At 38.1% G+C, this 72,089-nt stretch overlaps 3 protein-coding genes and 1 non-coding gene across 5 annotated transcripts in view; 2 read left to right on the forward strand and 2 right to left on the reverse strand.

Annotated features, from left to right (window-relative positions):
• Positions 1 to 12,721: 12,721 nt before the first annotated feature.
• Positions 12,722 to 29,624, reverse strand: NDUFA7 (NADH:ubiquinone oxidoreductase subunit A7). The gene is made up of 4 exons (XM_053703005.1): positions 29,510 to 29,624; positions 19,340 to 19,389; positions 15,321 to 15,470; positions 12,722 to 12,938 (listed from the first exon to the last, which is right to left on the reverse strand). Exons 1-4 carry the CDS (start codon positions 29,558 to 29,560, stop codon positions 12,842 to 12,844), a joined length of 348 nt encoding a protein of 115 aa, XP_053558980.1. The 5' UTR covers positions 29,561 to 29,624; the 3' UTR covers positions 12,722 to 12,841.
• A 395-nt stretch (positions 29,625 to 30,019) lies between these two features.
• Positions 30,020 to 34,362, forward strand: RPS28 (ribosomal protein S28). Its single transcript, XM_053703006.1, has 4 exons — positions 30,020 to 30,123; positions 31,551 to 31,598; positions 32,270 to 32,406; positions 34,253 to 34,362. Exons 1-3 carry the CDS (start codon positions 30,085 to 30,087, stop codon positions 32,390 to 32,392), a joined length of 210 nt encoding a protein of 69 aa, XP_053558981.1. The 5' UTR covers positions 30,020 to 30,084; the 3' UTR covers positions 32,393 to 32,406; positions 34,253 to 34,362.
• A 16,578-nt stretch (positions 34,363 to 50,940) lies between these two features.
• TRNAY-GUA (transfer RNA tyrosine (anticodon GUA)) lies at positions 50,941 to 51,031 on the forward strand. The gene is given in 2 exon segments: positions 50,941 to 50,977; positions 50,996 to 51,031. It is a non-coding gene; the product is annotated as a tRNA-Tyr (tRNA).
• A 16,893-nt stretch (positions 51,032 to 67,924) lies between these two features.
• Positions 67,925 to 72,089, reverse strand: part of KANK3 (KN motif and ankyrin repeat domains 3) — a 188,049-nt gene continuing 183,884 nt past the window's right edge. Inside the window, exons 11-12 of one of the 2 annotated variants that reach the window (XM_053703007.1) lie at positions 70,721 to 70,819; positions 67,925 to 68,543 (exon numbers count right to left, since the gene is read on the reverse strand). In XM_053703007.1, the coding sequence (XP_053558982.1) occupies positions 68,475 to 68,543; positions 70,721 to 70,819 (168 nt within the window). In that variant the 3' untranslated portion in view covers positions 67,925 to 68,474. The remainder of the gene's footprint in view (positions 68,544 to 70,720; positions 70,820 to 72,089) is intronic. The other variant, XM_053703008.1, reaches the window with a different exon arrangement.

Below are 72,089 nucleotides of genomic sequence, written 5' to 3' on the forward strand. Positions count from 1 at the left end.
CCTGAAGCGCGTTGAATATCGCCCTCAGTTCCAGAATGTTTATCGGGAGAAGAGATTCTCTCCGAGACCATAAGCCTTTCGATTCTAACACCACATTCACTTTACCCTCCCGTAGAGAGACCCTAGTGCTTAGAGCCGGCAAAGAGAATGACTGGGGGGTGGAGCTAGAGGGGGAGCTATATGGACAGCTCTGCTGTGTGCTCTCTTTGCCACTTCCTGTAGGGAATGAGAATATCCCACAAGTAAAGGATGAATCCGTGGACTGGATACACCTTGCAAGAGAAATTGAGGTTATATTCCAACCTGATAATAAACAAACAAAAGTCTTTGTAAAAGAACAGTTTAAGCAAAAGTCCTTCAACAGACACAAACTACCCTTACGAGTACTTGATTTCAGGATCAAGCTGGGCATACATGGGTATCAAAGCCAGAGTCCTTGGTTACAGGAACAGTTTGAGCATACGCCAGTATCTCAGTAAGGGAACTTGGTTTCAGGAAAAGGCTGTGCACACGCCAGTATCTCAGTAAGGGAACTTGGTTTCAGGAACAAGCAGAGCATACGCCAGTATCTCAGTAAGGGAACTTGGTTTCAGGAACAAGCAGAGCATATGCCAGTATCACAGTAGAGTTGTTTAGTCTCAAAGCAGAGACACTTGGCTTCAGGATACACTAATGTCACAGTAGATTTGCTTAGATTCAGCAAGCAGATAAACATAAAGTTCTTACAGCAATGGAGTTTAGTACCAACAGCCAAGGAAATATACAGGTACTCACAGAAGAGGTGTTCAGTCTCACAGCAGAGACACTTGGCATCAGGATACACAAATGTCACAGTAGAGTTGCTTAGACTCAGCAAGCAGATAAACATACAGTTCTCCCAGCAAGGTGATAAGTCTCAGCAACAGGTAAGCATACAGTTCTTACAGCAGAGGTGCTAGACTCAGCAGCCAGGTAAGCTTACAGTTCTCACAGCAGAGGTGCTAGACTCAGCAGCCAGGTAAGCTTTACAGTTCTCACAGCAGAGGTGTTTATTCACAGTATCCAAGTAAGCATACAGGTACTCACAGAAGAGAAATTGCTGTAACAGGCTAAAGACACAGGATACAAAAGAATAGTCAGAATACAAGCCAAGGGTCTGTAACCAGAAAAGCATTCCAATCTTTCATAAAGCATAAGGAGAATCCAGAAAAATGGTCCCTCAGCAAGCCGAGTTCAGAAGCCAAGAATCCACCAACAAGACAGGAATTCAGTAAGCAGAACAGAGGCACAAACAAAGGAAATAAATCATAATGTCAAGGCAGAAAGTGAATAGTGAAGCAGCCCTTTATAACAGAGCTGATTACTAAACTACCTGCAGCTGACAAGCAGGTGGAGCCAGAGAGTAATCCACTGCAGTTAACAGGTCTCCAAAAGGCTTCAAACACATACAGATACCTCTGGTGGCGCAGGAAAAGAGAAACAGACTGAGAACCAGGAGTCCCAGATTTAAATCCAGGCATGGCAGCCACAGCCCGATCCTATACGATCAGGTTGATTGACACCCCCTGCTAGTGGCCGTTTGGCTAAGGGAAAAGGTCAGAATTTACTTTCAATCCACACTACATTCTTATAATTTCAAAAGGCTTCTCCTAACAGCTGGGTGTTACTGCTTTGGTAGATTTCATATTAAATGCCCTCAACCTGTATCTATTTATGCTCTCCTTGCTGGCCTGCACCATTATAATCAATGGAGGAAGATAGCAGTGAAGAAAAAAAGCACTTGTATATGCATAATATATCATTTTATGTTTGGCAAAATTATACACTCATTTTTTCTTTGCATAAATGTTTTGTAGATGATCTATTTATAAAGCCCATAAAGTTCGTTTTTTTTAAAAATGTATAATTTTGCTTATTTTTAAAGAACATTGCTCTGATTTTCAGACTCCTAACCAAGCCCCAAAGTTTTATGTGAATACTGTCAGCTACCTTCTCCAGCTTGCTCCTGTTTGTGTAAAGGGTCTTTTCATATGCAAAAGAAGGGGGGGGGGTCTTATTTACCACTTGCAGTGGGCGTTCCAACTGCCTTTTCAACAGAGCTAAACTGAAAGCTTCTAAGTAAGTTTTTAAACCATTTTATACTGTATTTTTATATCCGTATCTGTGCATCTTTTTCTTTATAGTAGTGTCTATTACATGCAGTTATATGAAAATGAGTGTATACTGTCCCTTTAAAGGGACACTGAACCCAATTTTTTTCTTTCGTGATTCAGATAGAGCATGTAATTTTAAGCAACTTTCTAATTTTCTCCTATTATCAAATGTTCTTCATTCTCTTGGTATGTTACAAGAATGTAAGTTTAGATGCCAGCCCATTTTTGGTGAACAACCGGGGTTGTTCTTGCTGATTGGTGGATAAATTCACCCACCAATAAATAAGTGCTGCCCAGAGGTCTGACCCAAACAAATTGCTTAGATGCCTTCTTTTTCAAATAAAGATAGCAAGAGAACGAAGAAAAATTGATAATAGGAGTAAATTAGAAAGTTGCTTAAAATTGCATACTCTATCTGAATCATGAAAGAACACAATTTGGGTTCAGTGTCCCTTTAATATTTTTTTCTAGGAACACATAGGACCCCTTAAGTTACAGGGCAGTGCACCTTTTTAAAAATGTTTTCTCTCTTAAGTTTCTCCTTTCATCCTTTTTGCTTGAGTGGTGTCTCCTTATGTAGAGCTGTAATGTTCAGCATAATAGGGTTTCCTATGTAGTCCCTTAATTCTCAGAGTACTAATTGGTGCCTTCCCAATAGCAAAAATTATAATGGCTGATCAGTTATCATGCTGTGTGAATAGTGTTAAAGGGACACTGAACCCAAATTTTTTTCTTTCGTGATTCAGATAGAGCATGCAATTTTAAGCAACTTTCTAATTTACTCCTATTATCAAATTTTCTTTATTCTCTTGGTATCTTTATTTGAAATGCAAGAATGTAAGTTTAGATGCCGGCCCGTTTTTGGTGAACAACCTAGGTTGTCCTTGCTGATTGGTGGATAAATTCATCCACCAATCGGTGGATAAATTCATCCACCAATCAAAAACTGCTGTCCAGAGTTCTGAACAAAGAAAAAAAGCTTAAATGCCTTCTTTTTCAAATAAAGATAGCAAGAGAACGAAGAAACATTGATAATAGGAGTAAATTAGAAAGTTTCTTAAAATTGCAAGCTCTATCTGAATCATGAAAGAAAAAATTTGGGTACAGTGTCCCTTTAATACTCTTTGTTTAATCCTCTCGCTGCTAAGCCTTTTATTTTTACCCCAGTGCTGAGCCAATTCTGAGCTTTTTTTGCTACTTACATACATTTAAACCCCTATTGTAGTCAAATTTCAGTGAGTGACCAACACAAATTAGTTTTTTTCATCAGGCCCTGCCGATTCACAATATGCCATTATTATATTTATAATTCATGGCATGTGAGAAAGCTGCGGCCAAACCTGTAAAAAAAAAAGCCAAGTGACCACTGCTGTAACTGTGATTACCTTACTAAATTCTTATAAGAGTAGCCACATGTGAAATAGGAGCCCATAAGGGCTTTTGGGGGTTAAAATATAGATTAGAGAGGCCCCATTGTGCAGTACAGAAATAAGAGCATTTTGTTTTGAAGGTGTTCAGTTACTAAACAGCTTTGGGGCGCGATCCGATATACGGCGCAGGTTTCGGCGCAAGTGCGGAAACCTGCGCCGCCCGTAGTTTCAGCTCGCACATCGAGCCATCACATATACGGCGCAGACAGTTGCTAAAGTGCCGTAAGACTGACAAACTAGCGATGTCCAGAAATAAGCGTAAGTACAAATTTCTGGAGTCGACAGTGATTTACGGCACTTTAGAAACTGCCACCTCCTAAAAAAACTAACTAAAGTATAAAATCTCCCGTTACTGTCTAACACGCCTCCCAAAAATAGCCCGACACGTATACCCCTCTATCCGCAATCCCCACTCTCACTCCTAACAATAAATGTATTAACCCCTAAACCGCCGCTCCCGGACACCGCCGCCAGCTACATTAAATGTATTACCCCCTAATCTGACCCCCCCTACACCGCCGCCAGCTACATTAACTATATTACCCCCTAATATTATTCCCCTACCCCGCCGCCAGCTATATTAAATTTATTACCCCCTAATGTGAGCCCCCTACCCTGCCGCCACCTATTTTAACTATATTAACCCCTAATCTGAGCCCCCTACACCACCGCCAGCTATATTAAATGTATTACACCCTAATATGATTCCCCTACACCACTGCCACCTATATTAAATGTATTACCCCCTAATGTGAGTCCCCTACCCCGCCGCCACCTACATTAACTATATTAACCCCTAATCTGAGCACCCTACCCCGCCGCCACCTTTATAACCCCTAATATGATCCCCCTACACCGTCGCCACCTATATTAAATATATTAACCACTAAACCTAAGTCTAACCCTAACACCCCCTAACAATTATTATTGAAATAAATCTAAATATTAATATTATTAACTAAATTATTCCTATTTAAAACTAAATACTTACCTATAAAATAAACCCTAAGATAGCTACAATATAATTAATAATGACATTGTAGCTATTTTAGGGTTTATATTTATTTTACAGGTAACTTTGTATTTATTTTAACTAGGTACAATAGCTATTAAATAGTTAATAACTATTTAATAGCTACCTAGTTAAAATAATTACCAAATTACCTGTAAAATAAATCCTAACCTAAGTTACCATTACACCTAACACTACCCTATCAATGAATTAATTAAATAAACTACAATTATCTCAACTAAAATACAATTAAATACACTAAGCTATATTACAAAAAACAAACAAACACTAAATTACAAAAAATTTAAGATAATTACACCTAATCTAAGCCCCCTAATAAAATAAAAAAGCCCCCCAAAATAATAAAATTTCCCTACCCTAAACTAAATTAAAAAAGTAATCAGCTCTATTACCAGCCCTTAAAAGGGCCTTTTGCGGGGAATTGCCCCAAAGTAATCAGCTCTTTTACTTGTAAAAGAAAGAACAACCCCCCCCCATTACAACCCACCACCCACACACCCCTACTCTAAAACACACCCGATTCCCCCCTTAAAAAAAACCTAAGTCTAACCCCCAAGTGGTCCTTACTTGTCCTGAAGACTGGCGGAGAAGGTCCTGTTCCAGGCGGTGAAGTCTTCTTCCAAGCGGCGACATCTTCTTCTTCCAGGAACCAGCCGGCGAGGAGCGGAGGAGTTGAAGACTGATGACCGCGGAGCTGAAACCGTCCACTCTGGAACTGAAAACCGGCGATGCTGGAACTGAAGATCGGCGACGCTGGAACTGAAGACCGGAGCCATGGAGCGTGGAGGATCCTCTTCATGCGATCTCCGCTGTACACTGAATAGGAATTCAAGGTACGCAACTAAAAATGGTGTCCCTTGAATTCCTATTGGCTGATTTGAGCCTTCAAATTCAAATCAGCCAATCGGATGAGAGCTACTTTAATTCTATTGGCTGATTAGAATAGCCAATAGAATTACAGTAGCTCTTATTCTATTGGCTATTCAAATCAGCCAATAGAATTAAAGTAGCTCTCATCCGATTGGCTGATTTGAATTTGAAGGCTCAAATCAGCCAATAGGAATTCAAGGGACGCCATTTTTAATCGCGTACCTTGAATTCCTATTCAGTGTACGGCGGAGATCGTATGAAGAGGATCCTCCACGCTCCATGGCTCCGGTCTTCAGTTCCAGCATCGCCGGTATTCAGTTCCAGAGTGGACGTCCTTCAGCTCCACGGTCATCGGTCTTCAACTCCTCCGCTCCGCGCCGGCTGGTTCCTGGAAGAAGATGTCGCCGCTTGGAAGACTTCACCGCCTGGAACAGGACCTTCTCTGCCGGTCTTCAGGACAGGTAAGGACCACTTGGGGGTTAGACTTAGGTTTTTTTAAGGGGGGATTGGGTGGGTTTTAGAGTAGGGGTGTGTGGGTGGTGGGTTGTTTTTTTTTTACAGGTTACTTTGGGGCAATGCCCCGCAAAAGGCCCTTTTAAGGGCTGGTAATAGAGCTGATTACTTTTTTAATTTAGTTTAGGGTAGGGAAATTTTATTATTTTGGGGGGCTTTTTTATTTTATTAGGGGCTTAGATTAGGTGTAATTATCTTAAAATTCTTGTAATCTTTTTTTATTTTTTGTAATTTAGTGTTTGCTTGTTTTTCTAATATAGTTTAGAGTATTTCATTGTATTTTAGTTGAGATAATTGTAGTTTATTTAATTAATTTATTGATAGTGTAGTGTTAGGTGTAATGGTAACTTAGGTTAGGATTTATTTTACAGGTAATTTGGTAATTATTTTAACTAGGTAGCTATTAAATAGTTATTAACACATAGCGCGGGTTTGGTATATCACTCTAGGGGCCAAAAAACTACGGCCGAAGGGTGAAATATACGAGTGTAACTTCTAGGTTACGCCGTATATAGGATACCAAACCAGCGCAATATTTGGCGTTGCCGGTTTTTGTGGGCGACGCTGCATATCGGATCGGGCCCTTGCTCAGCAATGCCCCTGCATGAGGAGAAGGGCTCCTCATGCGCCTGCTGGTAGCGATGCGCAAGACGAGAACGCCTCTCCATGCTTATCGAAGGGGTTAAGCGCAGGTATGTCATTTATACAAATATCTCTACTGGCCTTATGTTCAAAAAAATCTCGCATTTGGGTGCTTTTTTGGGGGGGACAAAATATTGCAATGCATTTGTTTTTCCTGATTTTATAAAAAAAAGAAGTTGTGAATGTTCCAAAAATATTTGACATCATTTGTAGGTGTTTCCTTGACAAAAGCTGTTTAGGGGTGAGTGGAGAAAAATTCACACCATGTCTTACTCTGAGGTTTGTAGGAAGAACTTTTGTAAAGTGTTTCCACCGTTTTTACTTATGTATCTATATTTTGATTTGCAAGTGTTGTCACAGGTGGCGTGTTTGTGTATAACTTCGCTACTCACAAATGTTTGTGTACCCACAGTGAGGAATCTTGTGAAGGTTTATGGCAAAATTGCAGGATTGTCATTGTTATTCATTTGAATATGGCCAGCAAACCTTGTATGCTCAATGGCAAATATTATAATGTGTGTTTGATGCTATTTTTCTGTTAATAAAGCTGTGATTGGTCTAACATGTTTTAAGTCCGTTCTCTATTATTTATATGGGTATGTAGAAAGTGTGATGTACGTATGTATAATATATACATAATATTTTAATTTTCCAAATTAAACTCCTTCACCACAAAATAATTTCAAATCCCTTATTAAATATAGCATACTGTCTTATTCATTTTTTAATTTACATTTGTAACATTTTTTTTGGAATTCTTAACTCTGCCCTTAATTAGTCACAGAGGAGGGGGTATATACCAAACAGTTCAAACACTGGACTTACCACACATGCCTAACAATCCTATGGTCAATACATTTTAAGCTGTCCTTTAAAATATGAATGATCAAATAAATCTGATGAAGCAAGTTGCAGTTATCCGGAGAAATCATTATCAAGCCTAATATGTAGAGTTATGTGTAGCTCTGGAAAGTGTGAGTAGCCCGCTGTAAGCAAAGTGTGGGGAATTTAAAGCAATACAGGAGTTACACTATGTTATATTTATTTATTTATTTGAGGATACCACCTAGGGAATCTAAAGCCAAAGACACAGATTTAAAGACACAAAGAAAGACACAAATAAATATTTTGTATAACATTATTATTGTTCTTTTACATATGTATGTAAGTTCATATCGTACTTTATAATATAGATATACAGGTAGCCCTCAGTTTACGCCGGGGTTAGGTTCCAAAAGGAATGGTTGTAAATCGAAACCGTTGTAAATTGAAACCCAGTTTATAATGTAAGTCAATGGGAAGTGAGGGAGTTAGGTTACAGGCCCCTCTCAAAATTGTCATAAGTAAGACCTAATACATTATTTTTAAAGCTTTGAAATGAAGACTTTAAATGCTAAACAGCATTATAAACCTCATAAAATAATCACACAACACAGAATATATAATTAAACTAAGTTAAATGAACAAAACCGTTTTTTCTATGCATTCCAATCTGGACTGATTTATGACAAAAGCAACAGTTCCAGCGCACCCGGTAGCAGTGAGACACAACACAGAAAGTGAATGCAAGGTAGATACCTGTTTATTTAGATCATGTTAGGATTACTTCATACGCCATAAATTTCAAAAAGGCTAAATCTCCAACAAGTTAACAGCAAAAGACAGGCAGCAGAACATGGAATAAGAAAGGTCAGACGCGTTTCCTTATGTTACTACATAATCATCCTCAGTGACCATGCCTATTACCCACAATACCATGCTTTATATACAAATCTGCTGATAAATCACAGCAACTAAAGGCTAATTAATATAAAGCCAATCCCAAGAAAAAGTAGGATAATGTGGGCAGGGCATGCCACTGAGGTTACAATGTCTAAACTGTGCATATATAATACAAATAAATAAAAAAATTCAAAAAGTGAAAAAAGAAACAAATTAATGCGGCACTATAATAAAAAAAAAACAAAAAAAACCCAACATAGTTAATATGTGTACAAACTCATTAAAGACATATCTGCCTGTCAAAATAAAATAAAATGACAGGTACATATATGTGTAAATTTAAATACACTACTTATTATTTATGTTAATATAGTACCACAATAGAATACATCTGAAATTTGAACTAATGCACAAAAAACAAAAAGCAGAAGAAGTGAATAAAAATAAATATGAAAATAAAAATATTGAAACTCTATTGATCTACAAAAAGTTTAACGTCCCAATCAAAATTTAAACCTGCTGGCACCCTAGTGCCCAACTGAAAAATCCAATATACCTCTCTTTTACTGAGTGCAATGCCTCTGTTACCACCTCTTGGGTGTCTGGGAATCAGTTGGATCGCTTGGAATGTCAGCAGTGAGCTATCGGAATTGTGATGCTTTTTGAAATGCAGGGAGATGGGAGTAGTGGACTCTGGATCATCAATTGAGCGTAAATGCTCAAGAAAGCGATCTTTTAGCGCACGTGTCGTTTGTCGTACATACTGTCTGAAACACCCCCTGCAGGTCAAAAGATATATAACATAGCAAGAATTGCATGTCATATATTCACGAATGTCAAACATCTTTTGGTTATTAGTAGATGTAAAACTAGTGCCAAAAGACGCATAGGCACAAGACTTACATCTACTGCTTCCACATTTGAAAAAAACAGGTTTAATAGAGAGCCAGTTTCTTTGTGGTTGTTGCCGTGACAACATAGAGGGCGACAGTATGTTCCCAAGGGTCTGTGCCCTACGAGACACGAAACAAACACCCTCTTTGACAATATCAACCAAGCTGTCATCAGTGGTCAGAATAGGAAGTGCCTTCCTAATTATATCACAAATTTTCCCATACTCCATGCTATAGGAAGTGATAAATTTCAATTGTTTAAATTTATCAATATCCTTTGATCTACCTGACACGAAAAGGTCTTTTCTGTCTAATAGATCAACCTCAAGCTTAGTTTGTTTTAAAATATCAAGTGAATACCCTCTCTGGGCTAATCTTTCAGTTAATTCACTGGAATGCCTCTCATAGCTCATATGATTTGTGCAATTACGCTTCACCCTCATGTACTGACTTTTTGGGATAGACTTGATGGTATGCTTAGGATGACAAGATTTGGCATTCAGAATTGTATTGCCAGCTATGGGTTTACGGAACAATTCTATGTTAATACATGATTTCTGAACATTAGAATGTAATTCAATGTCCAAAAATGGAATCAAATTTTACTACTTTCCATAGTAAATTCAAAATTCAATGAATTGTTCTGTAGATACGCTAGAAACGAGTCAAGGAGATCCACTGGACCTTTCCAAATCAACAGAATATCGTCGATATAGCGACAAAAATAATGTATATAATCTCTGAAGGGGTTCCCATCTCCATAGACGTGGGACAACTCCCACCAACCCAAATATAGGTTGGCATAGGAGGGGGCAAACTTCGCCCCCATCGCTGTCCCACGCCTCTGGAGATAGAATTCCCCCTCAAAAAGAAAATAATTGTGGGTCAGCAAATAGTCAACTGATACCTCCATGAAAAGTTTAAGAGCGATATCATATGAAGAAAATTTATCCAAAAAAAACTTAATAGCCAAACCACCTTTGTCATGAGGGATACAAGTATATAAAGAGACCACGTCAATTGTGACAAAAACAAAATTTTCCTGTCAAACTATGCTTTCAACCTGTGTAATAACATCAGACGTGTCTCTAATATAACTCATAAGACCCATAACAAAGGGTTGCAAATACCCATCTATCAGTTCAGAAAGAGGCTCATTTAATGAGCCTATTCCTGCCACTATGGGTCTACCTGGTGGTCGGGTGGCATGTTTGTGGACCTTTGGAAGATAGTGAAAAATAGCTGAAACTGGATGCTCAGTGTACAAGAAATCAAAATTGGCTTGTTTAATTATACCATCATGTAAAGCCTGCTCTAAGATAATCTTTAGAGCTGTTTTATAAAAAAACACAGGATTATTTTTGAGTCTCTCATACACTGAAACATCTATCTGTAAGCCTCATCCAAATAGTCCTGTCGATAAAGAACCACCACTTTGCCACCTTTATCTGAGTTACGAATGACAAGCTCCTGAGCTTGAGGTTGATCTATTAGACAGAAAAGACCTTTTCGTGTCAGGTAGATCAAAGGATATTGATAAATTTAAACAATTGAAATTTATCACTTCCTATAGCATGGAGTATGGGAAAATTTGTGATATAATTAGGAAGGCACTTCCTATTCTGACCACTGATGACAGCTTGGTTGATATTGTCAAAGAGGGTGTTTGTTTTGTGTCTCGTAAGGCACAGACCCTTGGGAACATACTGTCTCCCTCTATGTTGTCACGGCAACAACCACAAAGAAACTGGCTCTCTATTAAACCTGTTTTTTTCAAATGTGGAAGCAGTAGATGTAAGTCTTGTGCCTATGCGTCTTTTGGCACTAGTTTTACATCTACTAATAACCAAAAGATGTTTGACATTCGTGAATATATGACATGCAATTCTTGCTATGTTATATATCTTTTGACCTGCAGGGGGTGTTTCAGACAGTATGTAGGACAAACGACACGTGCGCTAAAAGATCGCTTTCTTGAGCATTTACGCTCAATTGATGATCCAGAGTCCACTACTCCCATCTCCCTGCATTTCAAAAAGCATCACAATTCCGATAGCTCACTGCTGACATTCCAAGCGATCCAACTGATTCCCAGACACCCAAGAGGTAGTAACAGAGGCATTGCACTCAGTAAAAGAGAGGTATATTGGATTTTTCAGTTGGGCACTAGGGTGCCAGCAGGTTTAAATTTTGAATGGGACGTTAAACTTTTTGTAGATCAATAGAGTTTCAATATTTTTATTTTCATATTTATTTTTATTCACTTCTTCTGCTTTTTGTTTTTTGTGCATTAGTTCAAATTTCAGATTTATTCTATTGTGGTACTATATTAACATAAATAATAAGTAGTGTATTTAAATTTACACATATATGTACCTGTCATTTTATTTTATTTTGACAGGCAGATATGTCTTTAATGAGTTTGTACACATATTAACTATGTTGTTTTTTTTTTGTTTGTTTTTTTATTATAGTGCCACATTAATTTGTTTCTTTTTTCACTTTTTGAATTTTTTTATTTATTTGTATTATATATGCACAGTTTAGACATTGTAACCTCAGTGGCATGCCCTGCCCACATTATCCTACTTTTTCTTGGGATTGGCTTTATATTAATTAGCCTTTAATTGCTGTGATTGATCAGCAAATTTGTATATAAAGCATGGTATTGTGGGTAATAGGCATGGTCACTGAGGATGATTATGTAGTAACATAAGGAAACGCGTCTGACCTTTCTTATTCCCTGTTCTGCTGCCTGTCTTTTGCTGTTAACTTGTTGGAGATTTAGCCTTTTTGAAATTTATGGCGTATGAAGTAATCCTAACATGATCTAAATAAACAGGTATCTACCTTGCATTCACTTTCTGTGTTGTGTCTCACTGCTACCGGGTGCGCTGGAACTGTTGCTTTTGTTGCTGTTGGTGGGCGTGGATGGAGCGCTCCGTTTTCCCTTGCACCGGAGCAGCTGAGTGAATGTGTACACGTCACTACGGACGTCAAGCAAGAGGGTGTGTATACTACGTGAAGAGCGTCACGTGATCGGACACACACGCTGTTAGTGTTTGAGCGCTTCCCTAAGCTGCAAGTGGACTGATTTATGGACAGGAAGATCTTGTTCCTTTGAAATCTGCTCGATAGCTCAGGTCTGGTTAAACTGATTAATTTCAGCCTGCTAGGCTTGCATATCTTTGCTGCAACACAAGCGGACAGCTCGACCTACTGGCTATTTTAAAAAATGCACTACTTCTCAATAGCAGTCACATGACTGAAAAAAAAGGTTGTTATTCTGAAACTGTGTAAATTGAACCATTGTAAACCGAGGGCCACCTGTGTGTGTGTATATATATATATATATATATATATATATATATATATATATATATATATATATATATTATTTTTTAACATTTGTGATTTTGTAGCAAGTAAAACTACATATATATTTGTGCTGTAGTGTTTTTTTATATTTAGGAAAGAAGCAGACAATTGTGTTATATATTTAAATGAATTTAATGTTTTATTCAGAACATTTTAGGGAACTAAATAGTCATACATCTGTAGGTTCTCTTGGCTTGAAAATACTAGTTTAACACTTATTATTATAATTTATAAATATGGTTCATCTCTAGATAATTCCATTTTGGGTGGAGGCATTCCAGGAGTCACGGGCTTCTTTGTAATGGTTGCCACTTCTGTGTCACCACTGCAAAGAAACAAAAAAATATACATGAAATCTAAAGATTATAAACAAAAATTAAACTGAAACCTTACAAAAGAATAATATTCTTATATGACTTTAACATAGATTTCAAGATAAAATGAAATACAGGTAGCAAGAAAGCAGCAGCAATTGTAGTCGCACATGGTTCATGGAATTAAAGTGATATAACACAGCGCTCCTTTAGTAGAATAAAATGTTAAATATATAAAAAGAAACAGATTGTGTTAAAAACCAGCGGGCAACTTAATTATTTTCTTGCTAACTGAGCACTTCGAAATTTTCAGTGTAGCCACTGTCTGCAACTAGATAAGGGAGCTACCATTAGAGCTTAAAGGGACATAAAACCCAATTTTTTTTATTTCATGATTCAGATAGAAGATATAATTTTAAACAACTTTCCAATGTACTTATGTTATCAATTTTTCTTAGTTTCTTGTTATCCTTTATTGAAAAGCAGTAAAGTAAGCTTATGAGTATGCACGTGCCTGCAGCTCTATATGTCAGCAGTTTTGCAACAATGTTACCTAGGTATCCCTTCAACAAAGAATAACAAGTGAACAAAGCAAATTTGATAATAGAAGTAAATTGGAAACTTTTTAAAAATTGTATTTTCTTTCTGAATAATGAAAGATTTTTTTGGGGTTTAATGTCCCTTTAAGTTCCATGGTTACATGATTTTTGCAGCAAGAGTCCTATACTGAACATGGGCAATAAACCAATTGCAGGCCATGGACAGCTTTGAATGCAGCCCAAAACAAATTCATAAGCTTTAACACATTATGAGATTTTGTGTGTGTATTCTGTACAAGGCATAGTGCCGCCCCACGCCAAATGCACTCGCTATTTGTACGCATGCGTGGCTTCAGTTTTACAGCGGTGTGCGGCTTCCAGTGTGTTTTTTTCCAAGCGCAGACAGTCGAATTGACACCATCAAGTGTTACGTGTGCTTATGGCGACTTGGTGAGTAAAACACAGCGATGATAGATATTTCAAACTACCTTTGTAAACCTTTGTAGAACTTACTTAGAATTGCAACTACTTCCATTGAACCAGATATTGATGCATAAGTTTCACAAAAATAATGTCAAATACCCCACTAGTTTTATGTTGCCCTCTTTTCTTTTACAATAGAAAATATTTTTTTAAAAAAATGAATGAAGTTTTATTACTTAGATATGTACATTTTCTATATCAGTGATTGCACACTGCTTAACGAGACCCTCCGAACGGGGCGGCGCATAATTAGGATTATTATGCAAGGACTTGTTCTGCGTATCTGTGGTGGAGGATATCACGAAAATTATGCACAGACCTTTTTTTTAGCTCATCAACTGTCGTTAGTGTATTTTATGTGTGGTCCATAACAATGCTTCTTCTTCTATTGTGGCCCAGGGAAGCCAAAAGATTGGACACCCCTGATTTAAAGGGACAGTAAAGTAAAAAATAAACTTTCATGATTCAGATACAGAACATACAATTTTAAACAACTATTCAATTTACTTCTATTATCTAATTTGTTCTCTTGGTATCCTTTGTTGAAGGAGCAGCAATGTACTGCTGGGAGCTAGGTGCTGATTGGTGGCTGCACATATATGCCCCTTGCCATTGGCTCACCAGATGTGTCCAGCTAGCTCCCATTAGTGCATTGCTGTGCCTTCAACAAATCATCAAGAGAATTAAAGGGACACTGTACCCAATTTTTTTCTTTTGTGATTCAGATAGAGCATGCAATTTTAAGCAACCTTCTAATTTACTCCTATTATCAATTTTTCTTCGTTCTCTTGCTATCATTATTTGAAAAAGAAGGAATCTAATCTTTTTTTTGGTTTCAGTATTCTGGACAGCACTTTTTTTATTGGTGGATGAATTTATCCACCAATCAGCAAGGACAACCCAGGTTGTTCACCAAAAATGGGCCGGCATCTAAACTTACATTTTTGCATTTCAAATAAAGATACCAAGAGAATGAAGAAAATTTGATAATAGGAGTAAATTAGAAAGTTGCTTAAAATTTCATGCTCAATCTGAATCACGAAAAGAATTTTTTTGGGTACAGTGTCCCTTTAAGCAAATATGATAATAAGTTAATGGAAAGTTGTTTAAAATTGTATGTTCTATCTGAATCTTAATAAAAAAAGAAAAAAAATTGGGTTTCATGACCCTTTACGTTTCAAAGGATACCAAGTGAACAAAATTGATAATGAAAGCAAATTGTATTGTTTAACTGCATGTGCTCTGTCTGAATAATGAAATATTGATTTTGATTGCAATGTCCTTTTACAAGGAAGAAGGAAAACAAATTAAAGTCTTCTATTACAAATACACAACATTAATATTACTAATAAATAGATGAAACTTACTGACCTGGCAGATGGGCTCCCAGAGGTTAGAGCCTTGTAAGGGGACATTATGATAGTAGGTGGCGCATTCCCTCTCCTCCCATCTCTTATGCAGTAATAGTTGTCAGACAATTTATGGCTGGGGCCAACAGGCAACTTTGGGGGTGGTTGAGTTCTAAATGGATATTTAAAAAAAAACAAAAAAAAACAACATGTTTCTACTGGTGGAGCACTCAGAAGTAGTGTTACTCTGGCATTTGCTAAATAACCAGTCTTTCATTTAAGCATTAACAGCACTGATGTACCCTGTATGTCACATGTCTTTCTGAAAGTGGTGAGACACTATTACTACATGCAATATAGCACTGCATGCTACTATATAGTTTTGTTACACTACTGGTAGCTAGCTGGTGACTACATACATTTGTCTCTTTTCATTGGCTCACCGGATGTGTTCGTCTAGCTCCCAGTAGTGCAATGCTGCTCTGGAACTGAATTTAACTATGTGCTCAATGTACTAAGCAGAGTACGCTGCTTTTTAGGCCTTGCGGGGCAAGTTTGCACATGTGAGCCTGCTTTCCGCAATGTAAGAACCAGCAGTCACCTTACCCTCCCCACCACCTCTACATTGGTGGATATAAAATCACCCCTTACACATTTGTTTGGGGTGATTGACAGGCACTTCTCTCATGTGAGAGAAAGGGGAGGCATTACACATGCAAGTAAGAGTGTATAATGATACAAGCTGGGAACCTTGTGCGCATAGAACCTAAAAGTTTACACTTATTTTCAATATTTAAACAACTAATATAATTGTAAAAATACATCTACATATTATTCTAAGGCTAATCTCTGCATTGAATACATCATTATGTCTAGCATGTGTTTACTGTTTAACATCCCTTTAAAAGGACAGTCTACAATATAATTTGTATTTATTGTTTTAAAAGATAGATAATCCCTTTATTTTCCATTCCCCAGTTTTGCATAAACAACACATTTATAATAATATATTTTTTACCTCTGTGACTACCTTGTATCTAAGCCTTTTCAGACAGCCCCCTGATCACATTACTTTTTATTTATTATCTATTGACTTGCAGTAAGTACTTTGTTCTGCTAAATCTTAAATAACTCCCAGGACATGAACACATTGTTATCTATATGGCCCACATGAACTAGTAGGCTCCTGTTGTGAAAAGCAAATAAAAAAGCATGTGATAAGAGGCTGTCTATAGTGGTTTAGAAACAGACAGAAATTTTAAAGTTTATTGGTTATAAAGTATATCAATCTATCAATGCTGGTTGTGCAAAGCTGGGGAATGGGTATTAAAGGCATTATCTATCTTTTAACCCCTTAAAGGGACACTAAACCCAAAAATTGTCTTTCGTGATTCAGATAGAGAATTCAATTTTAAACAACTTTCCAATTTACTTCTATTATCTAATATGCTTTATTTTTTAGATATCCTTTGTTAAAGAAATAGCAATGCACATGGGTGAGCCACTCACATGAGGCATCTATGTGCAGGCACCAATTAGCAGCTACTGACCCTATCTAGATATGCTATTCAGCAAAGAATATCAAGAGAATTAAGCAAATTAGATAATAGAAGTAAATTAGAAAGTTGTTTAAAATTGCATGCTCTACCTAAATCATGAATGAAAAAATGCGGGTTTAATGTCCCTTTAAGGACCAGGACGTACGTCCTCAAAAAAAATACAGTTAACGACCAAGGACGTATGACGTAAGTCTTTGTTCTCGGAAAGCGGTGGAAGCAATCCTGATCACTTCCAGCCGCTTTACGGTTATTGCACTGGAGGCATCCTGCAATAACCCCCCTTGGCCATCCGATGCAGAGAGAGCCACTCTGTGGCCCTCTCTGCACCGGACATCGATGGCTAGTATCGTTGGTGGGTGGGAGCCATTCTGGGAGACGGGTGGGCGGCCATCGATGGGCCGTGTGATGTGGAGGGGGGCGGGATCGCCGGGGGCGTGCACAGATGCGCGCGCATGCACGGGTAGGGAGTGGGTGGGAACCGCTACACTACAGAAAAATATTGTAGAAAAAAAGTGGCAGAGAGGGTGCTACAAAAATAAAATTAAAATGATCTAAGGGATCTGGGAGGGGGTGGGGAGTTGGTCTTTGGGGGGACAAGCACTACACTACAGAAAAAAATATTAAAAATATTTTTAAAATATATATATATATATATATATATATATATATATATATTTTACTGTAAACTGGCAGACAGCTGCCAGTACCCAAGATGGCTACCAATAAGTTATCAAAGACAATTGTGGGGTGGGGGAGGAATCAGGGGTGTAATGTGTCAGGTGGGAGGCTGATCTCTACACTAAAGCTAAAATTAACCCTGTAAGCTCCCTACATGCTACCTAATTAACCCCTTCACTGCTAGCAATAATACACGTGTGATGCGCAGCAGCATTTAGCGGCCTTCTAATTACCAAAAAGCAACGCCAAAGCCATGTATGTCTGCTATTTCTCAACAAAGGGGATCCCAGAGAAGCATTTACAACCATTTGTGCCATAATTACACAAGCTGTTTGTAAATAATTTCAGTGAGAAACCTAAAATTTGTGAAAAAGTTTGTGAAAAAGCGAACAATTTTTTTTTTTATTTGATCGCATTTGGCGGTGAAATGGTGGCATGAAATATACCAAAACGGGCCAAGATCAATACTTTGGGTTGTCTTCTACACTAAAGCTAAAATTAACCCTACATGCTCCCTAATTAATCCCTTCACTACTGGGCATAATACACGTGTGGTGCGCAGTGGCATTTAGCGGCTTTCTAATTACCAAAAAGCAACGCTAAAGCCATATATGTCTGCTATTTATGAACAAAGGGGATCCCAGAGAAGCATTTACAACCATTTGTGCCATAATTGCACAAGCTATTTGTAAATAATTTCAGTGAGAAACCTAAAGTTTTTTTTTTTTTTTTTTATTTGATCACATTTGGCGGTGAAATGGTGGCATGAATTATACCAAAATGGGCCTAGATCAATGCAAAAAAAAATATATATACATGTCAATGGATATTCAGGGATTCCTGACAAATATCAGTGTTCCAATGTAACTAGCGCTAATTTTGAACAAAAGTGGTTTGGAAATAGCAAAGTGTTACTTGTACTTATTGCCCTATAACTTGCAAAAAAAAACAAAGAACATGTTAACATTGGGTATTTCTAAACTCAGGACAAAATTTGGAAACTATTTAGCATGGGTGTTTTTTGGTGATTGTAGATATGTAACAGATTTTGGGGGGTCAAAGCTAGAAAAAGTGTGTTTTTTCCATTGTTTCCTCATATTTTATATATTTTTTTATAGTAAATTAAATGATATGATGAAAATAATGGTATCTTTAGAAAGTCCATTTAATGGCGAGAAAAACGTTATATAATATGTGTGGGTACAGTAAATGAGTAAGAGGAAAATTACAGCTAATTACAAACACCGCAAAAATGTAAAAATAGCCTTGGTCCCAAACGGACAGAAAATGGAAAAGTGCTGTGGTCATTAAGGGATTAAACAATAATAATTTTAGTGTAGACTGTCCCTTTAAATTGAAGGAAAAGTGAACAAAAGACATAATGAAAGTATAAAAGGGATTAAACATATAGGTAAAGTCAACTCATGAGCAGCAATGGGACCTAGCAATACACATCAGGTGAGCTAATGACAAGACATGTTTGTGTAGTCACCAATCACCAGCAAACTACCAGTGCATTACTGCTCATAAGCATACCTCGATATGTCTTCAATAAAAAAATACCAAGAAAACAAAGTTAATTTGATAACAGTAATCTCTTAAAATTGCATGGTATCTCTATTTTTTATTTAAGTTTAATTTTGACCTTTAAATTATTTAATGATCCTTTAATATTGTCACTATTTTGGGGAAATTAATAGAGCATTATGAATGTGATAATTATCTAACAGAGTTTTTTTTATTCTCAATCTAGCAACCAAACTATAAAGTATCAGCACAGCTTCTCTGCTGGTTACAACTTTACCTTTTTGAAATTTCAGTATAACGTAGCTGCAGTTTGGCTTGAAGGTCACGCTGCAAGATGAAAAAGTGTACATTTCATAGACAGATTTTGATAATATATAACAAGTAAACAGAACATCCAATTCTACATTAATGGGACACTAAACACCTTGAGATTTTTAAATAAAATGTTTAGTTATGCATAATGAAACAACTTTGCAATATATTTTTATTATTTATTTTGCCTTCTTTTCCATGCAATTGAGCAATTTCATCCTCTCAGACCTTGAAATCCACCCTGATGACTTATCAAGGCTAAACCTGCTACATGCATGTCCCTAATTGGCTTTATCAATTAACAACTGCAAAAACGGATATTAATTTGTTTTTAAAATTAAGACTTGGCTGATATGTTATTTTATAGAAAAACAACAGAAATATAACTGCATGTAATATACACTAGTATAAATAAGACTATGCACTGATACGGACATACAAATCCAGTAGAAAACCTTTTTAAAAATGTACTTAGAAGCTCCCAATTTAGCACTGTTGATGACGTTAGGCTGGCACACCCAGTGAAAGGGGCTTAGAAAACAGGAAAAGCAGACCCTCCCCTGTATATGAAAAGACCCATTATACAAACAGGAGCAAGCAGGAGTCAGTAGACATCAGTATACATCTGATACTTTGGGGCTTGTTTAGGAGTCTGAAAATCTGCACAATTATATTTAAAAATACGCAAAACTATACATTGTTACAAAAATACTGCCAGATGGGCTATATAAATGGATCATCTACAAAACATTTATGCAAAAAAAAATCTAGTGTACAATGTCCCTATAAAGTCTTTGAGGTTGTACTAGAATGCTTAAAACAGATAGGAAACTCAAAATTGAACTTGCATGATTTAGATAGAGCACTGGTTTTCAAACCGGTCCTCAGGCCTCTCCAACAGGCCAGGTTTTCAGGATTACCTTGGATGAGAACAGGTAAAATAACCATGGTTACTAACCAGCTGATTGTTTCACCTATGCTCCAGTTCAGATAAACTAAAAATGTGGCCTGAGGACTGGTTTGAAAACCAGATAGAGCATTTCATTTTAAGATACTTTTAAATTCACTTCTTTTTTCAAATTTGCTTCGTTCTCTTGGTATCCCTTGTTGAAAAAGAACACATATCCTACACTAGTGGGAGTTATCTGCTGATTGGTGCTTGCACACATTTGTCTCTTGTGATTTGCTAACTAGATGTGTTCAGCTAACTGCCAGTAGTGTACTGTTATTCCGTCAGCAAAGGATAACAAGATATGAAGTCCCTCCCTGATGATTGATGTATGTACAGTATGTGCCCTCCTTCTTTGGGACAATAAAGAGGTTGAAGAGGTTGGAATAGAACCCCTTTTCCCTGTTGAGAGGCCGAGACAGGTTGTATATCATGGGACTTTCATAGCGCAGCCATTACAAGTTTTGCTTCCTGGCTAAAAAGCTTGTGTTACACCCTATAAAGACAAGATCCATACCGCCAACTGAGAGTAGTAGTTATGAGTTTTGTGCAACAAAACTGTTACACAAAACTCATAACTAAACTGTTACAAAGTACACCACCACCCATAAACTACCTATTAACCCCTAAACCGAGGCCCTCCCACATCACAAACACTATTTTTAAGTTATTAACCCCTAATCTGCCGCTCCCGACATCGCCGCCACTAATAAAATGTATTAACCCCTAAACCGCCGCTCTACCGCAACGCAAACACTATTTAAATATTATTAACCTCTAATCTACTGTCCGCCCACATCGCCCCCACTATATTAAAGTTATTAAGCCCTACACCGCCGCCACTATATTAAACCTATTAACCCCTAAACCGCAAGCCCCCCACATCGCAATAAACTAATTTAAGAACTAGTAACCCCTAAACCCAACGCCCCCCTAACTTTATATTAAAATTTCCCTATCTTAAATTAAAGTGAAGGTAAAGTCTGAAATTTTATTTACGTTATTATAAACATGAAATACGTTTATAAATTTGTCTAAATACCTTGCTCTGTGCTTTCTTCTTTGTTCCGAAGCTATTGCCGTCCCAAAAAAATGAAAATTTCCAAACCCACCGTGAGGCTACCTGTGTTCTCTCATCGCGGCATTTCCGGGTACAGGGATTGTTGCTAACGCATGAGCTCTGATTCGCCCAATGTCTACGCATGCGCTATATATATTTTTTATCAAAATCTTTTACGTATGTTATATCGTTGTCATGTGACCGTGTTCATTCCTGATCGAGATCAGCAATAGCCGCAGCATTAGCATCCACGATCCTAAATTATAATATTAGTGAGGGTAATTATTAAAGAATCTACCTTAGAGATACGAGCATGTAAAATAAGCATTATTTCAAGAACCTTGCTCATGCGTGTATAAATACTTCAAACTGTGCATGCGTTATACTATGCTAATTTCCTAAGATAATATATGCACCCAGAGGAGCTTTCTAGACCGCCCTTTGAAGGGGGCTTGAAGAAGTGACACAACGATCGAATAAGAATTTAATTTTTATTACATCGGAGCTTCATTTTTAGGAAATAGTAAATTAAATAACTTATTACAACATTGATTTATTTTATTTGAAAAATACTAATCCTTTAAATTAAAACTTACCTGTCAAATTAAAAAAACTAACAATTAAACTAACTACAAATTAAACAAAACTAAAATACACTACTATAAAAATTACAGAAAATAAAAAATACTAAATTACGAAAAATAAACAAAATTATCAAAAATAAAAAAGAATTACACCTAATCCAATATCCCTATCAAAATAAAAAAGCCCACCCAAAATAAAAAAAAACTAGCCTACAATAAATTACTAATAGCCCTTAAAAGGGCATTTTGTAGAGCATTGCCCTAAGTTAAACAGCTTTTTTACCTGTAAAAAAAAAATACAACAGTAAAACCCACCCAACCAACCCCCCAAAATAGAAAAACCTAACAAAAACCTAAGCTACCCATTGCCCTGAAAAGGACATTTTTATGGGCATTGCCCTTAAAAGGGCATTTAGCTCTTTTACGAAAAGCCCAAACCCTAAACTTAAAAAATAAAATTAAAAAAAAATTAAAAAAAAACACCCAAAAAAAAGTTTTTAAAAATCCTAACACTAACCCCCGAAGATCCACTTACAGTTGTTGAAGTCCCGCTTAAAAGGAGCTTCATGTTCATGCAGGTGGCATCTTCTATCTTCATCCCGGCGGCGCGGAGCAGGTCCATCCTGAAGAAATCTGGCACGGAGCATCCTCTTTATACGGTCGCTGATGTACACTGAATCTTCAATGCAAGGTACGCAATTCAAAATGGCGTCCCTTACATTCCTATTGGCTGATTTTATTTTGGAAATTCAAATCAGCCTATTGAATAGCCAATAGAATTTCACTAGCTCTCATCCTATTGGCTGATTTGAATTTCCAAAATCAAATCAGGGTCTGGGGGGCGTCCCTATAACCCTTGTAACGCCCTCCAGACCGCGATCAAATCCAGGAAGCGCGGTAGGTTTCAGGACAGCGTTAGCCGTTGGCTATGTCATAACGACTCTAAAGCCCAGTGTAATTATGACAGAATAAAACGGCATAATGGCGTTAAAAGGGTATTAGAATAGGAATATTTTGTATTATTTTGGATCATTTTATTTTCTGTAATGGTAGTTTTTTTTATTTTTTTGTAATTTTAGTGTTTATTTTTTGTAATGGTAGGTTTTTTTAATTTATATAATGTTAGGTTTTAGTGTAAGGCAGCATAGGTTTTATTTCACACGTAAGTTTTGTATTTATTTTAAATAGGTATTTAGTAAATAGTTAATAACTATTTACTAACTAGTCTACCTAGTTAAAATAAATACAAACTTACCTGTGAAATAAAAATAAAACCTAAGCTAGCTACAATATAACTATTAGTTATATTGTAACTAGCTTAGGTTTTATTTCACAGGTATGTATTTAGGTGTATTTAGTATTAAATAGGTAGTTAGTTAATAATTATAACTTTAATATAGCTCTATTCTAATTATGTTAAAGTTAGGGGTGTTTAGGGTTACGTTAGGGTTTAAAAGTTTAGGTTGTTGCGATATGGGGGGCTAGCGGTTTAGGGGTTAATAGATTTATTTAGTGGTAGTGATGTGGGAGGCCAGAGGTTTAGGAGTAAATTGCTTTATTTAGTAGCGGCGATGTCGGGAAGCGGTGGAATAGGGGTTAATAGATTTATTATAGTGTGGGCGATGTTGGGGTGCAAGGGAATAGGGGTTAATAACTTTTGTATAGTAGCAGCGATATCGGGAGCGGCAGATTAGGGGTTAATAACATTATGTAGGTGGCAGCGATGTTGGGGGCGGCAGATTAGGGGTGTTTAGACGTGGGGTTTATGTTAGGTTTAAACGTTTCTTTTTTTTCCCCCATAGACATTAATGGGGCTGCGTTACGGAGCTTTTCATTCCGCAATCGCAGGTGTTTTTCTGACCCGCTCTCCCCATTGATGTCTATGGGGAAAGCTTGCTCGAGCACGTCAAAGCAGCGCTTGTATTTTGTGCGGTATGGAGCTCAACGCAACCACAAGGTGACTGTTTCAAAACTTGTAATGACTGCGCTATAGAGGGTTAAATAACGCAACTTTGTTGCGTTAGTTAAATTACCTATAGCGCGCATAACTTGTAATCTACCTGTTTGGTTTTTGCATCCGCAGTGCAGTTTTATTATGATTTCTACATTGGGCCTTAGATTTTTTTTTCCTGTGTAATTTTACTTTTTACTTAAAGGGACATATTACTTATATGCTAAATTACTGATCAGCATCAAATGATGCAGCATAACTGTAAAAAGCTGTCAAGAAAATATCACCTAAACATTAGGGATGGGCAAATGTGTATATATTTGAATTTTAATGCTAGAACGAATGTTATCGTAGAAATTCGATTTACATAATTAAATGTTTATAAGAAAGAATATTCTTAAAAATTCTATAATTTAATGTTTACAGTTTTCAAATGTTCAGAATTAGATTGAATATCCACATTCGAAATTTCAAATGTAACATTCGATTTAACAAATACTATTCAGAAGTTCAATAGTTCATGTGGTATGGAATTTAGTAAATTGTACATAATAGATACAAATATAACAATTCAAATTTTTCTATTTCGAATATTGCATAATTCGAATATCATATTTAAAGTGAATGTAAATTTTGATGCAAATGATTTTAAAAATTAGATTAAAAACAGGGGCACTTTAATTCATCAAAATTTACATTTGTCTTGTGAAGAAAGAAAAAAAACTTACCTTTTAAACTTGACAGCCGATCCTGCTTCCTCCACCCGTTGCAAAGCCTATTCCTGGGTCTAAAATGAGGAATCCGGCTTCCTCCAATCACGGCATTGATACAGACACTGATTCCCCCGGGGGGGGGGGGGGGGGGGGGGGAGTCGTGATTGGAGGATGACCTATCCATCATTTCTGACATCAGAAATGGCTTGCTACGACCGGAGGAAGCTGAAGCTGCTGTCAAGTTTAAAAGGTAAATATTTCTTCACAACGAGTGAAATGTAAATTTTGATGAATTAAAGTGCCCCTGTTTTTAATCAAATTTTTAAAAACCGGGCAATTTAGCATCTTTACATTCACTTTAAAGAAAGCATTAGAAATTCTATTACATATAAATATGATTTTTGCAGAAACATTTAGTTATGATTTTTAATGTGATTAAACTGTAGAATATTTGCTACATGTTTTATTTTAAGATTTCATTTATTGGTTTAATACAATTTTCAAATCATGATTTATTTATTTTTATGTATGCATCACTTTCACATACATAAATGCAGGGAACACCCCTTTGTGAGACACACTATTCTCAACATAAAAACTACCTTTAGAAAATTATTACAGGGGCTTCAAAGTACTAGTGAGATTTCTTAGAGAATCAAGCAAGCCCAAAGTCCTTTAGAGCAGGGTTCTTAAAACCACGGGTCGGGACCCATTACTGGGTCGCAACATTATGTTTACTGGGTCGCAACTTTTGTGTGTGTGTTTGTTACATGAGAGAATGTGTGATGCGTGTATGTGCGTTGTATGAGAGTGAGCGTGGTGTGTGTGTGTGTGCGCAGTACGTAAGTGTATGTGTGCGTTATATAAGTGAGTGTGTGGTGTGTGTGCTGTATGAGAGTTTGTGTTTGTTATATGAGATAATGTGTGGTGTGTGTATGCGTGCTGTATGAGAGTGAGCGTGGTGTGCGAGTATGTGGTGTGTGTGCTGTATGTGAGTGTGCGGTGAGTGGGCTGTGTGTACTGTATGTGAGTGTGCGGTATGTGTGCTGTTTATGAGTGTGCAGTGAGTGTGCGGTGTGTTTGTTCTATGAGAGTGGTGTGTGTGTGTGTGTTTGTGTGTATGTGTTGTATGAGAGTGAGTGAGGTGTGCAGGATAAATGTGTTTGTGTGTGTGTGATTACCTTTTATAATACTCTAAATGTTTGGCTACATTCAGGAATACAGTCACTTTGCCTAAAATTGCAGCTATCTTGTTGAATATTACATAAAGGGCCATGATACCCAAATGTTTAAACACTTGAAATTGATAAAGCATAGCTGTAAACAGCCGATTAGAAAATATCACCTGAACATCTCTTTGTAAAAAATATATATATATATTTTACCTCAAAATGTCCTAAGTATTTAGACCCCATTGTAAAGGACTTTAAGCAGCAAATCAGTATGCCTGTCCTGGGACAGGCAAGGGAGCAAGCTTCATGCACACTCATCTTATTTCCCTATCCAGTTTAAGGAATTTTACTATGAAATCTCATGAGAGTTAAGTGAAATCTCATGAGATCACAGTAAAAGAGTTCATGACCTCAGCACTGCTGATGCTGATTGGCTGCAGCTCATTTCTTCTTTTTTTTTTTTTTTTTTTTTTTAAACCTGCAGTTAGGCAGTAACTGAAAGATAACTTTTTAAAGAATACTTACTCAGGTGGGCAGAGGAAATTGTGAGGTAAAATATCTTCCTTTTTTACATAGAGGTGCTCGGGTGATATTTTCCTGTCAGCTTTTGACAGTTGTGTTGCATCTCTTTCAAGTGATTTAGCATATGAGTATTATGTCCTTTTAAGAAATTTTCAGACCAAGCATTAAAGTAGGGTCGCAAAGGTATGTGGTATCATTCATGGCACTGAGTCTTGAGGAAAAAAGTTTGAAGAACCCTGCTTTAGAGAATCAGGTCCATAGAGTCAGCTCTGGATTAGCAAAACATAACTGAACCTAAACTGAATAGTCAGTGATTGGCACGTATGTGCATATATGGCCCCTAAACAGCTCAGCAGCTGCGTTTAGCCCTAGACCAAACTAGTGCATTGCCTGCCCAGAGCTTTATATAATTTGTATTTATCCCTTTTGTGAGAGTATGTATAGTTATGTTTATGCAATAAAACGCTATAGTTTTTTTTATTATTTTTTTTTTCTCTAGAATGTACCTTTAAAAATAAAAACAGCCTGACAACATATTAATAAAGGGACATGAAACTCAAAATTAAACCTTCCTGATTTAAATAGAGCATGTAATTTTAAACAACTTTCCACTGTACTTCTGTTATAAATGCTACTTTGTTCACTATGAATCATTTGTAGAAGTTCATACCTAGGTAGTCTCAGGAGCTTATACGCGTCTTAAAGGATATGAAACTCAAAAAAAATTTCTTGATTGATCATGATTCAGATAGAGCATGTAATTTTAAATAAATTTCCAGTTTATTTCTATTATCTAATTTGTTTAGTTTTCTAACTCTATGTATCATCATTATTTGTATCAGTTATTTGTAGATCCTTTGATGATAAGCATACTTAGGTAGGCTCAGAAGCTGCCGATTGGTGGCTGCACATATAGGAATCTTTTCATTGGCTTTCAGATGACTCCCAGTAGTGCTTTGCTGCTCCTTCCTCAAAGCACAAGAGAATTAAGCAAATTAAATAGAAGTAAATTGGAAAGTTGCTTAAAATTGTATGTTCTGTCTAAATCATGAAAGAAAAATTTAGTTTTATGTCTATTTAAAGGGATATGAAACAAAAAAATGTTTTTTCATGATTCAGATAGAGCATGCAAGTTTTAGCAACTTTCTAATTTTTTCCTATTATCAATTTTTCTTAGTTCTCTTGGTATCTTTATTTGAAAAAGCTGGAATGTAAGCTTAGGAGCCAGCCCATTTTTGGTTCAGAACACTGGGTAGTGCTTTTTGATTGGTGGCTACATTTAGACACCAATCAGCAAGCGCTACCCAGGTTCTGAACCAAAAATGGGCCGGCTCCTAAGCTTACATTATTGCTTTTTCAAATAAAGATGCCAAGCGAATAAAGTAAATTTGATAAATCGCATGCTCTATCTGAATCATGAAAGTTTAATTTTGACTAGACTTTCCCTTTAACTATAAGGCAACAGTATTTGCAAAAATATAATTGTAACAATATTATGCATTGCTGCAAACACTGCAGCTCTATAGTGCTTAACAATGTATAAAATTGCTGCCATATTGTTTTAACAACATTGTACATGCTCTATTTGAATCTATGAATATTTATTTATGAGCTTCATGTGCCTTTATTTTTTTCAAATGTTTGTAACAAGCATCATTAAAGGGACACTAAACCCCAATTTTTTCTTTCATGATTCGGATAGAGCATGCAATTTTAAGCAACTTTCTGATTTACTCCTATTATCAGTTTTCTTCGTTCTCTTTGTATCTTTGTTTGAAAACAGCAGGAATAAAAGCTTTGGAGCCGGCACATTTTAGGTTAAGAACCTGGGTTTCGCTTGTTGATTGGATGGCTAAATGTAGTCAGCAATCAGCAACCCATATCCAGGGTACTGAACCAAATAATTACAATAATGTAAGCTTAGGCCAGCTCCAAAGCTTTCATCTCTGCTTTTTCAAACAAAGATACCAAGAGAACAGAAAAAAATGATAATAGGAGTAAATAAAAAAGTTGCTTAAAATTGCATGCTCTATCCGAATCATAAAAGAATATATTTGGGTTTACTATCCCTTTAATACCCTTTGAGTGCTAAGCACTTTCCCACCTGGGTGCTAAGATTTTTTTAATGTTTTTTTTTTTAACTTTTTTTTATTTTTTCAGACCTCCAAGACTTACACTGTTTGAAAGGTTAGGCGATTGCCTTTCCAATGGTGGGTCATGGGGGTCTGTAGCTGTTTAGATGCCTGAGATACAGGCTTCTAAGCAGCATGCCCCCTACTCCTATACTTAACATTGTTAAGTATAAAGTTGCACAGTGACGTCATCACGTTATTGCGCGTGACGTCACCACGCAAAACAGGAAGCCCCGGCGATGCCTGTCACTCTACAGGCACGATAGCCGGGGTAGGAGCGGGTGGGAGCCCCTAGATCTCCCTCAAGGTGGGAGAGTGCTAGTGACGGCCCTGAGTGGGAAACTCTGACGGCTCAGAGCCGTCATTAGCACTCAAAGGGTTAAGAAAAGAAAAAAAACTACAGACATGTTTTCCCATTGCATTAAAGGGACACTTAACACCTGTCTTCTAATAATCCCTAAAAACTACCTTTTCTTATTAATAAAAATAAAAGAATCACTTCTGTCTATTTAATCTGTTCCTCTTTCCCCAAACTGTTGAAGGAGATTGTTTTTAAGTACATTCCTGATCCAGTGCTTGATTTTCTATGTAAGTTGCCATATTGTAGCGTACGTTACAGGGGCACAGTAGACACATGCTCATGAAGCAGTTGTGACACACACAGCTGTACCCCTGTAACGTACGCTACAATATGGCAGCTTACATAGTAGAATCAAGCACTGGATAAATGCTCAACTTCAAAACAATCTTCTTAAACAATTTGGGGTAAAATGAACAGATTAAATATACAGCAGTTATTTTATTTTTATTAATAGGAAAAATTAGGTTTTAGCAATTTTCATCAGGTGTTTAATGTCCCTTTAATGTTATACATTAACTGCCAGTATCCTTTTAAAAGTTGTACCCCTCCTATGGATTATACATTCATTTAGCAATATGATGGTGTTTATAACACCTGTTCCTACAGAAACATAAATATTTCCCTTACATATATATTTAAGAAGTATGCCCTATTACTATTACATAAAAATATATATCCTAGACATTATTACCCCTGCTGCCCAGTTCCTCAACCTCTGGATGAATTTGGTTGCTGTCGCCATCTTTGTTGTCAAGGACAGGGGAGGGACACCGTCACCTAAGCAATAAGAAGGGGGAGTGGTGACATCACCGAGCTAACGTATATAAGGCAATAACCAGATATCTATTATTAACGTATGTATAAATAGTATCTTTTATATTGGAGATAAATGCAATATATTGGCAGCAACATATGGACCACTAAACACCAATATTCAACGCCTCCAATAATGACAACAAATAGCAGTAAATGGTGATAGTATTGCCAACTTTAAATATGGCTGCCGGGCTGTTTGTATCATAGGACGCACTTAAATGATCCGCTCGTTCCGCCCATCGATACTATGTCATTATTCCGCGCTTCGTGAAAATGTATTGATTTTAAAAAATAATTCCATTATTGTTTTTGGTTTCAAGGGAATATCTAAAGTCGGGTTCTTATAAGCAATACGTAAAAACTAGTGCGGAGTAAAAATTCGCTAGCCTCGGAAGCTATAAAAGGCGTCAATCAGACCACGTGACCCTCTTTCTGCCTCCTACCGCCATCATGGAAGCTAGCCGCGTGCAACCCATCAAACTTGCTCGGGTAATTGAAGCAATTATTGGGGTTTGGGGAGCACTAGTGAGCAGGTGTGGGTGGCGGGAGGTTAACGTAAAGTTAGTCTTCTATGTGCTTGCGGTGAGGACGGAACGGGCGTTGACTAGCGAATGAAGCGGCCTGGCTATGCATAACACCTCAGTCATGTTATGGAGTCTCAGCCATGCCGTACAAGAGCGCTTTCTGGGTTCTTTTTATGCTGGGTACCCAATATATCATATTGCTCTGTTGGTACATGTGTCAGGCTGTCACTGTGTGGTCTGGGAATTTCATAGTGTGAGGGTAAATTTTAACAGCCATGTATGAAGGCATTGTGGAATATTGTAAATGCTTACACACGTAGAAATTACGTTTTGCCTGAACTACTACTTTAATGTCTAATAACATCTGTGTAACATTGCTGCAAATATCAATTTACTATACACTTCTGTAAAAATATGGGCCCTATTAGCTTAAATGTTAACTGCGTCTTGTGCGATAGCAACATCTGAAAATGAAACTTTAATTTAGACTTTTTAACTTAGAGGCCTTTGTAAAGAAAAACATTCTGAGCAGAACAGAGTATGCATTTTGTCGGTTTAAGATGCTGGTATGCAGTATTTTGGAATAAGAGCATGGCAGGAAAGGATATAGGGGAGCATACACACAGGTATTCTTAAAGGGACACCGAACCCAATTTTTTTCTTTCGTGATTCAGAGCATTACATTTTAAGCAACTTTCTAATTTACTTCTATTATTAAATTTTATTCATTCTCTTGGTATCTTTATTTGAAATGCAAGAATGTAAGTTTAGATGCCGGCCCATTTTTGGTGATCAACCTGGGTTGTTTGTCCCTGCTGATTGGTGGATAAATTCAACCACCAATAAGTTATGTCCAGAGTTAGGAATAAAAAAAAAACACTTAGAAGCCTCTTTAAAATAAAGTTAGCAAAAGAATGAAGAAAAATTGATAATAGGAGTAACTTAGAAAGTTGCTTAAAATTGCATGCTCTATTAGAATCACAAAAGAACAAATTTTGGTTCAGTGTCCCTTTAAATCAGACTGTAAGGCTTTCAGCGTTTTTCATGATTGATTTTACAATTGTAATGCATTATCAATTTTCTCTGCTGTGCTTTGCATTGTTTACATATGGATCTAAGAGTAGACTGTCGTATCTTACCATTTAAAGAGATTACGTTTTAATTGGGGGGTTATCCGCTTTATGTTAAAGGTCTTGTGTTTTTAATATTCAAACTTTGGAATTCTAGTAATTACAATCCTATATGAGTGCAAATCTATTTTGCCCATGGCTCCAAATGTTTTTGTTTAACAATATAGCTGTAACACTAGTATCTCAATGTTAATTGTTGTCTTAGAATGCTGAAACACATTGCTGTTGAACATTTTTAATATATTTCCTTTTTTCTTTACAGGTTACTAAAGTGTTGGGAAGAACTGGATCTCAGGGACAGTGTACCCAGGTGAGAATTTTTCTAAAAGTGAAAAACACATCTTAGATGTAATACAAGATTCACTGTTCTTGATAACTGCTCTTTATCCAGCCATATCTGTCTTTTAAAAAAAAATTGCAAAGCTTTTCTTATATGGCAAGTGGATTTTTATAATGCAAAAGCTTGCAGTGCTATATGTTCTTGTTGCTTGCTCTATACAGCACATTCAGCATTGGTGTTGGTCTTGGGAAACTTTCTCTCTAATCTAATTTACCATCGTACCTGTTTAAAAGCTGGAGGCAAATGTTTTGTTGGCATTAGGGCAGCGCTCAATTCCACTTTTGAAGCTTCTGATATCCAAATTGATTGAGACTTTTAAAAGGACCATTACATATAATATGTATGCATAATCGGTTGATTTATAATAGACAGTGCAATATTCTGAATTTCAAGTAGTTTTTTCTGACAGTTCAGTTCAACTTTCCTCCCCCATAACATGAGTCATCTGCCAATCACAAAATCCATGTATGTATATTCTGCAAATTCTTACACATGCTCACTAGGAGCTGGTTTCTCAAAGTGGGATATGCACATTTTGATAATGGAAGTGAATTAGAACGTTTACAATTGCGTGATTTAAGAGTCATGAAAGTTTAATTTTTTCTTAAGTGTTCCGTTAAATTAAACAACTTCTCTTGCAGGTCCGTGTGGAATTCATGGATGACAGTAACAGATCTATCATCCGTAATGTGAAGGGACCAGTTCGTGAGGGTGATGTTCTTACACTGCTCGAATCTGAGCGTGAAGCCAGAAGATTACGTTAAGCATCATAAACTTGGTAAAAAATCTTTGTTTATTTTGAAAAACACATTCTAACGTGCACGTAATCTCAATTTGTTGACCTTACCATTTTTTTATATTTTATTAACCTAGTAATATCTAATGTGGAGTCTAGACTAAATACAATGTCAACTTAATTTTTTCATAACCCCTGGAGCAGAAAAGCTACTATTCTGCAAATAAGCTATTTTTGCAAGATGATATAGTTTCTTAGTGTATTGATGCAGCCGATCTGCAGTAATCAAGCCCAGCGTAAGGGAGCAACACACAGATTTCATAGTATTGCCATAACTTTTAAATATAGTTTCAAGTTGAAATCCCCCTTTGGTCGCTTTAAATGTATATCTTGGCGGTCATCCCAAGTTATTTCAAGTTAGTGTAATTGAGACACAAAACTGAAGTCTCTTGACACATGTCCTACTCCCCATAATGCTAAGTGTGTTTTTCTTTGTGTTTAGTACGTGAATTTGTAGTTGATCATTTTTTAATACTATAATCTTATAGATTTTCCTGTGCTCTGAAAATAGCATTGTAGTTTAAAAAAAAAAATCTGCTCAGATCTGATTAAATGCTGACTTTTCAATAATTACTTTGCTATATACCTGTCCCTATCTGGCTATGAGAACTGCAAAACAATGCACTCTATATACTAATATATGCCAAGGTTTAGTCTTCTCTGCAGACTAAAGCCCTGATTGGATCCTCCAAGATTGGTAAAACAGAAATCTCTTGTAATTATCATTTGTATGCAAACGACGCCCAAATATACTTCTCTGCACCAGACCTATCTCCTTCCTTGCTAACCTGTGTCACTAACTGTCTTTCTCACATCTCTTCCTGGATGTCCTCTCACTACCTCAAGCTAAATCTCTCCAAAACTGAGCTCCTTATTTTCCCCCCTTCTTCCAAAATCTCCATCCCCAATCTCTGTCAACTCCATCATTACCCCTACCCTGCATGCCCGTTGTCTTGGGGTCATATTTGACTCAGATCTATCTTTCACTCCTCACATTTAGTCATTGGCTCACACAAGACACAACTAAGATTCTAATCCACTCTCTCATTCTTTCCTGCCTTTTATTACTGCAACTCTGTCCTCTCTGGTCTCCCCAGCTGCCGCCTAGCTCCTTTACAATCCATAATGAATGCCTCTGCCAGACTTATCTTCCTTACACGTCGCTCTTCATCTGCTGCACCTCTGCCAATCCCTTCACTGGCTTCCTCTTGCCTCTAGGATCAAACACAGAATTCTCACTCTGACATACAAAGCCCTCAACTGCACTGCTCACCCCTTTATCTCAGACCTTGTCTCCAGATACTCTCCCACCCCTCCCCTTCGCTCTGTTCATGACCGCCAACTCTCCTCCTCTCGTTGGCTCATCACACTCCCGTTTACAGGACTTCTCCAGACTGGCTTCCATCTTGTGGAACTCTCTGCCTCGCTCCACAAGACTCTCCCCTAGTTTTGTAAGCTTCAAGCGCTCCCTCAAGACTCTACTGTTCAGGGATGCATACAGCCTACTCTAACCTTTCTTTATACCAGTTCCTCTCCATCGCTTTCCCTTTAAAACCCCCCTTAGCATTTAAGCCTAAGAGTCCAGCTGTTTGTAGATCACCTTAAGAGCTGACTACAACAGTGCAACTCTTGGCAGGGCCCTCTACCCATTTGATCCCTATAATTGTTTTGTTGTACCCTGCCTTTGTTTATAGCGCTGCAGAATCTGTTGGCGCTCTACAAATAAGAGATAATAATTGCAAGGTGTTTACTGTCACTAATTGCTGGCTTCTGTCAGAAATTTGTAGTTTTGTCATAGCATTTGTTAAACTTTTTTTTTTTTTTTCAGGTCCCATAAATCTACAAAATTTCACGCTGAATGGACAATTTACTCATCACCATCATACACACCACCAAGATCTGTGGATTGTAAAATAAAGCTTTGTAAAGAATACTGAATTCATCTTGTGTTATATTCTTTTCTGACATTTTAGTAGCCTAATGAATGGCATGCTCAGTTTGTATTACATCAAGTTAAAAACTTTATATGGATACATTTTTTTTATAAAGTAGTAAATTAGTTTGGTAGGTAGCAGAAATGACAAACCTTAGTGTATGTGAGTAAGGAAGTGAGTCTTATCTGTATAAACCTCTGGATTAAAACACTAGTCCTGCAGTATAATCACTACACGTGTAGCGTTATTGGATTGTGCCATGGAAACACTACAACTATGAATACTTCCAAAACGGCTGTTCACAATTTTTCTGCCTATAACATTTTATACAAACCTTTGTAGATGCAGGGTATGTTATATTAGCGGAACCTGTTTGGTTCTAGTATATCTACATTCCAAACTTTTTCTCAACGGCAAGTGAATAAAGTAAACGTAATACAATTACATTAAAAGCATTGCAGGATTTGAATTCTCCAAGAATCATTTCCCTTTTTTGTTTCCACAATTAATCTTTTTCATGCCCATTTATTTTATTTTTCTATTCTGAATATGACAGACAATTGTCATCAAAGTATTCATTAGTGCATACATTATATCATAGTTGCCAAACACTATTACAGCATTTAATAGAAATACCAACTTACAATCGCAAAAGGAAACTTTTTATGCGATTTACTATCCCCTACAATAGTCTATCAAGTGGTAAAGTTTACTTTAATGGTTTACAAACTGACCACTCTTGGATTAAAACCTCATTTATAACCAAGGGAAGAACTAGAGTAAAAATAAAGGCCCACTTTTGGACAGACAATAATACACTTCTATGGCAATATTTGAAAGAGGGATCAAAAATAGTGTTTTAGTTTTTTAACCAGCCTTGTAATGCCAACATATTCTTTAGAGCCTCAAGATAAATAAGTATTAAGATGGTCTATTTATCTGTCTTTATATAATTTAAAAGCAGTCTTTCTATGCTAGAACTACACAGTTGGGGAGAAAAGCAAAAACCTAGGACAGATGAAGGAAGTTGAAGTTTTATTATTATGACAAAGAATTTCTCATAAGCTAGAATTAGTGAGTAGATATAAAACTGCCTTGAGGCTACTCCCATGTAACTCATATTTGTAAAGTAGGGAATAATGTTATAACAGGCATATAGGGATGAGCTATAAAGTTAGCTTAGTTTTTGTGACCAGCTTTATGTGCTCTCTAGACGATTGTATATTGTCTTTTGTATACAATGTTCTCTATAGTAAGTGAAACATAACATAGCTGTTCCATTTTCTTTTGAATAGTTGTTACTCTAGTGAGCTATAAATGTACAATTCCCTAACATGAATAATATTGAGCAGCTAACAGATTACATGCCTCTAACCCAGTGCTTTCCAAACTGTGTGTCGGCAACAGTGTGTAGGTATGTCCCTGCTTCAGCACAATTTTTTTTTAAAATTTAATTTATTTATTTTTGTTTCTGACTTTCCACCTGCCTGCTATGCATATCACATAGTTAACACGTGATTGATACCTAGGGGGTCACAGATCATCTTAACCTATTGGCGCAGCTCAGTGGGAACTGAAACTCTTCCCATTGGTCGCACATTGGCTCCTGACTGCACATGTAGGTTCCTTAATTGGCTAGTGACTGCATGTGTAGTCAGTGAGTGGGATTGCAGTGTGGGCAGTAGTCAATTGGACTCACCGAGCTCTGAGGGCGGCAGCTTAAACGCTGAGCTGAAGTCAGATGTCAGTGGGGGTTTTTTTTGCAGCTAGCTCCCAGTAGTGCATTGCTGCTCCTGCTCTTAATATATGGATAGGAAGGGGAACCTAAAAAATGCTTGATGATAAAATGCGAATGTCTTTATCTAATATTCCACCAAATATTCAGAAATCGTGTTCATCCCATCAACCTCATACATCCCATTAATTTAGTAAGTAGCTATTGGTGTTTTTAAACTTTTTTTAAATTCTTGCACATACATACTATTACTTGGAAATACATTTCATTAATATATAATTTATGTATGTGTTTGTATCTCTTAAAACAAGTTAGTTTAACCTCCTGTTTGCTAGTACAACTGAATTACTGTGTCGCGAAATAATGTAGGTCTAAAAAGTGTGTCGCCAACATGAAAAGTTTGGAAAGCTCTGCTCTAACCCTTGTATGTGGGAAGCAAGATAAGCCCTGCCTGACCAAGTGTACATTTCTGGGAACTGTATAAATCAGGTCCACCAGACTTGATTAAAAAAAAAAATCTATATCCCACATTCATTACAGAGTCTGTAAAACCATTGCCCAAGTCTACCTTACCCTAGTTTTATAGCTCCAGAAGTCAGACCAGTCTAGTAAATATACCCTCCATAATGCAAGGAGCTATGAAATTGGCCAAACTAAGCTGAATACAATTCTAATATATCAAAGTAGAATTTCCAATCTCTCATCCAGACTGCATGGGATGAGGCTTCCTGGCTACATATTTAGAACTTGTTTCTCAATGCTGCAAAAAGTTGCCTTAATATTTCTTAACACTAGGAAGTTAGCCAATACAATTCTAATATACCAAAGTGAAATTCCAATACTATACCTCTCATCCAGACTGCATGGGATGAGGCTTCTGGCTTTATATATACACACAGTTAAATAACATTATCTGAAACACACCTGAACTGGGTGGAGTGCTTTAAACCAAAGGGCAACTTTTTGCAGCATTGAGAAACAAGTTCAAAATATGTGAAATATGTAGCCAGGAAGCCTCATCCCATGCAGTCTGGATGAGATTGGAAATTCTACTTTGATATATTAGTATTGTATTATTCAGCTTAGTTTGGCTAATTTCATAGCATTAGGACCAGTCTATTATGGGACACCGTGTAAGTGGTGACTGGCTGAGCAGAATATGGCCATATTGTGTGACTAAGATCCCATCTTTATTTAAAAAAATAAATATTAAAGGATTACTTTCTGTTATAATTTTTAAGATAAACAACTAACATATTAAAGTTAATGAACATTAATTAAAACCTACTGACCTATATTTTCTCCAAAACGAAGTTTCATAACGTTCTAAAAGTTATCTTTTATTCGCCGATGATGTCACGTTATCCTGCCCACTATTTTCAGCACTGCATGTTCAAAATACTTAAACCAATAACTTTGTGTTTAAAGCACCATTTTGAAATCTAGGTATTGTAAATGGATTGGTACAGAGCTAAGGATACCCACGGAGTGGGTTTGGAAAACAAATTTGCAGACAAGATTTCTGATATACGGTAGAGATATGTTAATGAAATGCTATTGATAAAAAGTGTATTTGGGGTAGTTAGTTAGTAACAGGCATAGAAAATATTTACTTACAGTGGCCCTTTAAGACAGCGATTTTTTGCAGCATTAAGAAAAAAGTTTAAAATATGTGATATAATATGTGGTCTCATGTGTTTGGAGGTGCTCCAATACCTGTTTCTGTATTTATTTTGGTCACTTTGGCAGCACTCCCACAATATGTGCATTTAAAAACATATGCTTTTATTAGATGTGCTTAATCAAAATTTCTTACATGTCAAGGGATATTCAGGGATTCCTGAAAGATATCAGTGTCCCAATGTAACTAGCGCTAATTTTGAAAAAAAGTGGTTTGGAAATAGCAAAGTTCTACTTGTATTTATTGCCTTATAACTTGCAAAAAAAAAAAAAAAGCAAATAACATGTAAACATTGGGTATTTCTAAACTCAGGACAAAATTTAAACTATTAGTATGTTGTTTTTTTTTGGGTGGTTTTAAATGTGTAACAGATTTTGGGGCTCAAAGTTAGTGTTTTTTTCCTCATATTTTATAATTTTTTTATAGTAAATTATAAGATATGAAAATAATGGTATCTTTAGAACGTCTATTGACAAGAAAAACGGTATATAATATGTGTGGGTACAGTAAATGAGTAAGAAGAAAATTACAGTTAAACACAAATGCCGCAAAAATGTAAAAATAGCCTTGGTCCGAAACGGACAGAAAATGGAAAAGTTCTGTGGTGGTTAAAGGGACACTAAACCCAATTTTTTTTTTCTTTCATGATTCGGATAGAGCATGCAATTTTAAGCAGCTTTCTAATTTGCTTCTATTATCAATTTTTCTTCATTCTCTTGCTATCGTTATTTGAAAAAGCAGGAATAAAAGCTTTGGAGCCGGCCCATTTTAGGTTGAGAACCTGGCTTGCGCTTGCCGATTGGATGGCTAAATGCAGGCACCAATCGGCAAGCCCTATCCAGGGTGCTGAACAAAAAATAGGCCGGCTCCAAAGCTTTCATTCCTGCGTTTTCAAATTAAGATGGCAAGAGAACTAAGAAATTGATAATAGGAGTAGATTAGAAAGTTGCTTAAAATTGCATGCTCTAACCAAATCATGAAAGAACAAATTTGGGTTTACTATCCCTTTAAGTTTTCCTTCCCCATATATTATGTGAGAGCAATCAGCCAATCACAAAATGCATGTACTTATATATAGTGAATTCTCTCAATTGCTCAGTAGAAGTTGATGCCTCAGAGTGTGCATATATAAAGATTGTGCACTTTTAGATAATTTAAGTGAATTGGAAAGTTGGTTAAAATTGTGTGCTTTTTTTGAATCATGAAAGTTTACTTTAGACTTTAATCTTCCTTTAACCCCTTTGCTACTGGGAACTTCAGAGAAAAATGTGCCCAAAGTACCTGCTATCACTTTGTTTAAATAGAAATAGAGCATTTTATTTTTATTTACCTATGGAAAATATAGGTATTGATCTAGGCCCATTTTGGCATATTTGATTGGCCACCAAATATGATCATATAAACAAATAGTTAACTTTTTCACAAACAGGGTTTTTTACTGATATTTGCACAGAACTACAGCAGTCATAAGACAAATGGTTGTAAAAGCTTCTCTGGGATTCCCTTTGTTCAGACATAGCAGACATGCATGGCTTTGCCATTGGTTTTTGCTTATTAGAAGGCTGCTAATTTGTCACACTTCTTACATTTTCGGCAGTGAAGAGGTAAATCATTTAGCTGTTAAGAGTAATATTTACTGTAGTGTTGGGATTACCCTCCCACCTGGCGCTTCCCACCCTCGACCCTACCTGATCCCTCGCAAATGGCTTTTTTCCTACCATCTTACGACAGTCAGTCTGCCACTATGCAGTTTAGGGCTTTTTTAAAAAAACAAAAATTTTATTTATTTTTATTTTCTGCAGTGTAGGGATCCTTTCTCAACCTTACAACTCCCTGATCCCTCCAGAAAGGGCTCTCTAAACCCCACCACCACCACCGTCCCTTTTCATGTAATTTAGCTCTTAAAATTTCTTAGAACGGAAAAAGCACCCTGCTGACTTATAAAAGCTAACCCTGCTACAGCATGTTTCCCTCGTATGCCTTAACAGGTACCAATTGAAAAACAATTCACTTTATGCGAATTTAATAAGTCTTGATGTCTGCAGAATAAACCTAAGATTGGCTCCTCCATATAAGGCAAGTGGTAGGTGGAGTTTGAATTTTGAAAAACAATTACAGCAAACGTAAAATTCTTTTAAAATTCTAATGATATTACTTTTATATTATTTGATAGCAAGATAACTGAAACATCTTTTTATCCCTTTACTGCATTAACCCCTTAGCCCCCCCAACCTCAATTAATACTAACAGTAGCCACACCCAGTATAAGTAAAGGGACATGACACCAAACCTTTTTCTTTCCTGATTCAGATAGAGCATATCATTTTAAACACCTTTCCAATTTACTTATCACATTTGCTTGGTTCTCTTTGTATATTTTAATGAAAAGCATACTTACGTAGGCTCAGGAGAGCTAACTGCTGATTCCTAGCTGCACATATATGCCTCTTGCCATTGGCTTACCAATGTGTTCAGTTAGCTCTCAATAGTGTATTGCTTGCTGTTCCTTTAATAAAGGATACCAACGAAAGCAAAAAAGATAAAGTAAATTTGGAAGGTTGTTTAAGAATATATGCTTTATCTAAATCATAAAAGAAAATGTCCCTTTAACCTTTACCAGAAATCTTAAAGTGTTTCCTGCGTTAAAATATTTAAGGTATCTCCTCATAACTACATTGCCCATCTTCACAACCCTTTAAGTGTTGAACCCTCTGCTGGGGGTGGTTGCTATTGGCGTTAATTACTGTTGGGTGGCTATAGAGTTAATGAAGATAGTGTTTAATTATGGTGGTTCTTTCAGTTAAGGAGTTATTTGTGGTAGGGGGTTAAATGCAGTGGCAGTCCTACTGAGATTAATAACAGTTAATTGTGGTGGGTTATCCTAGCAGTTAATGTAATAATAGTGGTGGCAGTTCTAATAGTTATGAGGCTAATGCAGTTAGGGTTAATTGCTGATGTGTGTCTAACTGGCATCTTTAAAAGGGATAGTAAACCCAATTTTTTTTCTTTCATGATTCAGATAGAGCATGCAATTTAAAGCAACTTTCTAATTTAATCTTATTATCAAATTGTCTTCGTTCTCTTGCTATCTTTATTTGAAAAGCAAGAATGTGAAGCTTAGGAGCCGGCCCATTTTAGGTTCAGCACCTGGGTTGCACTTGCTGATTGGTGGATAAATAGCCACCAATCAGCAAGCACCCCCAGGGTCTGAACCAAAAATGGGCCTGCTCCTTAGCTTAGAGTCCTGCTTTTTCAAATAAAGATAGCAACAGAACAAAGAAAAAAATGATAATATGAGTAAATTAGAAAGTTGCTTAAATGTGCATGCTCTTTCTGAATCATGAAATAAACATTTGGGTTTAGCATCCCTTTAAGTACAATTAAGGTCCCATAGGGCTTGCAGTTAGGCATAAGAGTAGTGTTAGTCTGGGGTTTGTGATTATATTTATTTGCAGTAAAGGGGTCCCCCTTTTGTTAGACAGTATTATTAAAAAACGTTATTAAAAAACGTACAAATAATTGCTTGGGAAGTCAAGCCACGTGTCAATCACCCCGGTTGCACCTGACCAGGATGATGAAACATGAAACCCCAAAAAAATCTTTCATGATTCAGATAGAATATACCATTTTTAACAACTTTCTATGTATGTAGCTCTTGTGATTGGCTTACTGATGTGTTCAGTTAGTTCTAGGGTTGTCACCTCTGCTACGTTTTTCCTAACGCTTATGAGTTACACATGCTGCAGGGTGTGCAGAAAGCAATATGAATAGAGTTGTCCAGCATGTGCAACTCAGTGTCTAGGAAAACATGGCTGAGGTGGCAACCCAAGCTAGATCCCAGTAGTGCATTGCTGCTACTTCAAGAAAGGATACCAAGAGAATAAAGCAAAATTGAATTTTATTTCAAAATGACCTGCAGAAAAATTTTCACTAAAAAAATGTAATCACAGAAAGTGAAGAAAAGTTCTGCCTCTGGGCTGAGTGACCCATTTGGGATTTTATTATCTGTTTCATAAATCACACAGTCTACACCATGAGGCGCCCTTTTGTTTTTATCTTGTAGTTTATCACCAAACTTGCTATCACATTGGTTCCTATTTTACATAGGTAATATTCTTGGGCTCCATTTACGAAACTGCAGATGCAGCTTTGGTGCCTGAGTGGTCCAGAAACTCTAGTTAATAAAACATGAAACACAAAAATGTTCTTTTGTGATTCAGATAGAGCATATATTTCTCAACAACTTTACTATTTAGTTCTAGTATCAATTTTAAATCAGGTAGTTACACAAAATAATCAGTTCAATTGTAATGTGTTGATTAACTGGAGAGTAAAGCATTTTTTTAAAGTTTTATAAGTTTCATTGTAAATAAGTTGCAAAAAAAAAAAAAAAGTCATCTGAAAAAAATATTTCTTTTTCTCTTGGTTTAACATCACAAGGTATAAATGTAGTAATAAAAAAAATGCATTGCTAACAAGAACATCTTACATTCAGAAAGATGAGAGCCAGGAAACAATAAATGCACTGCTTCTTTGCAACACTACTCCGTATTTGACTGTTCTCTTCAAACAGCACTTTGCTCTGGATGCACTGTGATAAGGAACACTTACCCTGCAGCCAGAGCACAGCACTGTTTGAAGAGAACAGTCTAATGTTGAGCAGCGCGCTGCAAAGTGTGTTAACAGTTCCTGCATGTCCTATTCTTTCTGCAGACATGCTGCATTTTCTGCGATGACATCTCAGATCACAGCATATTCTGCCTTGGGGCTCACAAGTAAGGTGGCACTGTATAGGTGGATAGTGCAAAAGGGCAGGCTGTTGCAGCCGCCATCTAGCTGATATTCCCAGTAACAACCTCCAGGGGAATTGCTCCTAAGGCACAGCTGTTTGACAACAGCTATGAGATTATGACACATTTGCAGTGTACTGTTAGTGGAAAGTGGTGCTGGGTTTTTGCTGATTGCCTGTGGCCGGATTTTGGAGACTCTTGTGCCTAAGGATGAATTCTCCTGTAGGTTGTTCCGGGAGCATCAGCTGGTGGCTGTGACATCTATGGAATAAGATTGCTGTCAAAAAAGCAAGCGTGTATGATTCTTTATCATTGAACATAAATAGTGACCTACAAATACAAATCTAAATGTTCAAATACAATTATTTTTAACTTTTTTGGAAGTACAATTTTTTTTTTTTAGAATACAAATCTTTAATTACAAATAAAATTCATTTTTTTTGGAAGCACACTTTTTTTTTTTTGGAAATACAATCTTCCTTTTTTTTTAAATGTGCAGGTAAAGTAATTAAAGTACATAGTATTATATTTTGTCTCTATCCCAACTTTTTTTTATGTCCCTTTAAATGTGGAAAAATGGCTGATAATTCCAGCACATCAACATTTCAGATACATTTTTCAACATTTATCATGTAACATACAACATGGCTTACCATGCCAGAAGTAATTATTCTCTTTACACTATACAGAGGAATATTGAGTTTGATGTTTTAATTACAGTTTTCATGGAAGCAGCAAAAAAACTCACTGTAGCATGTGGTCTTTTTCTCAGAGTATGTTTTTTTTATGTTTTACCATACATCATGCTTTTACGTGCTCAAAGTGCTTATTCTGCCTTGTTTTAGACAATCATGTACTGAAGAATATTGATTTTGATGATTTAATCACAGCTTTTATATTTGCAGCGTTTCTACCCTCTCCCTTTATCAGGGGGCCTTCTAAGCTTATACAGACCTCCCAACTGTGCCGAATTACGCGGGACAGTCCCAAATTGAGAGGTCTATCCCGCTGTCCCGGTGAGACAGCCATTAGTCCCACATTGCACCCGCCCCCCTGCACTGTGGAGTTTAAAATTTTAAATAAATAAATGAATATATATATGACTTGTTATTTGATCCTTACACCTCATGTGATGTAAACCCAATAATATGGCTGCATGTGGCTGGAGTCACTTTAGTATGTGACAATGATGTTATGATCTATTCTATAGCATAACCATTACCTGCTCCTCAGTGGCGCCCCTACTGTCTCCAGAACTCTGTCAGCTCAGGTGGGTGCTTTAGTGTCCTGGGCCAGGGGGTGACCACTCCAGACCGTCACTCTAGAGTCTAGACTGGATTACTTACTACTAGTGCTAGCGGTGGCTCAGGCTCTCAGCAGAGAGAGCGATTGGATATAATAGATAACACAGCATTTTGGATGCTGTTTGTTAAAAGTTGAGCACTCAGCACTTCTTACTTACTACTTAGCTAAGGCAGCTCTCACTTACACAATGACAGTACCGCACAGCACCGGGGAAACAAAGCAGCGCTTACACTCAGGCTCCTAATAAAAGATGAAGAGGCAGTTTAGTAAGTAGCCCTCCCCGGTTTAAGAATTAGAGCAGCACATCTCCTTACTACGTTCTAGTTTGCATCAGTGACACTAAATGTCTCCTGGGTACAACCTCCCCCAATCTAGTGTCCCTATTTATTTAGAGACATAATTATACTTTAATTCCTAATAAATAAAAATAAAACCATATTCTAATATTAATTCATTATTTATTTAGCTTGCTTTTGCAAAAAACAAAACAAGAAACTTGCCAGTGATGTATGGAACTTAAAAACCCTGCTCTGATCCAATCAGCAGCGCTAATTGTACATGCGGTACTTCTACTGTATGTTTAACCTCCTTGTAGTGTCGATGGTGGTAAAATGAAATGCTCTAACAGATCGTCAAAATCAATATTCCTTAGTACATTAGCATTATAAAACAATGCAGAACAAGTACTTTGGGCAAACTGTAATTAAAACATCAAAATCAATATTCCTCTGTATAGTGGTATGCAAAAGAGAATAATCATTTCTGGCATGTTAAGCCATGTTGTATGTTACATGATAAATGTTAAAAAGTTTACCTGAGATTTTGATGTGCTGGGACTGCCATTTCTTCACATTTAGGGCTAGAATACGAGTGAAGCGGTAGTTTGTGTCCTTGCTCGTGCCTTAACTCCGCTAGAAGTAAGCTTTTTGCTCATGTGAAAAGCCGAACTTAGAATACCACAACCGTGTTAAGGTATTTTCCTATAGGCTACAATGGAGCGAGAAACGTGGGGGGAAAAACCCCAAGAAATAAACCTAACACCCATCAAGTCGTGCTAACTCAACATGCAATATAAATATTTCACATTACAATGTTCTTCACATTGAACAATATGTTCTATTTATTCTTAAATACATATTTTTCTCTCTATCTTTTTTTCTCTCTTTTTCTCTCATTCTCTCTTTCTTCTCTCTCTCTGTCTGTAATAATCAAAATATCCACATGATGGCAGTGAATTTTTTATGTATAATGTTTTAACTGCAAAAATAAGATTATCCGCATGATGGCAGTAATATACAACAGGATGTGAATTTTGAATGCTTGTGAAAGTTTAAAAGGCAAAAAATCTGTATGCATAATTAAGGATCTGTGGTAGATTTGAAGCATTTTTCACAAGCCTAGGACCCTGATGTGATAAATAAAGGTACATTTTAAAAGTAATGGAAGCTGGAGCTGGAGTTTGATTTTGTGCAATTTGCTGTTGGATGTGGCAGGTCTAGAGCTCCGTGCCCTTACGCATATTAGTGCATACTTGCCAACTATCCCGTTTTTGCCGGGACAGTCCCGGAATTTGGGGCCGGGTCCCGGCCATTTAAATGTCCCGGACTGTCCCGGCAAATTAGTAGCAGGGTGCAGCGCTTTGAGTTAGCTAGCGCGATTGTGACGTGTGTGCCACTCTGAGCCCTCCTCCTTTGAATTTTTCATTCTTGCGCGGTCAGAGCACACCCGTTACGTCACCATCTCACGTGACCACCCCGCGTTGCCGCTCACTGGAGCAGTGCACCACCAGCCTTCTCACAACACGCGGCGGCAGGAGGACTGACAGACTCAGAGCTGAGAGAATGTCTGTCGCACACACCCTAACTAAATCGACTGACTAGTGTAGATAGAGCCGATCAGAGGTGAGACTCAGCGCTGCATAAATGAACCTTACCGGCTGCAAAGTGCAATAGAAACATAGCCAGCTGCTGACAGTGACCGTGAATCACCAATTATTTAAAAAAATATTAATAAAAAATGCTGTCAGACTCAGTCTGTGTTTATTTGCTAAAGGGTAATTAAAAATAATGACAAATAAACTAACTGTATATAACAACCAGCAGGTAGATCATTTGCAAATCTGAGGGGTAATTAAAAAATGAAGTAAAGCTTCTTAATTTTTGAATTAATACCCCTGATTTTAGCAAATGATCTGCCACTGTTATATACAGTTTATTTGTTATTATCTGTTGGTTCTGTAAGTACAGATATTTTGTAGTAAAGCTTCTGAAACTTTACTACAAAATATCTGTACTTACAGAACCAACAGATAATAACAAATTATGCTAATTATGTGGGTTTCGCAAAGTGGGCGGTACTTTAGGGCAGGGGGTGTGGTAAAATATTTCATGCAGGTAATTGATAGCTGCAAAGTGTCCCTGGAAATGTTTTCAAATGTTGGCAACTATTTGAGTGCTGCTTATTTTTGTTTAAAATAATAGCAATCTAGGAACCCTCAAGGAGAATGGCCCCTGCTCACTAATTGGTGCCAGGCACCACAGGAAAGTGGCTACTGCTTGCCAATAGATTCCCAGTCACCCCAGGATTGTGGCCCCTGCTCATCAATAGACACCCAGGCACCCCAGGAAAGTGGGCACTGCTTGTCGATAGTAACCTAGGAACTATTAAAGAAAGTGGCACATGCTCGCCAGTATGTATCCAGAGACACTCTAGGAAAGTGGCCCCTGCTCACCAATAGACACCCAAGCACTCTGGGAATATGGGCCCAACTTGTCAATAGGTGCCCAGGGATCCCAGGAAAGTGGGCCCATCTCGCCAATAGCCACCTAGGAACCATCAAGGAAAGTGATCCCTGTTCTCCAATGAGTGCTCAAGCATTCTGGGAAAGTGGCTAGAAGGGGCCACATTCCCAGGGTGCCTGTGCACCACTTAGCAATGAGGGGTCACTTTCCTTGAGGGTTCATAGGCAGCTATTGGCAAACAGGTGCTACTTTTCCAGAGCGCCTGGGTGTGTTTTGATGAGCAGGGGCCACTTTCCTGCGGTGCCTGGAAGCCTATTGAAAAGCAGTGGCCACTTTTCCAGGGTGCCTGGAAGTCTATTGGCTTGCAGGGCCACTTTCTTGTGTGAGCTGTGTGCCTATTAGCGAGCAAATGCCACTTATCTTTCTCAGGGTGCCTGTGCACCTACTGGGCAAGCAGAGGCTACATTCCTTATGTTTCTGGACAACTATTGGCTAGCAGAAGCCCCTTTCCTGGGTTGCCTGGGTATCTTTTGTTGAGCAGGGGCCACATTCCTGGGATGCCTGGGCACAAATTTGTTTGCAGTGGGCACTTTCCCATGATGCTTTGATGATTTTTGATGTGCAGGGGCCACTTTCTTGGAGCCTATTGGCAAGCAGGGACCACTTTCTTAGGGTGCCTGTGTGACTTTTGACGAGCATGATTCCTGGCCTGGGAGCCTTTTGGAAAGCCACTTTCCCAGGGTGCTTGGGTGTGTTTTGGTGAGCAAGGGCCACTCTCCTGAAATGTCTGGGAGACTATTAGTGAGCAGGGGCCACTTTCTCAGGGTGCCTGTGCTCCTATTGGGTGAGCAGGGGACACCCTTCCAAGGGTGTTTGACCTCCTATTGGTTAGGAGGGGCTAATTTCTCTGGGTACCTGGTTGCCTAATGGTGAGCAGGGGCCACTTTCCCATGATGCCTGGGTGCTTGTGCACTTATCTGTTAGCAGGAAACACCTTTCTGGGTGCCTGGGAGCCTATTGATGAGCAGGGAGTTCTTTCCTGGGTTGCCTGGTGCCTGTTGACGAGCAGGGACCAATTTTCCCAGGGTGCCTGGATACCTATAGGAAAACAGGATCAACATTCCTGCTGTGCCAGGGTACCTAATGGTGAGCAGAGGCCAAATTCTTAGGGAGCTTGGGTGTCTTGACAAGCAGAGACCACTTTCCTTTGGCGCCTTTTGCAGAGTGCCTGGGAAACTATTGATTTGCATAGCCTTCCCCAGATCCCTCTGCTCCTGTGCAAAATCTGGTAGTTCAGGTTTTCTGTGTGAGATGTACAGAATTTGTAACTCATAATGGAGCAGTGGAGGATGCTTTTTTCCACATCTTTTCTACTCAACATAATATAAATAGAGAGTGGTTTAATTGCCCTAGACCGAGTTTCACTCAGCACCATTCAGAAATCTATCACGTGTGAAATATATATTACTGGATTAGAACATTGCAATAAAGGGACTTTGATATAAGAATTTCACTCACAATTATGTGTGGAAAGACTTTGCAATGTATTCAAGGTAATCACAGAGGTAGAAAGTATATTACTTTAACAGTGTTGGTTATGCAAAACTGGGGAATGGGTAATAAAGGGATTATCTATCTTTTTAAACACATTCACCATTATGCAATGTACTTTCTTTATTTAATTTGCACTAGTTTCCTCCAATTTTTCCTGTTTTGTTTTCACTCAACTGCCCTAGAAATGCTGGAACATTATACACAGTGATTGCTGCATCATAGCAGAAGCTCGCTTATATCTGCCAATACATTCCAGTATTTCTAGGGCAGCGGGAAAATAAAACAGGAAAAATTGGAGGAAACTAGTGCAAATCAAATAAAGAAAGTACATTGCATAATGGTGAATGTGTTTAAAAAGATAGATAATCCCTTTATTACCCATTCCCCAGTTTTGCATAACCAACACTGTTAAAGTGTTAATATACTTTTTACCTCTGTGATTACCTTGTATTTAAGCCTCTACAGAATGTCCCCTTATCTCAGTTCTTTTGACAGACTTGCATTTTAGCCAATCAGTGCTGACTCCTAGGTAACCCCACAGGAGTGTGCACAATGTTATCTATATGGCACACATGAACTAGTGCTGGCTAGCTGTAAAAAAAAAAAAAAAAGTAAAAATGCACTGCAACAAGAAGCGGCCTTCAAAGGCTAAGAAATTATCATATGAGCCTATCTAGGTTTCAACAAAGAATACCAAGAGAACAAAGCAAATTTGAAGATAAAAGTTAACTGAAAAGTTGTTTAATCTTGCATGCCCTATCTGAATCATAAAAGTTAAATTTTGACTAGACTTTCCCTTTAACTTAGCATAAAGTTAATTGTTTTATACTTTTTATCCATTAAAGCCAATTATGGTAAGATATGAATTAGGGTTAGCCTTAAGAAGTCAGCAGGTGCAATTCCACCTCCAAGAATTGGAAAATCTACAATTTTCTATTTATTACATTAAAGATGGGGGGGGGGGGGGATAGTGAAAGCATATTGCAAAGCTGCTTTATTGCACAAAACTATAAATTTTATATTAAAAGCTCATGGTTCTTACATTCCCTTTAAATACTGGTACCTGACAATCCTAGCCTACCCTCTTCTATGGTTGACCACCTCCGCCACAGTCCACCCCTTAACAGTGAATAACGTCCTATCCCAGGCTCTCAATGGTGCAGTATTTCCAGCACACACACAAAAAAGCACTTTAATTTAATTTAAAAGAGAAGAAGCCTAATACACAGTAGCAGAATAATAAAATGGCACAAAAAATAATTTAAATAAATAAAATGACCCCCAATTTGTACTCTCCACAAATGCCAACATTTGCTACTAAGTTAAAGACATTAAAGGGCCATAATAGTCTAAACAAATGAGATGCTCTAATTAGGTAGTGCATGTTATTTTAAGACAATCAACCCTGCACTACACAATTGAGTCTTGCAACTAGCGCTGCTCATTGGATTTGCAAGGGTTAAACACATAGTAGTGCAGGGTCAATATAGTCTTAAAATGACACGCTCTAATGAATTAGAGCAAATCATTTTCCAACTATAATGGCCATTTAAAAGGTACATGAAACTCAAGTATGTTCTTTCATGACTCAGACTGAGCATACCATTTTAAACAAATTCCTAATTTAGTTCTATTATTTGCCTACTTCTCTTAGTATCCTTTGTTGAAGGAGCAGCAATGCACTACAGGGAGCTAGCTGAAAACATTGGGTGAGCCAATGACAAGATGCATAATAGTGAAGCTACAGATCAGCAGTCAGCTCCCAGTAGTGCACTCCTGCTCCTGACCTTACCTTTTTCACAAATATATTTATTAGAAGTAATTTGGAAAGTTGTTTAAAACTGCAAGTTGTGGTTGTGTTTACCAAACTAATCCAGCTGTGGAGCCCTTCTTTGTACTCAAATGACTTCAACCAAAATAGCAACTTGTCAATTTATGTTCTAAAGACCTAAACTGCCTAATTAAAATCACAACTTTATCTTCAATACTTTAGTTTAGAGACTATTCGGTGACTAACGTTAGATTTTCCTTCTCTATAACAAGAATCATCTCTACACTGGCTTAGCTTGTATATAATTATTTGCAGCTGAGTCACTAAACAATGCATAGAAGAATTATTTAGTGAATCAATTCTGTATGCAACACATAGAACAGACAGAGCTGGAGGAAAACAGCAGAGCAGAATAACCCAGGGACTGCTGAGACTACAAAGCATTGTTTAGTCTGCGAGTCACTGGCATATTGCTGCACACTGAGGTACTGTGAGATGAAAATACCAAGACCACCAGTTTAGATTAGACACAATGCCAGATACTGCATCTTTCAGTATGCTGTGCTCTTCCATTATATAATGGCTCCGTATACCGTAACATGCACTTATACACATTACACAATTCTCTCTGGCAAGAAACATCTTTCTTCCTTTTTCATCCGTCCCTGACTTCCCTGCCTCCCTATAACAAATTGTACTCGCATTGTTAGTGTATCTTGTGTCCTGCTTCTATTTCCTCTCTAGCAAACTACCATACTCACATGTTCAGTTAACTCCCTCCCTCATACTCCTCCCCCCGCTTCTCTCTCTCTGTCTTCTCCTTCTGCTTCCTCTTTCTTCTTTCAACAGTTATATATATATTTTTTTGCTAGTTTTTTTGTCAATAAATTACATTTGAAATAGTGTTAAATGTGATTTATTATTTTAGATATCCATTTCATGTAAACATTCTGGTTTTTTTATTACATCTCAAAGATTGTACAGGCTGTTGTATTTACATGGATCCCTTCGATAGCTCAGCTGGTAGAGCGGAGGACTGTAGAGGGCTTAAAAAGCAGAAATCCTTAGGTCGCTGGTTCGATTCCGGCTCGAAGGAGATCACATTTTTTTTATTTTTTATTTATGAAGGGAAGGGTGCTGTCTCATTAATAAACAAAACAATATTTTATTTGACAAGTAACTTTTAATGCAGAAATACAAAAACTTTGGTATACTATGTGAATAATGATTTATTTATATATGGTCAACAAACCATTGTATTTTAAAACAGTCTATTTTGTAACATGCTGGCAAATACTGTAATACTAGGGTATTTATTTTATTAATTTACATTATGTTTAAGTATATTTATGTAACCAATCTATTACATCTATTTAAATGATAAAAATAGTGCAAAGTCAAAATTAAACTTTAGTGATTTAGAGAGATTTAAAAAACCCCAAAACAAACCTATGCATATTATTTCATTATCATGGGCAAAGTCTATATATGGATCATTCCTGGGATTCGGTAATATTTCAACTTGGATTTTTTTTACTACATTCATAGTTGCCAACATTTGAAAAAAAATTCATGGGACACTTTGCAGCTATCAATTACCTGCATGAAATGTTTTACCACACCCCCTGCCCTAAAGTACCCCCCACTTTGCCAAAACCACATACTTAGCATAATTTAGCTCTCCTTATTTATTATGCACTAAAGGGCAAAAGATTATGCAGGGGGGGCTATATATTATGTGGGGGGGGGGGGCATGGAATGCCTATCTCAATGCTATTAGTAAATAATCTGCCACTCAGCTGTTATATAGTTTATTTGTTATATCTGCTGGTTGTACAGATATTTTTCAGTAAAGTTTCTTAATGTTTTATTTAATACCCCTGATATTAGCAAACATCTGCCACTGTTATATACAGTTTATTTGTTATATATTCTGCTGGTTGTACAGATATTTTCAGTAAAGCTTCTTAATTTTTGAATTAATACCCCTGATATTAGCAAATGATCTGCCACTGTTAAATACAGTTTATTTGTTATTATCTGTTGGTTCTGTAAGTACAGATATTTTGTAGTAAAGCTTCTGAAACTTTACTACAAAATATCTGTACTTACAGAACCAACAGATTAAATAACAAATAAACTGTATATAACAGTGGCAGATCATTTGCTAATATCAGGGGTAATTAAAAAATTAAGGGGATCACCCCAAAACCGACACCCCTATGTCCTGGGACTGTGACTTCTATTGAGGTGCCAGCCTGTCTGGAGGGGCGGGAAAATTGGGGCATTGTTCAGCGTCTTATCAAGCTGTGTGTATAAAAGGAGTGTGTGCTTTCAATAAAATCAGTTCTTGTTTCACCTGAATGCTAGTCTGTCTAGTTATTTGGGTGGGCTCCAGCTAAAATCACTTTCCTGGGCTACATAGCAGCCTGTTCCAGGCAGAGGAAGGACCCTCAGGCAGAGCTACCCAGTCTGGGTAGCTGGAGTCTGCCACAGGGTGGGACCCTGAATACTGGTGCTGTCGGGCATCAGGGGTGGCTACAGGCTATGGTCACTTGCCAGCTACAGAGCTGCAGTCGGCAGGGAGGAAGCAGGACCCGTTTGGCGGAGCTACCCAGTCGGGGTATCCGGGGCATCCGTCACATTGGTTGGCAGCGGTGGGATCTGCTTCTTTCACACAATTCCTGCTGACAGAGAAGGGCCACAGTAGCTGGTAACTATGGAAGCCAAGTACCTAAGGAGAGTACAGGAGGCACTGACCCAGCTGGACGGTCCTGGTTCTGAACTGGACCAGCTGAGCTGGAGGAGCATTGTCTGCCGGCAACTATGGAGGGAGAGGCTTCAACAACAAAAGGATTATGATGGAAAGGTCCTCCCAAAGATGATGAGAGGTACTGGGTCTGGTGGGACTTGCGAATGCCTTTCCTGGGAGAGCAGCCCCTGGAGGAATGGCTATCGGAACTAGATGGACTGGTACGGGCAGAGATGTGGGTGGAGGACAGCTATCGGGCCCTCCGATGGCTCGCTATGCAAGCACGGCCATGGCTGGAGGATTGCTCTCCCACAGAGGGCTTTGGCTTGGGCGGACCTGGAATACTATTGGAAAAGTTGACAGAGGACCCAGAATTTGGGAGCTGGGTGACACTGAGAGTACAGAACATTTGCCTCTCCCGAGAGCAGCTGTTGGATCTCTCGGGGGTACCCTGGCTGGTATCCAATATGGCATTGCTTATTTTCCAAGAATGGGAACTGGAAAAGGCATACAAGAGGCTGCTAGACCGAGTTCAGCAGCATGCCACGGAGTCTGCACGGAGCTGTGGTGCAGCACTCTGGGAATCATGGAGGTTAGCCTCCGATGAGTGGCAACAGAGCATAAGCGACGATGAGCTGAGGTAGTCATCCTCCCTCCCCTTACAGAGAAGCCCTTGCAGGGAGAGATAAGTATCAATATCTCTCCCCAGCGGCCGAATCCCTTTCTGGGAGAGGAGACAGTCGGTCTCTTTCCCCAGCGGCAGATCCATCCCCTGGGAGCGGAGGTAGTCATCCTCCCTCCCCGTACGAAGAACCCCTTCCGGGCATAGGAGACAGTCGGTCTCTCTCCCCAGCGGCAGAGCCAGAAGTAGGAAGAGGAGACAGTCAGTCTCTTTCCCCAGCAGCAGATTCATCCTTCGGGAGTGGAGGTAGTCGTCCTCCCTCCCCTTACAGAGAAGCCCTTGCAGGGAAAGACGGGTATTGATATCTTTCCCCAGCGGCCAAATCCCTTTCTGGGAGGGGAGACAGTTGGTCTCTATCCCCAGCGGCAGAACCCCATACAGGAAGCAGAGACAGCCGGTCTCCCTCCCCAGCGGCAGCACAGGTTCCCATGGAGCAGAGTGGTAGATCTCCTTCTCAGGAGAAGAGACAGACTGTCTCTCCCCTCAGTAGCTTGGCAGGCGTTGCATTAGGCAAGAAGGTTAAAATGTTATACAGTTGGTACCATATGTTTGGGCACCCAAGCTTTGCCTGCCCCACCAAGGAGCTACCTCCCCCTCCTGTCTGGGGTGGGTCAGCCGCTACTAAACAGAATGTCACAGAGAGAGGCAGTGTGGCCATGGAACTTAAGGACACTGGAACTTCTGGGACAGCAATTGTTTGGGAGCCGGCCTTAGCAAACTTGTTCGGGACTTTGCCTTATGTGACTATCCCTGCGCCCAGGGCGCAGGGTATAAACGTCAGCAGGAACCCCCCAGGATGCCCCAAGCTCTGGAGAGATAGGATAACCTCTCCCAGCAACCGAGAAGTGGAGGGCCACCGTCGGACAGCCCCAGGCTGACCCGTTAAGGGTCTAGCCGGGTCTTCCGAACTGGAGGGGGGGAGATGTCATGGATACCAGACAGCTAAGGCTACCCCCCACCCCCCTAAAACCTCACCCCTGTTGTTTCTCAGTGGTTTTGGGCTCCTCTGAGCAACCACAATCTCTGGAAGCTTTTGTTTGCTTGTTTTGTGAAGAGCTGGTGTATGACCAGGAAAAGCCTCCTAGGCTGGCCGGGCTCCTGGAACTCCCGGTCGGTCACAGGACAGCAGGACACCCGCTAACTTTACCCCTGGTCGCTCCAGCAACCATGTGCCCCAGAGCTCCGCTCTTTTGGGGATTGGTAGCCCCTAGAGAGGACAAGAGATGAGGGAATTATCGGAGGGGAGCTTATTTGGGAACCAGGGGTTTTGGACACCCCTAACCCAATAACTGCAACGGACTGTAACTCCGGTCCCCAGAAACAAATCATGCTGATTTTTGGACTGTGGCATCTAGGGACCTAGAGCTTTAAAATGACATGGTGGAAGTGCTGCCGCTCCACCGGGATCACCCCGAAACCGACACCCCTGTGTCCTGGGACTGTGGCTTCTATGGAGGTGCCAGCCTGTCAGGAGGGGTGGGAATGGTGGGAAAATTGGGGCATTCTTCAGCGTCTTATCAAGGTGAGCTGTGTGTATAAAAGTAGTGTGTGTTTTCAATAAAATCAGTTCTTGTTTCACCTGAATGCTAGTCTGTCTAGCTCCAGCTAGAATCACTTTTCTTGGCGACATAGCAGCCTGTTCCAGGCAGAGGAAGGACCCTCAGGCACCCTGAATACTGGTGCTGTCGGGCATCAGGGGTGGCTACAGGCTATGGTCACTTTCCAGCTACAGATCCGTTACACCACATAAATTATAATTAGGCACAAATCAAACTTCTAACAAATCATATTTTCACACCTCAGGCAATAAAGCCATTTTATTATTTTCAGATCTGGACAACTTTTATTCTAAACCCTGTAACGGACAAAATGGTATTGATTTAAAAAGGATTTTACACATAACGTATTCTAAAACCAGCATCTACCTACTGTTCATGTGTTCCTCATATCAAATTGATACTTACATATGTAACATTTATGATAATCCTCACATTTCTATGTATGAAGGTTTCAAATAAACAAATTGTGTGCCTGTAGTCTCATTTTTTCCCCCCATCAATTTAGATGTTAAACTAAAATCACAACATTTTTTTGTGCTAGCCCTTAACATGTCAGGTGGTATTCAGCAAGAAATTCTTTCTTTTTTAATTCCCTTCCCTATTCCCCCCCAAAAAAAAATATTAATGTGGTGGGGCTGAGAATAGTGTGATAGGGTTGAGGAGTGTAACAGGGTTGAAGGGACACATCACCTTTGATTAATATGAACTTTATTAACCAAACTGCATAGAGTATTTAAAACACAGACATAAGGGTCTTGGTAACTTTCAAATAATAATCAAAACAAAACGTTACCACACACATTACTGAACAGAACCTTTTACTCAATAGGCGTAGGTTAGGGCTGCACGATTAATCACGGATGCGTTTTTAAACCGCGATTAATTGTGAGTATGCCATTTTTAGCCCTGCCCCCTTTGACATCACCTATGACGTACAGGAGGGCCGCCGACTTGCCGTGCCTGCCTGCCTTGCGACATTGAGCCGACTTACCGGGGAGCGCTGTGGCTGATGCGGGTTACATAGAAGGGGTGCGCTGGGACTTATGTGGGTTGGGGGCTGATACTTACCGGGGAGCACTGTGGCTGATGCGCGTTACAGGGAGGGGGGGTGCGCTGGGACTTATGTGGATTGGGGGCTTATACTTACCAGAGAGCGCTGTGGCTGATGCGGGTTACAGGGAGGGGGTGCTCTGGGACTTATGTGGGTTGGGGTCTGATACTTACCGGGGAGCACTGTGGCTGATGCGGGTTACAGGGAGGGGGGGTGCGCTGGGACTTATGTGGGTTGGGGGCTGATGGTGGTTACAGGTGGTGCTTATGATGTTAAAGGGGTTGCTTATTGGGAGTTTACAGTGGGAGCTGATGGGACTTGTAGGTTACAGAGGTGCTATTGGGGGTTACAGTGGGAGCTGATGGGGTTTATGTAGGTTACAGAGGGGGGCTTATGGGGGTTTCAGGGGGTGCTGACATGAAAATCCAGAATAAATCGCAATCTCAATTTCCCCCCCCCCCCCCCATATCGCCAGCCCTAGCGTAGGTAAATTCACTGAAAGATCCCTCTTTGCAGAAAAAAAAACATATAAAAGTGCCATGTTAACACAAACATGTTCTTAACAATACAAATATTGTAAAATGGTTACTTTATTCACATTTTTATAAACTGAAAGAATAACTGTATAACACTAAATCTAATCCATATTTCTTGACACAAGCACTACATTACTGAGCTACCAGTTGTGTGTGAAATTTTGGTCAGGCTTTTATCTTGAGAGTCTGACAAGAATCCCTTTCAGAACCTCTACATGGCGAGATGTCACATGCTGCGGAGCTGGAATCATCTCAAGGACTTCATCAAATTGGTACCAGTGGATATCAACACGAGAAGGCCCAAAAAATCTATTTTATGTGCACAGTTTAGGTTTTTCTTTGTTAAACAAAAGCAGCTTACATCACAACATATCAGCTCACCTGGAGCAAGGGTGATGACCTGGTGTATTCTCATTGAAGAGGGCACTGCTTTTATAGGCTTGTGCATCATCTCTACTGCACGTTCAACATCAGCACCTTCCACAAAAACACAGGTCCACTGAAGTGTTCTTGGTTCTTGCATGGCCTTTAGCCACCAATCGGTCTTCTGTTCTCTTTAGTGCTCCTCCCACACGATCAGGGGCCCCCCCATGGCTTGACTCAAAATAGTTCCACGTGCCAGCTTTAAATACCCGTTTGTGGATTTCTGTAGTAAAAAGCAGAATGTTTCCTTTCTTTTTATATTGTGAGCAAGGTCACTAAAAAAAATGCAGGAGAGAAACTTGCGGATGCGTAACCTGAAGGAAGTCTAGCACTGGATCAAGATATTTCCATATAGCAGGAGGGCCTTTGTGTCTGGAAGGGGAGACTGTGGTGAAGCATATGGGCTACTGTTGCCCTACATGCATTACCCCAGTATGTAGAGTGGCCTGCTTGTGTGAGGCCCCTAAGTGAACAGCTTGGATCTCTGATGCGTATTTACAGACATAGCTCTCTGAAAAAACGATGTGGATCAATGCCTCATCCATTGCCATGTTTTTTATAGCTCACAACAGTAGGCGTATTGCTGTTTGATATTGAACAGTTGCTTCTTAAACTTGTGAATGTTACATCAAATACTCTCTTTATAATAAAAATATGAGTTGTCATGATTTCAGTAAGTATATATTTACTCAAACCATGACCATTTCATATGTTTTAAATTTATTTATTTATAAATGTGGTTAATAACTCAACCCAGTCACAAGTTTAAAACCCCAAAACAATTGCATACGTGATGGGGTTGAGTGTGACGGGGTTGTGTTTTTTTGCTCCTCATGAGATATAAGAAAGGAAGACTACACGGCAGCAATAAAATACCTATATTTTATATAATTATTGATTACAATAACATTTTTAAAAGTGATAATTTTTAATCTTGATTTTATGTGATGGGGTTAAGTGGTTAAGCTTGACAATACCCTCCCTCTCTATAATATGCCTCAAATATTTTAATAAAAAGTATGATATTGCTTACCTTCTTCTGAACCACACTGTAGAAGAGAGCTGAATGATGTCACTTCCGGTCAATGATGTCACATATGGGTGGAGTTTTAATTATTATGGGTGGAGAATGGTCGGTGACGTGACGGGGTTGAGTCCAGACTGAGGGACATAACTTTATAGCCTGTTTTTTATAAAATATCCTGCATTTATTTTTAAAATTATTTTTCACAAGAAAGAAACCCAAATAAATACTTACATTGTTGCCAAAAATTATAGATGCTTTGCACATTTTATTAGTTATTTTCTAAGTATAAATTCAGTAAAGTGCCTCAGGGACATGACAAAATGCTCGGTGTAAGATAGAAATAATACATTCTTTATTATAATTATTTGAATGCAATAATTATTTTTATTCATTATAACGGACATACCAAGATATTTTAAAAAGCTTAACATTTCATTTTGGTGAACCACCACTTTAAAAACTCTGGGTGACTGAAATATTACAGAATCCTAGGAATTACCCTTATATGCACACTTTCAGTCTCAAAGGCATCAGCTACTACTGATCATATATATGCAAGAGTTCACAATATATAAGTATTTGTGATTGTCTGATGGCTGTCATGTGACATGGGGCAAGGAAAATAGAAGTCACTGAAAATTGTCAGAAAAAAATAATCATTTGAAATTCAAGTTAAGTGTTATTGCACTGTCTGTTTATTATGTAGTTATTGATTATGCAATTCAGCTGTATTTAAAGGGACAGTAGACCCCAACATTTTTATTGAGTAATAAATCATCAATATACACCTATTTAAATATTTTTTTTCCCCTTTGTTAATAAATTGACCTTGCATTTGTAATGATTTGCAAGCCCTCCATGATACTCATTATTCAAGTCCTATCACGGATGGCTACTTGGGTGCCAAGCTTGTGAACATGCACAGCACAGTGAGCATGCACAGTGCACAAGCTCTGACGTATGTGGTAAAATAGCATGTGTACATCGGCTGTTGGCATTTGCTGATAATTAATGTGACGTTTCCACCTCTTAGCAAATAGCGTTTGGTAAATCTGTCTCCCAAGGGCTCCAAACCGGATTTACCGCATGGCTATTGGCTAAGAAGTGAAAACGACACCTCTTAGCAAAACAGTGATCTGCCAGGGGCTGCCTTAGTAGCTCAGAGTGGTGATCGCTTGAAACAAATAAAGGAGCTTTCTGCATGAAGCATGTTATACTTAATGAAAGAAAGTCCCTTTATTTGTTTCACTTTAACTATTATTCTTATGTTGTATTACATTTGCACACACTGATTGAACAACTTTTTATCATATTAAAGCCTCGTTCAGTCTTTAGTTTTATCTGACGCATGTGTCAATTGACCGGAGTTCTACATTAACGTCACATAAGACTGGACAACAATGCGCATGTGATGATAATAAAGAGAGGTGTGTATGCGATCGGGACCAAGCTTGTATTATCTATTATGCAAATGGTTAATTAATACCAGAGCAATGATTGGCCCTATTAAAATTATGCTGAGCCCGCCTTTTGAGAAGGCGTTCTTGCTGTCGCCACTCTGCAAGTTTTAGAAGATTTTAAAGTACGTTTTTTTTTCCCTTTAATATAATAGTGTTTAATAGTTTACTGGTCCTTTAATGGTTCTATACTTTTATAATTCTATAGCCTTTGAAACCAGGGGTGTTATGTCACTAGGCGCTAGCGACACGGACACACAGACCAATCAGATAATGCAATAATGGCCGAGGGCAGATAAGCTCCAGAGCGCTTTGTTCTAATCAGAGCCTCGGGCGCCGCAACCACCTCTGGGAACCTAACCATGGGTCCCACCCACCCCCCACGACGTGCTTTTAAAGGTTCTTGGACAGACCAGACTGTTATCTGACGGACATTTGTCTGTCAGATTATTATCCATCGCACATGCATTCTGTCCGAAAACCTGCAAAAGCCCGTAGTGGGGGGTGGGACCAATGGTTAGGTTCCCAGAGGCGGTTGCGGCACCTGTGGCTCTCATTAGAACAGAGCTCTCTGGAGCGTATCTGTCCTCAGCCGTTACTGTATAATCTGATTGGTCCGTGTTTCTGTGAGGGGATGTACAACCAATCGCATAATGTTGCTAGTGCGTCGCTAGCGCCTTGTGTTATGTCCCTCTAATTAAAGGGATATGAAACCAAAAATTTTCTTTTATGATTTAGATAGAGCATACCATTTTAATAAATTTTCCAATTTACACCTATTATCAAAGTTGCTTTGCTCTTTTTGTATCCTTTGTTGAAGGAGCCGCAAAACACTATTGGGATATAAAATAAACTATTGGGATATAAAACACTATCGTGATATAAAATAAATCAGCAGTCAAAAATGCCAGAATGTGGCATTAGCTACGTGGTAAGCAAAAGTCCTAGGACTTTTGCTTACCACGTAGCTAATGCCACATTCTGGCATTTTTGACTGCTGATTTATTTTATATCACAATCTTTTTCTAATTGACTGTAATAGCTATTTTTAAAATACGGATACCGCAAAAGCTGTAATACATTGCGGTTATGCTGTAACCAGGTTTTAACTTATTTTTTGCTAATAAAATACCTCTTGAGGTTGTCTAGTGTGAGTAATATTCTTTGGATATACTGTGCATAGTACTCTATACATAACAGGGTTGCACTATTACCGCTCTTTCTTTCTTCTCATCCACTTATGTGAGCGAAAGACTTGGGAGACAGCTACAAGCCTGAGGATACTTGACACAACAAGGAAAGTCATTCTACTTACCCTGCGCGACACTTACCTCATATGGATTGAGGTTAAGGAGAGTAAGTAGAATCCCCTGAGGGGATAGTGTGACACGCAGCACTGGGATTTCCACTCTTTCTGTTTCTCCACTCAGTATCACTCATGGACTTTATTTTTATTGTAAACTGCATGTCTTGATTCTGTGCTCTGCAAATTGTATTTGTCACTCGTGGTGTTTTAAGCACACTAGCATAAATTGATAGTCTATTGTGTATGTTTATATATGTAAGAGCTTGTATTCAATATTTGTACTATTTACCTCTACACGTTCTATACAGTGACATCTTTAATTTTTTTCTACATTGTATCACATTTGTATGAACAATAGTAGCGGTCTTATTACGGCCAATCTTACTTTATATTAATTTTGAAGATCACACCACTGGGGCCGTTTTTGATATATTGTGCCAATGGTATTATATTGATATTTATATTATTATTTACTCAGCTACACTGAGCGCCCTTCACATTTTACTATCTCTTGGTTCAATATATATATATTTTTTTTTAAATGTGATTTTGAATAAAGAGCATACACATTGTATTTGCTTTTTTTTGAGTGAGTGGATTGTTTATTCCTACTAAATGTATCCAGTGCTATGGGTTTGGTGATTATTAAATTAAATGGAATTAAATTATTATAATAATTGTATATAATATAATTATAATGACATTGGCTTAAATTCCAATTTGTTAGAAGGGCTTTTTCACATGGGTTTATGCATTGTGATAACATGTTTTTAGATTCTGCATCATCACAATCCCTTAGAAAGCAGTTTTTTTTAAAAAAGTGACTTCAAGGGGTCGATCCGATAAAAATCGTCGCCCGCAAAAGCTGGCGACGCCAATATTTGCGCGGGTTTGGTATCCTATATACGGCATAACCTAGAAGTTACGCGCGTATATTTCTGCCGTCGCCCGTAGTTTTTTGGGCCATAGGCAGGTATACCAAACCCGCGCAGTTTGGTATCCAATATACAGCGTAAGGACTTACGTGGCGAAAATGGAGAAATCTTACTCCATTTTCACCTCGCCACAAAAAGCAGCCGTAAGAAGCCTTACGCTGAGTATTGGAGCCCCGTAACTCCCTAAACTGGCTGCTAAATAAACCTAACACCTAACGCATGCGCAATGTCTATCTAACTGTCAACCGCGATCTGCTAAATAAAACCTAACACCTAACGCATGCGCAATGTCTATCTCCCTGTCAACCGCAATCCCCCGCCGCAATCCCTAATAAAGTATTTAACCCCTAAACCGCCGCCATCTACATAAACTAACCCCCTACTGTGAGCCCCTAAAACCGCCACCATCTAACTGATCTATCCCCTAATGTGAACCCCTTACACCGCCGCCATCTACCTTATCTATCCCCTAATCTGACCCCTTACACCTTCGCCACCTATATAAAAATTATTAACCCCATAATCTAATCCCCCTATACCGCCGCCAGCTATATTAATATTATTAACCCCTAATCTAATCCCCCTAAAATAATTATCTCTATTACCAGCCCTTAAAAGGGCCTTTTGCGGGGCTTTGCCCCAAAGTAAACAGCTCTTTTGCCCTATAACCTGCCTTCCCTACACCGCCGCCACCTATATTAATGGTATTAACCCCTAATGTAAGCCCCTTACACCGCCGCCATCTATATTAAAATTATTAACCCCTAATTTAATCTACCTACCCCACCGCCAGCTATATTATCTATATTAACCCTAAGTATATTATAGTTAATATAGTTATTACATTATATATATTAACTATATTAACCCTAATTATATTAGGTTTAATATAGTTAATATAGTTACTATAGTATTTATATTAACTATATTAACTCTATCTAACCCTAACACCCCTAACTAAATTCTTATTAAATAAATCTAATTCATATTATAAACTAAAATATTCCTATTTAAATCTAAATACTTACCTATAAAATAAACCCTAAGATAGCTACAATATAATTAATAATTACATTGTAGCTATGTTAGGGTTTATATTTATTTTACAGGTAAATTGTTAATTATTTTAACTAGGTATAATAGCTATTAAATAGTTATTACCTATTTAATAGCTACCTAGTTAAAATAATTACCCAATTACCTGTAAAATAAATCCTAACCTAAGTTACAAATACACCTACACGATCAATAAATTAAATAAACTACAAATATCTATCTAAAAATACAATTAAATAAACTAAACTAAATTACAAAAAAAACAAACACTAAATTACAAAAAATAAAAAAAAGATTACAAGATTTTTAAGCTAATTACACCTATTCTAAGCCCCCTAATAAAATAATAAAGCCCCCCAAAATAAAAAAATTTCCCTACCCTATTCTAAATTAAAAAAAGTTCAAAGGTCTTTTACCTTACCAGCCCTTAAAAGGGCCTTTTGTGGGGGCATGCCCCAAAGAAAACTGCTCTTTTGCCTGAAAAAAAACCCACAATACCACCCCCCAACATTATAACTCACCACCCACATCAGATTGAGCTCGCGTTCTATTGGCTGTTCCGATCAGCCAATAAAATGCGAGCTCAATCTGATTGGCTGATTGGTTCAGCCAATCGGATTGAACTTGAATCTGATTGGCTGATTCAATCAGCCAATCAGATTTTTCTACCTTAATTCCGATTGGCTGATAGAATCCTATCAGCCAATCGGAATTCGACGGACGCCATCTTGGATGACGTCATTTAAAGGTACCTCATTCGTCGTTCAGTCGTCGGCCGGGATGGATGCTCCGCGTCGGTGGAGAGAAGATTCAAGATGCCGCTTTATGGAAGATTCTGCCCAATGGAAGAAGACTTTGCTGCCGCTTGGATAAAGACATCACTGGGATGAAGACCTCTTCTTTACCGCTTGGATAGACATCGGCCGGATCGGATGAGGAGTTTGGCCCGGTGGTGAAGACAAGGTAGGGAGATCTTCAGGGGGGTAGTGTTAGGTTTATTTAAGGGGGGTTTAGGTTAGATTAGGGGTATGTGGGTGGTGGGTTGTAATGTTGGGGGGTGGTATTGTGTTTTTTTTTTCAGGCAAAAGAGCAGTTTTCTTTGGGGCATGCCCCCACAAAAGGCCCTTTTAAGGGCTGGTAAGGTAAAAGAGCTTTGAACTTTTTTTAATTTATAATAGGGTAGGGAAATTTTATTATTTTGGGGGGCTTTATTATTTTATTAGGGGGCTTAGAATAGGTGTAATTAGCTTAAAAATCTTGTAATCTTTTTTTATTTTTTGTAATTTAGTGTTTGTTTGTTTTTGTAATTTAGTTTAGTTTATTTAATTGTATTTTTAGATAGATATTTGTAGTTTATTTAATTTATTGATAGTGTAGGTATATTTGTAACTTAGGTTAGAATTTATTTTACAGGTAATTGGGTAATTATTTTATCTAGGTAGCTATTAAATAGTTCATAATTATTTAATAGCTATTATACCTAGTTAAAATAATTAACAATTTACCTGTAAAATAAATATAAACCCTAACATAGCTACAATGTAATTATTAATTATATTGTAGCTATCTTAGGGTTTATTTTATAGGTAAGTATTTAGATTTAAATAGGAATATTTTAATTAATAATATTAATATTAGATTTATTTTAATAAGAGTTTAGTTAGGGATGTTAGAGTTAGATAGGGTTATTATACTTTATATATATATATAATATAATAACGATATTAACTATATTAACCCTAATATAATTAGGGTTAATATAGTTAATATATATAATATAATAACTATATTAACCCTAATATAATTAGGGTTAATATAGTTAATATAGCTGGCGGCGGTGTAGGGGGATTAGATTAGGGGTTAATACATTTATTATAGGTGGCCGCGGTGTAGGGGGATGTAGATTGTAGGCAAAAGAGCAGTTTACTTTGTGACAAAGCCCCGCCAAAAGCCCTTTTAAGGGCTGGCAAAAGAGCTGAATTCTTTGGGGCATGCCCCGCAAAAAGCCCTTTTAAGGGCTGGCAAAAGAGCTGTTACTTTGGGGCAATGCCACGCAAAAAGCCCTTTTCAGGGCTATTTGTAGGGTTAGACTTAGGTTTAGTGGTAGGGATAGTTTAGTATTTTAGGGGTTGAATAATTTAATATAGATGGCGGCGGGGTAGGGGGATTAGATTAGGGGTTAATAATTTTAAAATAGATAGCGGCGGGGTAGGGGCTCACTTTAGGGGGTAGGTAAGGTAGATGGCGGCGGTGTTAGGGGCTCACTTTAGGGGGTTATAGATTTAATATAGCTGGCGGCGGTTTAGGGGTTAATAACTTTATTAGGTAGCGGCGGGCTCCGGGAGCGGCGGTTTAGGGGTTAATACATATTTTATTGTTAGGATAGTGAGGGGGGATAGCGGATAGAGGGTTAGACGTGTCGGGCTATGTTAGGGAGGCGTGTTAGACAGTGCGGGTGATTTAGACTTTAGTCAGGTTTTGTAGGCGCCGGCAGTTTCTAACGTGCCACAAGTCACTGGCGACGCCAGAAATTTGTACTTGCGCAGATTTCTGGACATCGCTGGTTTATCCGACTTACGGCACGTTAGCATCTGACGGCGCCGTATATGGGATAGATCGAGTTGCGAGCTGAAACTGCGGGCGACGCGGGGTCCCTCGCTTGCGCCGCAAACTACGATCTATATCGGATCGCGCCCCAAGTTCACAACATCAGTATTACAATAGATCACCAGTACACCAGTTTAAAAAAAGTATAAAATATGTAGGAAATTGTTTATTTAGGTTTATTTTTATATGTGATATGGCTGCTATTACTCTTTGAAACCACAACCAATTAAAATAGACTCAGTTTGTAGGGAGATTAGACCTCAGATCATCACTTTCTATACACAAAAATGCTCCCTTTACTTACCTCTGACTGTAAACCAAAGACTAATATTTAGGGCCCAATGAGCTTAAGTTCTCCTATATGACAAGATTATCTAAGAAATCTTGTCACTATTGTGATGTCCCTTAAACAATTTTAGAAGGACAAATGTTAGCTTATGAGCTGTTTATCTAGTACAGTTACCACCCTTTAGTTCAGGCCAAACCCGAACACATTGCGCATAATAGCAAATATTCACATTTTCACAAACTAACACACATAGGGGCACATTTATCAAGCTCCGCTGCTCCATAACCTGTCTGCCTGCTCTGAGGCGGCGGACAGAAATCGACAGAAATCAACCCGATCAAATACGATCGAGTTGATTGACACCCCCTGCTAGCGGCCGATTGGCCGTGAATCTGCAGGGGGCGGTATTGCACCAGCAGTTCACAAGAACTGCTGGTGCAATGATAAATGCAGAGAGCGTATGCTGTCGGCATTTATCGATGTGCAGCGGACATGATCCGCTATATCGGATCATGTCCGCTTGCACCATCATAAATAGGCCCCATTCTCTCTTTCTTACACAAACTCTCTGTTACACACACACACACACACACACACACACACACACACACAGACACTCACACTCTCTCATACACATTCAATCTTACACATACTCTCACACGTCACACACACACAGACACTTTTTCACACACCGAGTCACACACACAAAGACACTGACAAACACAAAAACACACACACTCTTACACCACAGCTAAGCATCATGTAGGAGGCCTGACTCAGTAACAAGAACATTACTAGTACAGTACTACTAGGCAGGGTATATTTGCACCTCATTTCCCACCAAACCTGGGCATTTGCATGTCCGGGTCTGACTAAGCTTCAAACCTGGACACACAAATGGAAACCAGGACTGCCTTATCATCCCTGGACAGGAGGCAACCTTATGGGCTCGATTTATCAAGCCCCTACGGCTGCAAGTGCTCACAAGAACTTGCTTACCGTGCTTTATCAAGCAGCGGTCACCAGACCACTGCTTCCCTAAGCTCTTCGCCACCTCTAAGGTGGCGGAATTCAATCTCCTCGGTCGAGACCAACCGAGGAGATTGACAGCTCCTGCCCGCGCGTGATTGGCTGTGCGCGGGCAGGGGGCAGGATTGCACGCGAGCGCAAAATTGCGCTCGTGTGCAATGTTGATTACCTGCGGGTAATTTCGCCCCGCCACAGGCGAGTTGAGGCGTACAGGGGCACGTATACGTGCCCATGTACGCCTCAGCTTTGATAAAACTAGCCCTATATCTAGCTATGTAGAGTTCTGGATGTAAAAGAGAGACAAATACATTGCACTATAATGCTAGAAAAAAGCCAGCAAAGATTTTGTGTGATTTCTCTCCATGTTAATGAGTTTTGGATCAACAGGTCCTTTGAGAGAACAATTGAAAATTAAATACTTTGTACGTCACTCTCACCCCCACTGTGAGTGTAATTTCCTCTGCTGACTCTTGTTTACCTAACTTTTCTATAGCCACTACTTAAAGTGAATGTACATCATAGCATTTCAAAAACAGTACACAGTATACTGTCGCTTTAAAGCTCAACTTATGTTACCACTTATAGAACATATGAATCAGGGGATCTAGAAGAAATACCTGTAACATTTTCACATTTTATTTACTTTTGCTGACTGTAGCTTCACCCCGGAGAAATCAAGGAGACATTCTAAAGTAAAAATTACGTGCCCATTTTTATTTTTAAATTCCTTTTTTTTTCCTCCAAAAGTGTTAAACATATCATTACATTTGCATTCCCACAACAACCCCATTCTGCTCTAGTGGTTGGTCCATGAATTTAACATATGCACATGTGCCTGCTCTCAAGGTGTATAGCAAAATAAAATGTTATTACAGAATAAATATTATTTTGTTTTTAACAAAATATTCATTTAAACCATTGATTCTCAAGTACCCGCAGTCCGCACGTACCCCCAACAGGCCAGGTTCATTATAGCTGAACCAGTGCACAGATGAAGTAATCAGCTGGTCAATAACCATGGTTACAGAATATTGCCAACTTGTCATGGGTTGGGTGGTCTGTCTGCAGTTTTCCCAGTAAAGGCAAATGACCCTCCTGTCATGTCTCTGCCAACCAAACACTGACACAATGCCCACAAGTTACTCTCATCTTCCTGTCCTTGAAAGCCTTCTGGAAATGTTGAGAGATGATATGTCCTAAACACCATAAATGAATATACACATAATATACACATTCACAGAGATCGGTACAAATTTAGAGTTAAAACAGCACAAATCAAATTAAACAAAGGTTTGTCTTTATTATTTAAAAAAAAACGTTATGAACTTGCATATAAATAATAAGGGCAGATATATTTCGGAATATGGCACAATATAGGAAATACTTAATGGTGATATTAGTAGACATACAATATTTCTTGTCATGCAGCTTAAAATAACCTCAGTGCAGTAGTAAGAGACATGAATTTTAATATATCACACGTATACCGCAGATAATGTGTCTCCAAAATACTACTTGTAGCCAGAAAACAACACAGGGAAAAATATATATATATATATAAAAAAATAGTTTTAATCCTTCGCTGCCAGAGAGGTCTGCGAAATATTGTTTTCCAATGTATTGTCAGGCAGCCAAAGTATTAAATGATAGTCCTGTTTAAATACTAAAATGGTAGGTTGCACAGTTGTATATTAGTACTTTTGATCCACATATATAGCTGCTAAAAGATGCGTATGTTCGTAAAGGGGAAACACATTATATATAAATATATATATAAAATGCCATTAGCGGGTGCGGTATGGAAAAGGCAAGGTATCTTATATTCCAGTTTTAGTTCGATAATTCAGATTTCACAGTATTGCTGCCAAGATTCTTCCCTAATCCCAAAACGTCCGAACTCTGCCAATAGACAAAAAAATAATAATAATTAGAAATTAGATTAGCTTATAAAACCAATGTAAAGTTAACTAATGTACAGCTTTGCTAAATTACATTAATAAATTGTGCAAAGAATCAAATTTGTTACTATGAAACCCAACTTTAAAAACAACTCTCTAATTTACTTCTATTATCACATTTTATTTGTTCTCTTTGTATCTTTTGTTGAAAATCAAGGGCGTATGTTTAGGAGCCAGCCCATTTCTAGAGCACTATATGGCAGCAGTTTTGCAAGAATGTTATCCATTTGCAAGAGAACAAGATAGCAGCACTATTTACTGCCATGTAGTTCTCCAGATGCCTACCTAGGTATCTCTTCAACACAGAATATCATGAGAACAAAGGGAATTTGATAATAGAAGTACATTGGAAACTTAATTAAAATGGTGTGCTCTGTCTCAATCACAAAAATATTTTTTTTGGGTTTCATATCCCTTCAAGCTAGATAAGGATGCACCTAAAACATCAGGGGTTAATCACAATGTTGCGCTTGTGTTCAGTGGATAATGGTTACTGAACTTCAGCTGTTGATGTCATCGTGTTTTTTTGTGATCATAATTCTAAAATGCTTCTGCTTTTAATACCCCTGAAGCCCAGAATTGTTACCTCCAGAAAACAACAAGAAATCATTATCTGCAACGTTAACCTCACCTAACTCACAAATCAAATGTCCACAGTGGTGGTTTTAGTGATTAAATCACAGTTTGAAGAGCTTGTATATTGATTAATCCCTTTTACTATAGTGTAATGATGCTAATAAGTGTTGTGCTCCAAAACCATAGACATGTACTGTGTTTGTCTTTTTTGAGGGATTTTGAGCAGAATAGGGGCAATATGGGTATAGTGGGCATGCGTGTTTGTTGGGTTATGTATTTAGATCATTTTCATTAGTGTAAAAGGCACTTCATTCAAAATTAAACCTTCATAATTCAGATAGAGCATGCAATTTCTAAAAAACTTTCCAGTTTACATTTTCAAATTGGGCACAGTCTTTTTATATGCACATTTTCTAAGAGCACCAGATCCTACTAAACATGTGCAAGAGTTCACAGAGTATAGTTATTGGAGTTTGTGATTTGCTGATGGCTGTCACATGATAAAGGGGCAGGGAAATAGAAGACATTTTGAAATTTGTTAGGTAAAATCTACTGCTTATTTGAAATTCAGACAGTGCTTTTGCATTGTCTTTTTATTATGCACTTGTTTATTTTACAATTCTACTATATTTAAAGGTCTGTTAACTGATTGAACAAGTAGAGAGTGTGATGTAGCACCCCTGTTAAACTGCCAACCTTCTCTATATATTATGTGTGCTGTGTCTTTCAATGTCATCCATCAGGGACACCCTTAGCATTTGCGGGGCCCTGGCCAAGACACATTTACAGGGCCCCACAGCCCAGCTCTCTGTATGGCCCACCCCTGTCCCAACATTCAGTGTTACCTATACAAAGAATAGCAGTATATATTTTATCTCCTGATACCATAAACACTTCTTCATAAACTAAATGCAGGATATACATTACACCTTCTCACGGGTGGCCCTCTTACCCTGCCCAAATATCCATTATGGAAGGGGGGTAATGTCAGTGTGTTGTGCACATCCTCAAAACCAATGTTACAGTCAGAACCTTTTGGGGTACTCTAATATTTTTAAAGTGTTGTCTGGAGGTTTATAAAGTACTTTTAGCTGTGGAATTTGAAAAATGGAAAATGGCCTTGGTTACCAGGGGTTGGGAGGTCTGGCCCACAGCCTTAGATTGTCCTGGTTTTAAAGGACTATTTTACCCTGCCCACAGACCACATGGGCACGCCCTACCGATCAACCAGACACGCCAATTAATCAACTAGACACTCCTGCAATCCTGCCCACAATCCACCCATGAATCAGCGCCTCTAAGTACAGCCCCACCCACAAAATGACAACATGCCTTTTTTAACCACCAAATTCTCGTACAGCCCCTGGAAATGTTGGGGGGGGGGAAGTGGTAAGATAGAGACATTCTTCACCGAAGCAATAATGAAAAATGTAATGACGATAATCAACCCTTTAAAATTAAGAATATGTAATGTATTTTACACTACTGGACAAAAAATTTAGCTTTTTTTTTTTTTTTTACAGAGGCAATTTTCAAACTTACAGGGGATTGTGGTTTAGAGAAATTCATATGTGCGTAAAGTAACATTGCAATGTCTTTCTGTCCAGCCTCCAGTGCTATAGATAGCGCGTTACTGCCATCCTAAAAAAAAAAAAAAAAAAAAAAAAAAAAAAAAAGGATTGGTTTTTTTTATCGTTTGCAGAGTTATTTACCTATTACACATCACTTCCATTAATACATAAACAGTTAGATTACGAGTTTTGCGTTAGCCTTAAAAAGCAGCGTTAAGAGGTCCTAACACTGCTTTTTAACGCTGGTATTACGAGTCTTGCAGGTACAGGTGTACCGCTCACTTTTTTGGCCAGACTCGGAAATACAGCAAATCCACTTACGTCAGTTGCATTTTAAAGTCAGTAGTTAAGAGTTTTACACTACAACGCCGTAGATAAAACTCTTAACTAAAGTGCTAAAAAGTACACTAACACCCATAAACTACCTATTAACCCCTAAACCGAGGCCCCCCCACATCGCAAACACTAAAATAAATTTTTTAACCCCTAATCTGCCGAACCGGACATCGCCGCCACTATAATAAATATATTAAACCCTAAACCGCCGCACTCCCACATCGCAAACACTAGTTACATATCATTAACCCCTAATCTGCCGGCCCTAACATCGCCGTCACCTACCTTCATTTATTAACCCCTAATCTGCCGCCCCAACGTCACCACCACTATAATAAAGTTATTAACCCCTAAACCTAAGTCTAACCCTAACCCTAACACCCCCTAACTTAAATATAATTTAAATAAATATAAATAAAATTACTACAATTAACTAAATTATTCCTATTTAAAACTAAATACTTACCTATAAAATAAACCCTAAGATAGCTACAATATAACTAATAGTTACATTGTATCTAGCTTAGGGTTTATTTTACAGGCAATTTTGTATTTATTTTAACTAGGTAGAATAGTTATTAAATAGTTATTAACTATTTAATAACTACCTAGTTAAAATAAAGACAAATTTACCTGTAAAATAAAACCTAACCTAAGTTACAATTACACCTAACACTACACTACAATTAAACTAATTACCTAAATTAAATACAATTAATTACAATTAAAAAAAAATATTTAAAGTACAAAAAAAACAAACACTAAATTACAGAAAATAATAAAGAAATTACAAGATTTTTAAACTAATTACACCTAATCTAATCCCCCTAACAAAATAAAAAAGCCCCCCAAAATAAAAAAAGCCCTACCCTACACTAAATTACAAATAGCCCTTAAAAGGGCCTTTTGCGGGGCATTGCCCCAAAGTAATCAGCTCTTTTACCTGTAAAAAAAATTACAATTCCCCCCCAACATTAAAACCCACCACCCACACAACCAACCCT

Source organism: Bombina bombina, chromosome 2 (genome assembly GCF_027579735.1).
Source record: "Bombina bombina isolate aBomBom1 chromosome 2, aBomBom1.pri, whole genome shotgun sequence".
NCBI classification, from domain to species: domain Eukaryota; kingdom Metazoa; phylum Chordata; class Amphibia; order Anura; family Bombinatoridae; genus Bombina; species Bombina bombina.

Coding starts and splice junctions, on each gene's coding strand:
- RPS28 (XM_053703006.1), top strand. CDS start 30,085: ATGGAAGCTAGCCGCGTGCAACCCATCAAACTTGCTCGG. Junction 30,124..31,550: donor AACCCATCAAACTTGCTCGG/GTAATTGAAGCA, acceptor TTTTCTTTACAG/GTTACTAAAGTGTTGGGAAG. Junction 31,599..32,269: donor CTCAGGGACAGTGTACCCAG/GTGAGAATTTTT, acceptor CTTCTCTTGCAG/GTCCGTGTGGAATTCATGGA.
- NDUFA7 (XM_053703005.1), bottom strand. CDS start 29,560: ATGGCGACAGCAACCAAATTCATCCAGAGGTTGAGGAACTGGGCAGCA. Junction 19,390..29,509: donor TGAGGAACTGGGCAGCAGGG/GTAATAATGTCT, acceptor TTCATCTTGCAG/CGTGACCTTCAAGCCAAACT. Junction 12,939..15,320: donor TCTGGGAGCCCATCTGCCAG/GTCAGTAAGTTT, acceptor GTTTCTTTGCAG/TGGTGACACAGAAGTGGCAA.